Source organism: Astatotilapia calliptera, chromosome 16 (assembly GCF_900246225.1).
Source record: "Astatotilapia calliptera chromosome 16, fAstCal1.2, whole genome shotgun sequence".
Classification (NCBI taxonomy): domain Eukaryota; kingdom Metazoa; phylum Chordata; class Actinopteri; order Cichliformes; family Cichlidae; genus Astatotilapia; species Astatotilapia calliptera.
In genome coordinates, this window is record NC_039317.1 from 4,562,245 (window position 1) to 4,634,333 (window position 72,089).

General features: G+C 45.6%; 4 protein-coding genes across 4 annotated transcripts in view; 3 read left to right on the forward strand and 1 right to left on the reverse strand.

The window, feature by feature from the left end:
* Nucleotides 1-22,609: 22,609 nt before the first annotated feature.
* Nucleotides 22,610-23,801, reverse strand: LOC113007548 (trace amine-associated receptor 13c-like). Its single transcript, XM_026144222.1, has 2 exons — nucleotides 23,635-23,801; nucleotides 22,610-23,420 (listed from the first exon to the last, which is right to left on the reverse strand). The coding sequence occupies exons 1-2, from the start codon at nucleotides 23,799-23,801 to the stop codon at nucleotides 22,610-22,612; spliced, it is 978 nt and encodes a 325-aa protein (XP_026000007.1).
* A 19,507-nt stretch (nucleotides 23,802-43,308) lies between these two features.
* Nucleotides 43,309-44,533, forward strand: LOC113008534 (trace amine-associated receptor 13c-like). The gene is made up of 2 exons (XM_026146004.1): nucleotides 43,309-43,487; nucleotides 43,723-44,533. The coding sequence occupies exons 1-2, from the start codon at nucleotides 43,309-43,311 to the stop codon at nucleotides 44,531-44,533; spliced, it is 990 nt and encodes a 329-aa protein (XP_026001789.1).
* Nucleotides 44,534-64,893: 20,360 nt separating this feature from the next.
* LOC113008535 (trace amine-associated receptor 13c-like) lies at nucleotides 64,894-66,132 on the forward strand. Its single transcript, XM_026146005.1, has 2 exons — nucleotides 64,894-65,072; nucleotides 65,313-66,132. Exons 1-2 carry the CDS (start codon nucleotides 64,894-64,896, stop codon nucleotides 66,130-66,132), a joined length of 999 nt encoding a protein of 332 aa, XP_026001790.1.
* A 5,635-nt stretch (nucleotides 66,133-71,767) lies between these two features.
* Nucleotides 71,768-72,089, forward strand: part of LOC113008456 (trace amine-associated receptor 13c-like) — a 1,204-nt gene continuing 882 nt past the window's right edge. The window contains exon 1 of the mRNA XM_026145887.1: nucleotides 71,768-71,940. Coding sequence (XP_026001672.1) covers nucleotides 71,768-71,940 — 173 coding nt within the window. The remainder of the gene's footprint in view (nucleotides 71,941-72,089) is intronic.

The following is a 72,089-nucleotide window of genomic DNA, read 5'->3' on the forward strand; positions in this document are numbered from 1 at the left end:
AAAACATCCAAGATCATCAACGGATTTCGAAGGGCAGGACTGCTGCGTGATGGAGAGGAGGACACCGCCACGGCCCTTCAGAGGGTGTTCAACTCTGACACTGACAACGAGGATTTCTTTGGTTTTGAAAGCGACAACGAAGGAAAGAAGCGGAGAGTGGATGATGAAGCCATCCTGAGCCTGTTCGTTTCCGACACTGGAGAAGAGGACTTTGGTGGTTTTATTGCGCAGGAAGAAGAGAAAGTTGGTGGTGAGTGACTGACTTTTCTTCTTGTTAAAGCCGTGTCACTGCACCTGAGCCTAAAATATATTAATAAAAGGGATGTGTTCCCAAACAGCCATCTCTTTCCTGACAATCCCCTTTGTGCATATTCTCTTACATGGTAAGCAAACATTAAAACACCTGCGGCTTTTAGTCAGGTGCGGCTAATGTAGGTACGAAACAGGATTTTCCCCTGATTTTAGCTTGTGCGGCTAATATTCAGGTGCGCTTTGTAGTCCGGAAAATACGGTATATAAAAACAAATTAAGGTGCAATATAGGGCAGTACAGGGCTTTCTATCTACCACTCCACTGCGACATAATGAGCGGTCACGGTCATGTAGCTTTCCGTTGCCCTGGAGGTCCACCCATTTGTAGTTAGGGTGTTCCAGATTAACTGGCGTCACAGATTAACTGGATTTGGTCGAACAGATGTGTGGCAGACTTGCGTTTCAGGAGCTGCTACTGACAAACCAGCAAAAAAACGCCAAATGTGTCATCTGTGACACTTGTGAGGTTTCTCAAACACACTCAGTCAGTCTTGATGCTGTTGAATAACAAAATGTTTAAAAATGTCGCAAGTTTACCTGGTGATATTCTCATGCAAGACGTGATCGCGAAAACAGCAAACAATAAACACCACGCCGATGTTGTTCACAGGACAGCAAGAGTAAACGATCGGGAGAATCTAGTTGTCGTTATTGTGGAGTGGGATCGTTTCGGATTACGGATCAACCGTGATCCGTTGCACCACTAGTCTAGATACTTGGGATCAGCTGACTCAGGCACAGGACAAACACACTCAAGGTAGACTAGCTCAGCAAGAGGAAGCACATTTTTAGTCTCTTGAGCAGCTTGCACAGGTTCAACAAACAAAACCACAAAGCTGACATCCAGAGTTGGCTTTGAGCCTCTAACTTATGGTTTATGACCTCAGACTCTAGGATAATAGACTCTGAGGTGTCTGGCAGAACCACAGTTACAGAGGAAGCAGATTATAGCATCACTATTATCCTGGGTGGCTCAGAGTCCGTAGGCACTAATAATACCAAGAGTATCAACATTAAACCAGTTCATCATATGTTACTACTGAGAGCCATGTTTCTTTTTTGTTGTTTGTGGCTGATGGAAAGAACATGAAGACAGCTGCAAATGGTTACAGCTATGGAGAGGAGCTGGATAGCCTCAGCAGCAGTAAGCAGATGGCAGATGAATCATAGAGGCAGGGAGTGTAATTCAGTAATCCAGGGCTGGTAAGAGAGCACAGAGGCTTAAACTAAGTACGTGTTTAGCTACTGACACACAAAGGATTTCTCTCAAGTTTTTAAATTTTATTTATTTATTTATTTTTGTCAAAACAGCTTCAGTAAGGATCTATGTCCTTGAACATTGGGCCATCATTGCATTTAAAGAAATTGTAGACTGCTGGGTTTATAGTTTTATTCATGTTCCATATCATTTCTTATAGGAAAACAAACAGACTTTATGGTGTAATTATTTTACATTTTACAGTTGTTTTTTTTGTTTTTTTACTGTGTAAGAATATTCAAGAGAAACATTTTTCAAAAAATGCCTCTCTGTGCAAAATGGGTTTTAAAAACATAAAGAACTGTGGGATACTGTTTGTCAGTTATTTGGACAAGAGGACCAAACTTTGGCAGTTGTATCCCACTGTAACTTTGGTGTATAAAGAGCTAACTAGGCCTGGGTATCGTCACTGATTTCTACAATCAATTCGATTCCGATTCACAAGGTCCCGAATCGATTCGATCCACGATTCCATTCGATTCAATTGAAATTGAATCGGGAAATTGTGCCTCAGACAGGCAGAAATATTATAATTCAGATCAGTACATTTACATATTTTTGTATCTACAACAAGGAAGCTGACACTCGCAAGACTTTATCAAAGGAGTAAGCATCACAGCAGATGCCTTTGTGTCAAAGCAGCTGAGGATAAAATGCAGAAAAACATGAAGGTGATTTTCCTGGCCTGGGATTTTATAAAAATATTCTGCAGTACATCAAAAACGAAAGAAAACCATTAATCAACATGTGAACATTACGTCTGAAGTTACAGCGGTTTTATTAGAGACACGCCTAAGCGTTTTGCATTTTGCATAATTTTAGTCAAGTTTAAATTTGTTCAGAAGCCGATTGAACAGCAGAAATTAGGTTTTCTTTTAGTAAGTAAAAGGAAGAAAAAAAAAACAGCGGCCGACAGCGCTGTAAACAACGGTAGACTTGTGCGTAACAAGCAAGCGAATAATGCAGAAAACTGATTTTTAGACGGGAAACTGTTCTTGAAGAGAGAGAGAGAGAAAGAGAGAGAGAGCTGTGCATGAAGTGTGATTTTATTGTGGTGGAAGAAAAACAGTAAAAGTCAGAGGGAATTCATGACGATGTTTATGTCACGGTCGGGCGGATTACACACAGTAATTCGGCGTGCCCGTGTGGCGTGCTGGCTAGACCCAAACGCGGCAAAGGCTAGCGGTGGGTTGGAACAGACACGCAGTTATTCTAGAAACGATCAGTGCACGAAGCGGAGCTTCGGAACTGGCGTTACAGACGGAGAGCGAGCGGAGCCGGGATGAGAAAAAGAGTCGAGAGGAAAAACACTCACAGTTGGTGAATCAGGCGGCGACTGACGTCGGCAAGGTTTCGGAGCTCCTGACATGAAGAGAACAATGTCTGAGCGGCGAACAGGTGGGTGACGTCTCTCTTTTAAACCCGGCCCCGTCATCAGCTGATCACCGGCTGACAGGACCCCCCCCCCCCGAAGACCGGCACCCGACGGTCCAGGACAGCGGCGACGAAAATCCGAGATGAGGGAGGGATCCAAGACGAAGCGGGACGGCACCCAGGAGCGCTCCTCCGGACCGTAGCCAGCCCAGTCCACCAAATACTGGACCCCGCGACCCCGGGGACGAGAGTCCAAGATCCGCCGGACAGTGTAGACAGGGCCCCCATCGACGAACCTGGGCGGGGGCGGGGCCGGGGGCGCCAGCGGAGAAGTAATGCGCCGTTTAAGCTGCGAGACGTGAAAAACCGGATGGACCTTCAAGGCGGGTGGAAGCCGGAGACGATAAGTCACGGGGTTGAGCCGGGCAGTGAGCTCGTACGGGCCAACGAACCGGGGAGCGAGCTTCTTGGACTCCGTGCGGAGCCGCAGGTGCCTCGTGGAGAGCCAGACGCGATCCCTCGGCTGAAAAGGATGACCCGGGCGGTGGCGGCGACGATGCTGCTTGGTGTACAGAGCGTTGGCTCGGGAAATGGCAGCCTGCGCCTTGATCCAGGCCTGACGACAGCGACGGACCATCCGTTCAGCAGCAGGCACGTTGACCTCCGCCTCCTGATGGCTGAAGATAGGAGGATGAAAACCATGGCAGACCTCAAAGGGCGAGAGACCGGTGGCAGAAGAGACGTGAAGGTTATGAGACAGCTCAGCCCACAACAGGTAACGAGGCCAAAGCGACGGTTGGGCAGAGACAAAGCACCTCAGGAAGCGCCCCAGCTGTTGATTGGTCCGTTCAACCTGCCCGTTAGTCTGAGGGTGATAGCCGGACGAGAGGCTGGGAGACTCACCGATCAGGTGGCAAAAGGCTTTCCAGAACCTGGCAGTGAACTGGGGCCCCCTGTCCAAGACTATGTCCTTGGGGAACCCGTGAAGCCGGAGGACGTGGTCCAAGAAGAGCTCGGCCGTCCGTTCAGCGGAAGGGAGGCCGGTCTACAAAGGTGAGGATGGTGTCAAGACCATCCACGGATGGGAGGCGGTAACGAAGTCGAGGCCGACATGGGACCAGGGACGTCCCGGCACAGGGAGAGGGCGAAGGTCGCCAGCGGGAGGCTGAGAGGTAGACTTGGCCCGAGCACAGGTGTCGCAGGCGGAAACGAACTCACGGACGTCTCTAGTCATGGAGGGCCACCAGAAGGTACGACGGAGGAGTTGGAGGGTCCTGTCCGGCCCCGGGTGACCAGAGAGCGGGGAGGAGTGAGCCCAGAGCAAGGCCTCCTGATGGCACCGGGATGGTACATACAGTGGGGCAAAAAAGTATTTAGTCAGTCACCGATTGTGCAAGTTCCCCCACTTAAAATGATGACAGAGGTCAGTAATTTGCACCAGAGGTACACTTCAACTGTGAGAGACAGAATGTGAAAAAAAAATCCATGAATCCACATGGTAGGATTTGTAAAGAATTTATTCGTAAATCAGGGTGGAAAATAAGTATTTGGCCACCTCAAACAAGGAAAATCTCTGGCTCTCACAGACCTGTAACGTCTTCTGTAAGAAGCTTTTCTGTCCCCCACTCGTTACCTGTATGAATGGCACCTGTTTGAACTCATCATCTGTATAAAAGACACCTGTCCACAGCCTCAAACAGTCAGACTCCAAACTCCGCCATGGCCAAGTCCAAAGAGCTTTTGAAGGACACCAGGAAAAGTATTGTAGACCTGCACCAGACTGGGAAGAGTGAATCTACAATAGGCAAGCAGCTTGGTGTGAAAAAAATCAACTGTGGGAGCAATCATCAGAAAATGGAAGACATACAAGACCACTGATAATCTCCCTCGATCTGGGGCTCCACGCAAGATCTCATCCCGTGGGGTCAAAATGATCATGAGAACGGTGAGCAAAGATCCCAGAACCACACGGGGGGACCTGGTGAATGACCTGCAGAGAGCTGGGACCAAAGTAACAAAGGTCACCATCAGTAACACACTACAACGGCAGGGAATCAAATCCAGCAGTGCCAGACGTGTTCCGCTGCTGAAGCCAGTGCATGTCCAGGCCCGTCTGAAGTTTGCCAGAGAGCACATGGATGATACAGCAGAGGATTGGGAGAATGTCATGTGGTCAGATGAAACCAAAGTAGAACTTTTTGGTATAAACTCAACTCGTCGTGTTTGGAGGACGAAGAATACTGAGTTGCATCCCAAGAACACCATACCTACTGTGAAGCATGGGGGTGGAAACATCATGCTATGGGGCTGTTTTTCTGCCAAGGGGACAGGACGACTGATCCGTGTTAAGGACAGAATGAATGGGGCCATGTATCGTGAGATTTTGAGCCAAAACCTCCTTCCATCAGTGAGAACTTTGAAGATGAAACGAGGCTGGGTCTTCCAACATGACAATGATCCAAAACACACCGCCCGGGCAACAAAGGAGTGGCTCTGTAAGAAGCATTTGAAAGTCCTGGAGTGGCCTAGCCTGTCATGAATCGCTGTGCGGCAGGCAGGAGTAGGACCCAAAACGCAGGACTCACAGGCACGAGGGAATGAACTCAAAACTCAGCTTTATTCGCTGGCAGAACAAATATACAAACTAAACTAAACTGGGAAACCACAAACTAAGAACTCACAGAGAGACACAGGGAGATCCACACACGGCATGAGGGACGACGTCACACTGAACAGAGGGAGACGCAGACAGAAATACACAGAGGGTTAACGAGGGAAGTGGGAACACACGGGGAACACAGGTGACACTGATAATCATAACGAGACAGGGCGGGGTGAACTGAACACTGACGGGAGAGGTGAAACAGGAAGTACAGGAGGAGAGAGAGCACGAGTAGAACCCCAACGTAACAGGCAGGGGAGACATGGAATAAACACGAAAGGGGACGAGGGCTCATAAATACATAGAGGGTACACAGGGGGAAGAGAGAGCACGGGGAGAACTTAGACATAATGGGCAGGGGAAGCATGGAATAAAATACAAACATACAAGGAAACTAAGAACGCTGGGCCAACATGGCCCAGGACCATGACAGTACCCCCCCCTCAAGGGCTGGCTCCAGACAGCCCAAACACAGAAAAACAAAACCAAACAGAAAACAACCCAGGGCGGGCGGCGGGGGCCCAGGACGGAGGGCCCGGAACAGAAAACAAAAGAGGAGCACAGCAAACACCGGAGCCCAAGAAAACAACCCAAACACAGAGCAGTTCAGGGGGCCGACCATGCGGAAGGCAACGGCGGAGACGTGGAACCAGTTCAGGGGGCCGACCGTGCGGAAGGCAACGGCGGAGACGCGGAACCAGTTCAGGGGGCCGACCGTGCGCAAGGCAACGGCGGCGACGCGGAAACAGTTCAGGAGGCCGACCGTGCGCAAGGCAACGGCGGCGATGCGGAAACAGTACAGGAGGCCGGCCGTGCGCAAGGCAACGGCGGCGATGCGGAAACAGTACAGGAGGCCGGCCGTGCGCAAGGCAGCGGCGGCGGCGAAGGAGACGACGGAGCAGTTCAGGAGGCCGACCGCGCGGAAGGCAGCGGCGGCGGCGAAGGAGACGACGGAGCAGTTCAGGAGGCCGACCGCGCGGAAGGCAGCGGCGGCGGCGAAGGAGACGACGGAGCAGTTCAGGGGGCCGACCGCGCGGAAGGCAGCGGCGGCCCTCCAGTCTCAGGCGTGCTGGCCATGGCCTGGTGGGCACAGGACCAGACGAGGCGGAAGCTGGACCAGACGAGGCGGAGGCTGGACCAGACGAGGCGGAGGCTGGACCAGACGAGGCAGCTGATGAGGAGGCTGGACCAGACGAAGCAGCTGATGAGGAGGCTGGACCAGACGAAGCAGCTGATGAGGAGGCTGGACCAGACGAAGCAGCTGATGAGGAGGCTGGACCAGACGAAGCAGCTGATGAGGAGGCTGCAGCAGACGAAGGCTCCGAAGAGGCTGCAGCAGACGAAGGCTCCGAAGAGGCTGCAGCAGACGAAGGCTCCGAGGAGGCTGCAGCAGACGAAGGCTCCGAGGAGGCTGCAGCAGACGAAGGCTCCGAGGAGGCTGCCACAGACGAAGGCTCTGAGGCCGGACCAGACGAGGACGAAGACTCGGAGGCCGGACCAGGCGAGGTTGCAGAGGCTGAGGCCGGGCCAGGCGAGGTTGCAGAGGCTGAGGCCGGGCCAGGCGGAGCTGCAGAGGCTGAGGCCGGGCCAGGCGGAGCTGCAGAGGCTGAGGCCGGGCCAGGCGGAGCTGCAGAGGCTGAGGCCGGGCCAGGCGGAGCTGCAGAGGCTGAGGCCGGGCCAGGCGGAGCTGCAGAAGCACAGGTAGAGGCTGGCCCAGGCGTAGCAGAAGCGGTCGCAGATGGCGGCTGGACAGGCTCCTCGGGCCCTCCAGCTGATGCGGCGTGAGGCTGGACGGGCCCCTCGGACCCTCCAGCGGAGACAGGAGGCTGAACGGGCCCCTCGGACCCTCCAGCGGAGACAGGAGGCTGAACGGGCCCCTCGGACCCTCCAGCGGAGACAGGAGGCTGAACGGGCCCCTCGGACCCTCCAGCGGAGACAGGAGGCTGAACGGGCCCCTCGGACCCTCCAGCGGAGACAGGGAGGTGCTGGCCGGGCTCACTGGAACCCCCAGCGGACGAGGTAGATGGCGGCGTGGGGGCCGCGGAGTCCTGGATGAGCTCATCCGAGCTTCCAGCAAGAGCTGATGTAGAGCCAGAGAGAATTGGGGCCCCGGGCTCAACGTTAAGCTGGCTAGAAAACCGCACTGCTACGGGGAACAGGGCCAAGGGTTCAGGTGGGACCTGAGCTGCTGGACACACGGGGACCTGAGCTGCTGGACACACGGGGACCTGAGCTGCTGGACACACGGGGACCTGAGCTGCTGTCTGTAGTAACGGTGGTGGTGAGAGTGGAGTAGGTAGTGGAGTTAATGACTTCACAGGGGAACGAACTAGAGGTAGTGACGGTTGTGGTGCTGGTGGTTGAGTGGGTGACTGTGCTAAAGGAGGCTGCACTGGGGACACTGGAGACCGCACTGGGGACACTGGAGACCGCACTGGGGACACTGGAGACCGCACTGGGGACACTGGAGACTGAACTGAGGGGGACACTGGAGACTGAACTGAGGGGGACACTGGAGACTGAGCTGAGGGTGGCTGCGAGGGAGCTAACTGAGCTGAGGGTGGCTGCGAGGGAGCTAACTGAGCTGAGGGTGGCTGCGAGGGAGCTAACTGAGCTGACGATAAGGCTGATGATTCCTCTACCAACTGAGCTATTGACTGGGCTAAGGATTGAAATAAGGTTTGTAGTAAGTCAGGCTGTGGATGTGACTGTGCTATGGGAAGCGAGGCTGAATGTGGTGGAGGTGGCGACTGAGCTTCGGGCCGGGCGGCTAACAGAGCTTCGGGCCGGGCGGCTAACAGAGCTTCGGGCCGGGCGGCTAACAGAGCTTCGGGCCGGGCGGCTAACAGAGCTTGGGGCGAAAATGGTGGTGGTGGAGTTGGTGTCTGGGCTACAGACGGCTTCTGAGCAGGAAACACAGGACACTGAGCTACAGGTGGCTGCTGAGCAGGTGACACTGGAGACTGAGCTACAGACGGCTGCTGAGCAGGGGACTGAGCTGAAAGCGGACGGGCAGCTGACTGAATAAACATAGCTCCAGAATAAACAGTTCCAGATGAAACAGTCTTAACTCCTGGGTCCGAAGGAGCATCAGAAGCACAGTCTTTTGAACTACAGTGGAAACGATCGCTCTCAAAATAAATACTGTCGTTTTCTGGAACAGGAGAAACAGAAGATCTAGAGTTCATGAAGCCGACGTTAGCGGCCTTGGGGGAAACGGTACGTTTATCCCTCGACACAGAAGGCGAACGTAGGGGGACTTTGTCACTCACCCTAGGCGGTTGGTCGAGAAGAGTCCCAGGCTCCTGCTGTGAAGTGGAAACGCTGGGTGAGTCGGGCGGCACGATAATAATCCCTAACATCTTGTAGAAGGCTTGTGCAGGCGTGAGCTGATTGCTTGCAGGCTCGTAGTAATCCTCCCGGGACCGGCTGGAGCGTTTTCTGCGAGACCTGGGCGTCCGCGGAGAGGAAGCAGGTGAGTGGACCGAAGGGTAAGCAGCTAGTGAGGAGCGGCAGCACGGAGGCCCTCCAAGCACTAGCCGAGTCCCGTCAAAACGGGAGCTGCGCTTCCACGGTGAGTCCGCTGGATCCATTACTGGTGACGTCGTACTGTCATGAATCGCTGTGCGGCAGGCAGGAGTAGGACCCAAAACGCAGGACTCACAGGCACGAGGGAATGAACTCAAAACTCAGCTTTATTCGCTGGCAGAACAAATATACAAACTAAACTAAACTGGGAAACCACAAACTAAGAACTCACAGAGAGACACAGGGAGATCCACACACGGCATGAGGGACGACGTCACACTGAACAGAGGGAGACGCAGACAGAAATACACAGAGGGTTAACGAGGGAAGTGGGAACACACGGGGAACACAGGTGACACTGATAATCATAACGAGACAGGGCGGGGTGAACTGAACACTGACGGGAGAGGTGAAACAGGAAGTACAGGAGGAGAGAGAGCACGAGTAGAACCCCAACGTAACAGGCAGGGGAGACATGGAATAAACACGAAAGGGGACGAGGGCTCATAAATACATAGAGGGTACACAGGGGGAAGAGAGAGCACGGGGAGAACTTAGACATAATGGGCAGGGGAAGCATGGAATAAAATACAAACATACAAGGAAACTAAGAACGCTGGGCCAACATGGCCCAGGACCATGACATAGCCAGTCTCCAGACCTCAACCCCATAGAAGATCTGTGGTGGGAGTTGAAAGTCCGTGTTGCTCGGCGACAGCCCCAAAACATCACTGCTCTCGAGAAGATCTGCATGGAGGAATGGGCCAAAATACCAGCTACTGTGTGTGCAAACCTGGTAAAGACCTATAGTAAACGTTTGACCTCTGTTATTGCCAACAAAGGTTATGTTACAAAGTATTGAGTTGTGTCTTTGTTATTGACCAAATACTTATTTTCCACCCTGATTTACGAATAAATTCTTTACAAATCCTACCATGTGGATTCATGGATTTTTTTTTTTCACATTCTGTCTCTCACAGTTGAAGTGTACCTCTGGTGCAAATTACTGACCTCTGTCATCATTTTAGGTGGGGGAACTTGCACAATTGGTGGCTGACTAAATACTTTTTTGCCCCACTGTAGAGCCTCCCAGCAGGGGTGTCAGGCAGAGGCGGTTCGGCGGTCAGGGCATCCCGGATGGAGTCCTCCAGGGGCCACTGAAGGGGGGCAGCGAAGCAATGAAAAGGTAGGATAGGACTCGGGTCTGACGTGAGGCCGTCCTGGGCGAACTGCCTGGAGAGAGCGTCTGCCTTAGCGTTCTTGGAACCAGGGCGGTAGGCGAGGTGGAAGTTGTAAGGCTCAAAGAACAAGGCCCAACGAGCCTGCCTTGGGTTGAGCTGCTTGGCAGAACGAATATGGATCAAGTTCTGATGGTCAGTCCAGATCAGAAATGGGTTTTTCGCTCCCAGGAGCCAATGCCACCACTCTTCTAAGGCCCACTTAATGGCCAGGAGTTCTCGGTCGCCGACACCGTAGTGTTGCTGCGTGGGAGAGAACTTCCTTGAGAAATAGCAGCATGGGTGCAGTTTTCCATCCGGGCCGTGTTGAGAAAGGACGGCACCAGCGCCAACATCGGAGGCATCGACCTCCACCACGAAATCTCTGGCAGGATCAGGGTGGAGCAGGACGGGGGCCGTAGTGAACCGGTGGATGAGGTCTCGGAATGCCTGTTTTGCACCAGGGGAGAGGCAGAAGGGTTTAGGCAGGTTAGCTGGTTTGGTGAGGGAAGTCAGTGGGGCGACAACGGCGCTGAAATTACGGATAAAGCGCCGATGGAAATCTGCAAAGCCCAGGAAGCTCTGTAGTTGCTTAAGGCTGGAGGGCTGAGGCCACTGGGTCACGGCTTGGACCTTTTGCGGCTCCGTGGTCAGGCCCTCGAAGGAGATGGTGAAGCCTAGGAAGGTGGTGGACCACTGATGGAAAGCACACTTCTCCAGTTTGCAGAACAGCTGGTACTCGAGCAGCCTGCTCAGCACGGCCCTCACGTGGCGAATATGGTCCACTTCGGTGCGGGAGTAGATCAAGATGTCGTCTAGATAAGCAAACACCCACCGGCCTAGCATATCCCGCAAGACATCGTTGATCAGATGTTGGAAGACAGCAGGGCTGTTGCAGAGGTCGAAGGGCATCACCAGGTACTCCCAGTGCCTGTTAGGGGTGATGAAGGCCGTCTTCCATTCGTCCCCTTCCCTGACGCGCACCAAATTGTAGGCGCTCTTGACAAAGAAGAACCCAGCAGCAGCAGGAGAGGTAGAAGGGTGGATAAAGCCCTGAAGACCAGGAGACGTAGGGGTCATGTTGACGGAACCAGGGGTATCCAAGGATGAGAGGAGAGGACGTGGCCGAGACTACTAGAAACCGGATCTCCTCCTGGTGATCCCCGATAGACATGCAAACCGGCTGGGTCTGGAACTGGATCAGCTAGGGTTGGAGGGGTCGCCCATCTACTGAGGTCACCGGGAGGAATCGATCAACAGGGGTTAACGGAATGCGAAGTCGGGATGCTAGTTCTTGGTCGATGAAGTTCTCAGCGGCTCCGGTGTCCAGGAGGGCTTCAGATGAGAACTGTCGGTGTTTCAGGTGAAATAGTAGTGGTAACAGAAAACGCGAGGGTTCAGAGGAGTGTCAAGGGCCAGGTGAGACTCCCCCGCAGTCTACCTGGCATCGTCGTTTCCCCGGACGTAGTGGGCACTGGGGACGACGGTGTTGGGCTGATCCACAGTAGGCGCAGAGGCCCTCACGCCAGCGTCTCGCTTTCACCTCTTTTGGGAGCCTACCCAGCTGCATGGGCTCCTCGGTGGATGTACTGCTTGGGCTAGCAGCAGCTCCTCCAGAGGGGGGAGGAGGCTGCGAAGACATGGCCCTCTGAGGCTGGAAGAGTTTGAAGGCCCAAGGGGTGTGGCGTGGCCGTGACATCACTCGTTGGTCGATCTTCAGGGCAAGGTCCACGGCCTCATCCAAAGACTTTGGGGCCTCACGGCCGGCCATCTCATCTCGGATGTAATCAGCCAGTCCATCCAGAAAGATGGAGCGCAGAGAAGCATCTCCCCATTGTAGCTTAGCGGCCAGGGTACGGAATTGGGAGGCAAAGTGCCCTGGCGTAAATGCCCTGGCAAAGTGCCTTGGCGTAAATGAAGCAGCTGTGACTCCACTTCACTGCTCGGGGGAACAAAAGTCTTTTTTAACTCCTCCACAAACAGGGCATCCGGGGTTCAGCGCTCACCGGCGCTAGCTGACGTTGCAGCGAGGTGACGGAAGAGGAAAGCTGGAGGACAGTTTTTGGTGAGAGACTCCATCTTTGTGCTCATCCGATCTACCACACCACGAAGATATAATACTTCGGCTTTCAGCCGTTCGAATTCCGCTGGGTCTATATGCGGCTCAGACATCCTGTCACGGTTGGGCGGATTACACACAGTAATTCGGCGTGCCCGTGCCTGGCTAGACCCAAACGCGGCGAAGGCTAGCGGTGGGTTGGAACAGACACGCAGTTATTCTAGAAACGATCAGTGCACGAAGCGGAGCTTCGGAACTGGTGTTACAGACGGAGAGCGAGCGGAGCAGGGATGAGAAAAAGAGTCGAGAGGAAAAACACTCACAGTTGGTGAATCAGGCGGCGACTGACGTCGGCAAGGTTTCGGAGCTCCTGACATGAAGAGAACGATGTCTGAGCGGCGAACAGGTGGGTGACGTCTCTCTTTTAAACCCGGCCCCGTCATCAGCTGATCACCGGCTGACAGTTTATGTGAAGCTTAGTTTGGATCTTCTTTTGCTGCTGGTTCGGTCAATATTGTTTGGAGAGAGATCAAACTAACAGCTTTAGAATCAGCGCAAAAGGGGCGTGAACACAAAGCGCGGACCCGCCGAAACATCAGAATCAGCGAACTGTCGGCTTTCAGCCCTGACCGTGTCCGTGCCGTCGGATGAGAAAGGCGACATCTCACTGATTCTGATCCATCGGCGGGTCTGTGCTTTGTGTTTACGTCTTTGTGCAGAATCCATGTACAGTACCTGCTCTCATTTACTGTTTTAGCTGTTTGGTGGTTGTTTAAATTTTGTGAGGTTTAACCTGAGATTCTGGCGTTCTGGGCAAAATAAATTTATATTAAAAAATCGATGCAGGATTTTAATGAATCGATATCACGTTATCCAAGTCTGAATCGATTTTAATCGATAAATCAATTATCAAAACCCACCCCTAGAGCTAACATGTCCAAAATTTCAGGAGTAGTTAGTTATTATAAGAAGCGTTTGTGAACTAAAAATCAAGACTGTTGGATACTGTTTGTCCGTGATTTGAACAGCCCAGCGTGTGCTCCCAACACAGGAGAAACAAATTCTACTGGGGAAACCTACCTTGGCACCACCGTTGTGCAGGTGAAGCCAAAGGCAAGATATGCTTCATTATACTTTCTATTCTTGTTATATCTTGTTGGAAACATATTTGGTAATGCTTCATCTTTTGTTTAGCATCCATTATGCTAGCAGTGTCCAAGTGTTCTTTTTTCTTTATTCATACCCCCCACCCCCCGCAATGGTTCCTCACCCCCCACATTAACATATTTTATTGTGTAAACTGTTGTCGGAACCATACTGAATTTAACCAGATACATATTTTATATAGTGAGAGAGAGAGATTATGGAAATGGCTAACAAAGAGCCATTATGATTCATCATACATTGAAATAGCAGACAAATCAACAATACAGTTCTTCCAATTAATGGCTAATTAATCTTGAGAAGATCTTGCTCTTGACGAAGGCGGTCGCACTTTTCTCCTCTCCTCCTCTCCCTTAGCTTCCCTGCTTAGCCTCTTGTGTCCTTGTGTAGTCTCGTGTTTTTTGTATTACTTTTCCCTGGAACACTCTCTCACAGTCTGTTCTCTAAAACCTAAAAGAGAATTATGGATTTGACAAACTGGTCTCTGAATGCAATTGACACCCTTTTCTCAACGAGAAGTCTGTTCTCGGGTGAGCACTGAAGATATCTACCTATTCGGAACCATGATAACAGGGTTCTTGCTGATCGGAGCTGGCCTGGCCCTGGCTTATCGAAGAATTAAGGAAGCCGAACCGGCTGTTCAAACCCCCACAAGGCTGCCCACTGGGATTGAAATGATGGGACGAGGTGTGAGTTCTCAAAATGGGCTCATTGAGTGCAGCACGGATAAGATCTTGGAGAAGCTTACAGCTGCCGTGAATACTCAGAATAAGACCTCTGAGCGCAAACTGGATCACATCTTGGAGAAGCTCACTGCGGTCTTGAGTTCTCAGAATCGGCTCTTTGAGCACAAGAATGACAACATCACGGAGCGTAATGTTGATAACAGTCTGGGGGGAGTTATTTTTTTCTCCTTATCTTTCCTCCTTATCTTTTCTCCTTATCTTTCCTCATGTTGTGCTTTTTCCATGTTATACCCCTCTGACTTGTCTTCCCCATGTGATGTTTGTGTAATGTACAGTGGGGCAAAAAAAGTATTTAGTCAGCCACCGATTGTGCAAGTTCCCCCACTTAAAATGATGACAGAGGTCAGTAATTTGCACCAGAGGTACACTTCAACTGTGAGAGACAGAATGTGAAAAAAAAATCCATGAATTCACATGGTAGGATTTGTAAAGAATTTATTCGTAAATCAGGGTGGAAAATAAGTATTTGGTCACCTCAAACATGGAAAATCTCTGGCTCTCACAGACCTGTAACGTCTTCTGTAAGACACTTTTCTGTCCCCCACTCGTTACCTGTATGAATGGCACCTGTTTGAACTCATCATCTGTATAAAAGACACCTGTCCACAGCCTCAAACAGTCAGACTCCAAACTCCGCCATGGCCAAGACCAAAGAGCTTTCGAAGGACACCAGGAAAAGTATTGTAGACCTGCACCAGACTGGGAAGAGTGAATCTACAATAGGCAAGCAGCTTGGTGTGAAAAAATCAACTGTGGGAGCATTCATCAGAAAATGGAAGACATACAAGACCACTGATAATCTCCCACGATCTGGGGCTCCACGCAAGATCTCATTCCGTGGGGTCAAAATGATCATGAGAACGGTGAGCAAAGATCCCAGAACCACACGGGGGGACCTGGTGAATGACCTGCAGAGAGCTGGGACCAAAGTAACAAAGGTCACCATCAGTAACACACTACAACGGCAGGGAATCAAATCCCGCAGTGCCAGACGTGTTCTGCTGCTGAAGCCAGTGCACGTCCAGGCCCGTCTGAAGTTTGCCAGAGAGCACATGGATGATACAGCAGAGGATTGGGAGAATGTCATGTGGTCAGATGAAGCCAAAGTAGAACTTTTTGGTATAAACTCAACTCGTCGTGTTTGGAGGACGAAGAATACTGAGTTGCATCCCAAGAACACCATACCTACTGTGAAGCATGGGGGTGGAAACATCATGCTATGGGGCTGTTTTTCTGCCAAGGGGACAGGACGACTGATCCGTGTTAAGGACAGAATGAATGGGGCCATGTATCGTGAGATTTTGAGCCAAAACCTCCTTCCATCAGTGAGAACTTTGAAGATGAAACGAGGCTGGGTCTTCCAACATGACAATGATCCAAAACACACCGCCCGGGCAACAAAGGAGTGGCTCCGTAAGAAGCATTTGAAAGTCCTGGAGTGGCCTAGCCAGTCTCCAGACCTCAACCCCATAGAAAATCTGTGGCGGGAGTTGAAAGTCCGTGTTGCTCGGGGACAGCCCCAAAACATCACTGCTCTCGAGAAGATCTGCATGGAGGAATGGGCCAAAGTACCAGCTACTGTGTGTGCAAACCTGGTAAAGACCTATAGTAAACGTTTGACCTCTGTTATTGCCAACAAAGGTTATGTTACAAAGTATTGAGTTGTATTTTTGTTATTGACCAAATACTTATTTTCCACCCTGATTTACGAATAAATTCTTTACAAATCCTACCATGTGAATTCATGGATTTTTTTTTCACATTCTGTCTCTCACAGTTGAAGTGTACCTCTGGTGCAAATTACTGACCTCTGTCATCATTTTAGGTGGGGGAACTTGCACAATCGGTGGCTGACTAAATACTTTTTTGCCCCACTGTATGTATGGTCGGAAGGGTAAGAAGGCGCTGGCACGACTGGCAGCCTTAACCCAATTTCCCTCGGGATGAATAAACTATGATCAATCAATCAATCAATTAATACTGTGCTGAACATGGTCCAAAAGATTCATAAGCCACATCAGTGTCTACTGTCTGTCTACTGTTTGCTATCATATCAAGTGGCTAACAAAGGTAAACAGAAGTTTTCCCAGTCCCTATTAATGAATGCTATCTTGTTTCAGGATACATGTCATACATAATACCTGCCATTATCTAAAGACACATCTGCTTACCTGCATCTTTTGCTCGTTTCTCCTCTTCTTTTTTCTAAACTGAGGACCTGATGGCTGTGACCTTTCTTGTCTATCTTTCATCAGTATTTTTGCACTATCAAAAAAAACCAGTATCAACATCCTACATCATTATGAATGAAATGAACAACCATTATGAATGAAATGTGCACTATTTGGAAGCAGCGTGCCCCCCTCCCCTTTCGAACGGTTATGTGTGAGCAACAACAGCAAGCAGGCGCACCGAGGGCCCTCACGCTCACTTTTCACGTGTAAGTGTGTGATGGAATTTAGAAAACACATCTGTGCAAATTATAAATCTATACCATATTGTCTTCTGTTTTTGTGTTTGTTGTAGGGCTGTCAGTTTTACCATGTTAATGCCTTCATCACAATTAAAAAAAAATTTTTTTACGCAATAACCCATCTGGAGCCCAGAATGGACAAACTAAAAACGGGACAATTTGGTCGCTACCACTGTTGGGTGTGATGCTTTATAGTTTTCAGTAATGCAGTACCGTAATTTGTTAGTATACTATAGATAACCCCTCCCCCATCCCAAAATGGTTTGTTCCAGCTCGCCTCTCCCCTACTCTGGCTCTGGTGCCCTTTGTGCCAGAGCAATGGTGGCTGAGACGCAGCGGAGCTGAGGTGTAAGCGCCTGCCTTAAAACAGGACATATTAGCTGCATTTAACCCTAAGTTACTCTTTATATAGTTAGGTAGGAGTCAGACCATGTTTGTTTTTAGCTGAAAAACATTACACCAGGTAACCTGCTGTGTTGAAAACGTGTTTTCCAGCGATGTTTGATACTCTACAATCCATCCTGCTCTGTAGTAAAATCAGCGATACTTGACCATCCTGTTGCTCCCATTGAAATTTATACAGCCTATTTAAAATCTAAAACTTAACATTATATGTAGCCTACTGTTGTTACCACTGTCCTGTTTGAAATGGAATGAGAGAAGCTGGTTATTTTGTCATACGTGCCGATATTAAACCCAAGGTACTTACTAGATAACTGACTGGATTCCCATTGACCTTATAGCTCCTGGTGTGTGTGTGTGTGTGTGTGTGTGTGTGTGTGTGTGTGTGTGTGTGTGTGTGTGTGTGTAGGTAGGAGTCAGACCATGTTTGTTTTTAGCTGTGTGTGTGTGTGTGTGTGTGTGTGTGTGTGTGTGTGTGTGTGTGTAGGTGTGTGTGTAGGTGTGTGTGTGTGTACAGAGAGACAGCCAGGTTCATAATGGATATAAGGAAGTTGTTTTTTTTTTAAAAAGGAGCCACATTCAGGTAAAAGTGTAAGATCAAATGATCCATCAATACAGGGAGTGCAGAATTATTAGGCAAGTTGTATTTTTGAGGAATAATTTTATTATTGAACAACAACCATGTTCTCAATGAACCCAAAAAACGCATTAATATCAAAGCTGAATGTTTTTGGAAGTAGTTTTTAGTTTGTTTTTAGTTTTAGCTATTTTAGGGGGATATCTGTGTGTGCAGGTGACTATTACTGTGCATAATTATTAGGCAACTTAACAAAAAACAAATATATACCCATTTCAATTATTTATTTTTACCAGTGAAACCAATATAACATCTCCACATTCACAAATATACATTTCTGACATTCAAAAACAAAACAAAAACAAATCAGCGACCAATATAGCCACCTTTCTTTGCAAGGACACTCAAAAGCCTGCCATCCATGGATTCTGTCAGTGTTTTGATCTGTTCACCATCAACATTGCGTGCAGCAGCAACCACAGCCTCCCAGACACTGTTCAGAGAGGTGTACTGTTTTCCCTCCTTGTAAATCTCACATTTGATGATGGACCACAGGTTCTCAATGGGGTTCAGATCAGGTGAACAAGGTGGCCATGTCATTAGTTTTTCTTCTTTTATACCCTTTCTTGCCAGCCACGCTGTGGAGTACTTGGACGCGTGTGATGGAGCATTGTCCTGCATGAAAATCATGTTTTTCTTGAAGGATGCAGACTTCTTCCTGTACCACTGCTTGAAGAAGGTGTCTTCCAGAAACTGGCAGTAGGACTGGGAGTTGAGCTTGACTCCATCCTCAACCCGAAAAGGCCCCACAAGCTCATCTTTGATGATACCAGCCCAAACCAGTACTCCACCTCCACCTTGCTGGCGTCTGAGTCGGACTGGAGCTCTCTGCCCTTTACCAATCCAGCCACGGGCCCATCCATCTGGCCCATCAAGACTCACTCTCATTTCATCAGTCCATAAAACCTTAGAAAAACCAGTCTTGAGATATTTCTGGGCCCAGTCTTGATGTTTCAGCTTGTGTGTCTTGTTCAGTGGTGGTCGTCTTTCAGCCTTTCTTACCTTGGCCATGTCTCTGAGTATTGCACACCTTGTGCTTTTGGGCACTCCAGTGATGTTGCAGCTCTGAAATATGGCCAAACTGGTGGCAAGTGGCATCTTGGCGGCTGCACGCTTGACTTTTCTCAGTTCATGGGCAGTTATTTTGCGCCTTGGTTTTTCCACACGCTTCTTGCGACCCTGTTGACTATTCTGAACGAAACGCTTGATTGTTCGATGATCACGCTTCAGAAGCTTTGCGATTTTGAGACTGCTGCATCCCTCTGCAAGATATCTCACTATTTTTGACTTTTCTGTGCCTGTCAAGTCCTTCTTTTGACCCATTTTGCCAAAGGAAAGGACGTTGCCTAATAATTATGCACACCTGATATAGGGTGTTGATGTCATTAGACCACACCCCTTCTCATTACAGAGATGCACATCACCTAATATGCTTAATTGGTAGTAGACTTTCGGGCCTATACAGCTTGGAGTAAGACAACATGCATGAAGAGGATGATGTGGACAAAATACTCATTTGCCTAATAATTCTGCACTCCCTGTAAAGGATAATGTTGGATCAGTGTTTCAATATTTATATCCCTTATTAGATGTACATGTGGTTTGGTTATTTGCCTTTTGGTTAAAAGTAAACTGAGAGAGAGGACTTTTTTATTAGTGATCTTAATAGTTTTTCTTTTTTTTAAATCTAATTGAATACAAACTATTTGTGTATGATTGTCAGTCCAAAGAGGGAGAGAGGAAAGAGGGGACCATGAGGAGAAAGTACAAGGTCAGGAAGAACCAGGTAAGAAAACAGACAGGGAATACTAACAGGCACAACACAAACTGTTAAACTGGCAAAGAAAAAAACCCAACTAATTTTACTCATACAATCTGGAAGTTATGTTGTCCCATATTAAAGCTGCTATACAGAATCTGCAAAGCAAACTGGGTTGTCAGCCCTGGCACTGCATTACCATATTGAACTTTAGTCACAGGAAGTCACGGTTGCCAAAAGCTTTTTGAAGTTTTTGGCAACCAGTGAGACCCAGGAACAGAGAGACTTGATGAATTTAAGAATCTTATGACTTAATAAAGAAATTTGCAGACTTGCACAGAGATGGTAAAATTATGATGACGGAGACGAAGACAACAGACGATGAGGACAGGGAGGAACAGAGGGAACTCGGGACAACTGGAGACATTTAAGGATGCAGGGACTGACAGAGACAGGGAAGAAGTCTCATCGTGACGAGTACAGTTTACCTTGCCTGGCTGGGCAGCTCTCTGGGTGCTCAGCACCCCCAAAGCTCTGGTCCTAGAATCGCCCCTGACTTTGAGTGAAAAGCTGAATTCACTCTTGCCTTGTGAATCTTACTCATTTGTTTTTCAATTACCACGTAGAATGTCTTCAGTTTTCTATTTTTTATTAAAACGATATGAATTCTCAAACTACTTCAGTAAATTTTACATTTATTTAAAATTTTATTTTCTTCCTCAGTCATATACTGCAATCATAATCATAATCATACAATTGATCTCAATTTTAAATACACGTAGACATTGAGGGCTAGTAGGAGGGACTATGCGCTTACCTGCTGCTCTCTGGCAGGTAGCTCCATGCCCTCCTGGGTTTTAATTGCACCTTAGAACACACATGCATCAACACTACAATGAACGGGTGGAGGGAGGCTTGGAGTCTTCTCTCACCCCCATTCTCTGCGGCCTGCTGGAGCGGGGGGGCTAGGAGGAGTTGGCCGTCCGACTGCGGTCTGGGGTGTGGGGCCTCCCTGCTGCTGCGGAGTCGGGGCGGTCTGCCTCTCCCCACCGCAGGGAAAAGGGTAACACCACCTGGGTCTGGGTGCAGTTCCCCCCTCCAGGGGCAAGGGTACCTAGACCCGGTTCGTAGAGTACGCTTGGGGAGTGTGATCGTGTATACAGCGTCTCTTTATGTCTGTCTCCACGTCGGTTGAGTGTGAAGTGCATATGAGGGTGGGAATGGATGTTTGTGTCTGTGTGTGCCTGTATGTCTGTGTCTATATGTCAAGTTGGGTATCAGACGCCACCTCTCTGGGGACATCTCGGGCCCTCCAAGGTTTGGAGGCCTATCTCCACCCACCACCACTTCCCCTGCCGGTGGCGGACTCCCTCAGGTGTCGGTGCGTTGGTGGTTCTTTGTATCTGGGGGTGGGCGTCCGGGTACACGCCGGCTCACTCCTTGGCGGCCGCTTATTGGGGCTCGCTCGGGCCACTTCGGAGGTGGGGTGCCCACGGCCTCTCGGCCTGGGGCTCGGTCACTCAGGCACAGCTGGCTGCCGGCGGAGCTCACGGGCGCGTCACTGCAACTCCCCCTGGTTTCTGCTCCGCGGCTGCTGAATGAGCCCTCATCTGGGACTCTCCTTAGCTCTTACTGGGACAGTGGCGCGGCTGCCCCTCTGTGGGTCTTCCTTGGTCTCTTGTGTTCTGGGGGCCTCTGGATGTCTGGAGTTTTGATCTCCTCCATACCTGCTTCATACCATAGAGGACAGGGCTGTGGCTCCCCACACTCCCTAGCAGATCATTACATGGAGAAACCTTTGGAATGCAAGCATGCTGATCCACACAGGTATGCACACAGGTGTACACATGGGTATTCACAGACATGGACTACAGCTTTCTTGGCTGCTGCCTCAAAGCACACTGTGCGCTGTCTATCTTGCGTGCTGCACAATATCGTTTATTATTTAGTAACTATTGATATCTACTGCTAGCTAGTTTATTGTGATGGTGCTTTTTTTTTCTTATTATGTTGCTCTTTGTTGTTTGCTTTCTCCTCTGTTTTTTTCTCTCCATACAGGTGACCGAGGAGTTTTGTTTTTTTTTGTTTGTTTTTTTTTCTCTCTTCCCCCCCTTCTCACGGTCTCTTTTCCCCTTTGGTTTTCTTTCTTTCTCTCCCTCTCTTTCTTTCATTCTTTCCCCCTGTCCTATCCCACAGTCATGTCTGTCCCGTTTGTAGCAACTGAAAATAAAATAAATTCATAATTATAATAAAGGTCAATCAAATGGACCAATATGGCAAGGCCACGATGATCCACTTGGTAAAATAAATCCGCTTGGCATCTTTCTTGGCCTTAAGACAACAATTCTGATGGCTATAGATCCAAACGGGACAAAAAAATAAAATAAATAAAATAAAATAAAAGAATGTCTTCAGTTTTCTATTTTTTATTAAAACGATATGAATTCTCAAACTACTTCAGCAAATTTTACATTTATTTAAAATTTTATTTTCTTCCTCAGTCATATACTGCAATCATAATTAATACAATTGATCTATTACTACTCTAAATGATTATAATTATTATATTCAATAAAACTATGTTGTGAAATAAATAGGATCGAATACATTTAGACTCATCAGTCTAATCATATTAATCTCTCTATGCAATTTACATAGCAGGCCACATTCAACATATGCATACTAGTTAAATAATGCCACTCAGTTATGTCATAATGACACTTTTCTCCCAGTTTAAGAGATTCTAAAAGGAGGGAAAGATTTTTAAGGACTGGAAAAGAGGTTTGATCTGCTGCTGTTTCTAAAGACAGCCATAATTCAAAGACAGTTTCAGCAACAAGTGAATCTAATTATTTCTTTAAACTGAAATTTGCACTCTTGATGTTTACATTTATTTAACTGTCATAATTCAATAATATAATTTTTATTTAAACAAGGTGATAAAAATGTGTATTTCCAGACTATTGGATGTATCAATTGACTGGTTGAACATCTTACTGGAACAGGTTTCATTGTATTTCTATATTACGTTGACCTCACTGCTGTCATGCTTGAATATCTGAAAAGTGATGATGACTTTAACAGCATTTCTAAACCAAGGGTAAAACAGGGCATAAATTAGTGGGTTTAGACAAGAGTTAAAATAATAGACGATGACCACAATAGAGGCAGATGAATCACTGACTTTGTCTTCTACAACAAGAAAGTAACAATAAAATGGACAGAAACTGGCCAGAAACACAACTACAAGAACCCCCAGAGTCCTGGCTGCTTTCAGCTCAGATTTGTTTGTTTGATTCAGTGAACGCTGAAGTGTAGCTGTAACATGAGAGTGCATGGCACGAGCCTGAGACACAGCCACCACAAATACTCTCATATATAGAACTATGATGATGGAAACTGGTACGATAAAAGATAAAACAAGGTCAATTATGCCAGCAATATCACTGGTGATAAACACACACTCTCCATAACAGGAATTATACCTGCCTGGTTCAATCAGGATATTCTTTGTGCAAAGAGTGCTGTAGAAAGCTGAATAAAACCAACACATACAAACACTAAGTCTTATTTTTGCCACAGAAATTCTACTGGGGTAATGCAGAGGATCACAAATTGCCACATAGCGATCAACTGATATGAGAACTATGTTACTTATTGAAGATGTTACAACAATGTAGCCTAGATATGTATAAAGTGAACACATGGATTCACCAAATACCCAGCAAACTGTGATTCTAAAAATCTCAGCTGGAATTAACAGGAGACCAACAAGAAAGTCTGACACAGCCAGAGAGAGGAGGAGGATGTTACTGGGTGTGTGGAGCTGCCTGCAGGGACACAGAAGAGAAAATAATAATCACTAATCTTTTCATGTCTTAAGTAAGAAAATGATTCATTGATAATGAATTACACAACACAGTTTGTTTAAAATACATGGAGAATATGTCAGATTCACTTCATTCGAACATCAACAAATCATATGACATGAATCATACTCTCAAAGTTTATAAAATTTAAGCTAAAGTTTAAGTCAATCTCTGCCTGAAATGGGAGACTGAGATGATAACAAGAAGATTGAGACCAGCAGTGATCAAAGAGATGCACGACAGCACAATGTTCAGGAGCACGGCTTTGGACCAGTGAAGTGTCGGCTTGATGCAGGAATTGTTGAAGAGATGTGGAAAGCAGAGCTCGGCTCCTTTCTCCATCACCAAACAGCTACGCCTCCCACCGCTCTTTGACCAAGACTTCTCATAGAACTAATTTATCTCTTTCTGCTTTCCCTCCTCCTCATTACCTCTTTCCTTTTCTATTAAATGATGTCCCTCTTTCGCTCTACACAATCTGCCACACTTCAGCTGTTTCACACTTGCTGTGTCATAGACAGTTGATTCATATTTTTACAGTTGTTTGGGACTCGTGATATATATTATTATGTTTTACACTTGAAACTATCTGCGTTATACCTTTGTGTAACATAGATACACAAAGGTTTCATGGCATGGGTTTCCATAGCCTAGAAGATTCAGTAGGCATAATGTGAAGGTGACCAGACACCCTGAGTACACCCTTTCCCTTTGAAGCTGCAACTATGCAGTCATATGTGCCCACTCAGCATTCAGCAAACCTGAGCTTTATCTGAGTTTAGAAGTAAGAAATCAGAGGTTATACAGGTCTTGATGTGTTAAAGGCCTTTGACCAAGATATGTCCTTCAATGTGCATATTAAACAAATATGTTGGACTGCTTTCTTCCAATTGCGCAAAATCTCTAAAATTAGAAATAAGTGAAGCTGGAAAATTAATTCATGCATGTCTTACTTATAGCCTAGACTACTGTAATTCATTACTATCTGGATATCCTAAAAACTGCCTTTAGTCCAAGAAGGCCCAGATGGACAAGTTCAGGGGGCCAACCCGGAGGCGGACAGCGCCGGAGGCCAAAACAGTTCAGTTCCGGGGGCTGACCGTGTGAACGGCAGCGGCAGTGGGGCAGGTCCGGAGGCCGGCCACGCAGTAGGCAGTGGCGTGGAAACAGTTCTCGGGGCCGACCGTGCGGACGGCAACAGCGGCGTGGAAACAGTTCTGGGGGCCGACAGTGCGGACGGCAACAGCGGCGTGAAAGCAGTTCTGGGGGCCGACCGTGCTCACGACAGCGGTGGCGACAATGCAAGTCCGGAGGCCGGCCACGGTGGCGAAGATGCCCAACATGCAGCCTGGCAGATGACCGACGATGTTGAGGCGGCAGCTGGGGACCAGAAGGTTGTGTGGCCCCCGCAGTACCAGGTGAGAAGGAGGCTGGACCAGACGAGGCAGAAGCAGAGGCTGGACCAGACAAGGCCGAAGCAGAGGCTGGGCCAGGCGAGGCCGAAGCAGAGGCTGGGCCAGGCGAGGCCGAAGCAGATGCTGGACCAGGCGAAGCTGATGAGGATGCTGAAGCTGGACCAGATGAGGCTGATGCGGAGGCTGGACCAAGCGACGCTGAAGCGGGTGCGGAGGCTGGACCAGGCGACGCTGAAGCGGGTGCGGAGGCTGGACCAGGCGACGTTGAAGCTGGACCAGGCGGAGGCGAAGCTGAAGCTGGACCAGGCGACGGCGTGGGTGAAGCTGAAGCTGGACCAGGCGACGGCGTGGGTGAAGCTGAAGCCAGACCAGGTGAAGCTGAGGCAGAGGCTGGACCAGGCGAAGCTGAGGCAGAGGCTGGACCAGGGGAAGCTGATGAGGAGACTGCAGCTGGCGAGGATGATGAGACTGCAGCTGGCGAGGATGATGAGTCTTGGGGCTGGACGGGCTCCTCGGGCCCTCCAGCTGACGAGGCAGGAGGCTGGCTAGGTTCTCCTGAACCTCCAGCTGACGAGTCTTGAGGCTGGACGGGCCCCTTGGGCCCTCCAGCTGACGAGTCTTGGGGCTGGACGGGCTCCTCAGGCCCTCCAGCTGACGAGGCAGGAAGCTGGGCGGGCTCCTCGGGCCCTCCAGCTAACGAGGCAGGAAGCTGGGCGGGCTTCTCGGGCCCTCCAGCTGACGAGGCAGGAAGCTGGGCGGGCTCCTCGGGTCCCCCAGCGAAGACAGTCTCAGAACCAGTGGGCACACACAGGACAGAACCGGCAGGTGTGGGGACCTCTGGCAGAGACAGAGCAGAACCGGCAGGTGCGGAGACCTCTGGCAGAGACGGAACAGAACCGGCAGGTGCGGAGACCTCTGGCAGAGACGGAGCAGAACCGGCAGGTGCGGGGACCTCTGGCAGAGACGGAGCAGAACCGGCAGGTGCGGGGACCTCTGGCAGAGACGGAACAGAACCGGCAGGTGCGGGGACCTCTGGCAGAGACGGAGCAGAACCGGCAGGTGCGGGGACCTCTGGCAGAGACGGAACAGAACCGGCAGGTGCGGGGACCTCTGGCAGAGACGGAACAGAACCGGCAGGTGCGGGGACCTCTGGCAGAGACGGAGCAGAACCGGCAGGTGCGGGGACCTCTGGCAGAGACGGAACAGAACCGGCAGGTGCGGGGACCTCTGGCAGAGACGGAACAGAACCGGCAGGCACACGGGCCTCTGGCAGAGACACCGGTAACTGAAACTGCGCAGGGCACTGGCTTTGCCCAGGCAGCGCTGGCACGGTGCAGTTCTTAGCTGGCGTCTTGGCTTCCAGGGGTCCAGAGTCGGCTGAAGGCAGAAACTCAGCCTCTGGGGAGGCCCTGGGGCGAGTAACAGTCTCTAAATTAGCCAGTTTCTGAGAAACTAGAGTGGTTTTAATGGGTTTGTCTCTCCGCTTAAAATGGGTGCTAGGAACGGGATTCAAAATGGGTGGCACAGACACAGCCTCCAGTATAGAGGGAGCGGGTGACCGGACTAATGGAATAGATGCAGGCTGGGCTAATGAACTGGCTAAAGGCTGATGTACTGGTTGAAGTGAGACTGGAGTTGGTGGTGGAGTGGATGAAACACAGTCAGTTACTGTTATGGATGTTTTGAAAATGCCAACTTGTGAGAGGTCAGTTACCACGAAGGTAGGTAAACACCGTGTACTGTCTCTACTCTCACTATGAACAGCCCCAGAAAACACAGTCTCAGAAGCACCAGTGTCCTTAAAACTCACCACAGATGGTCGCACAGGAGTCCCTGAATCCGGCTGTGGGGTGAAGCGCCGGTGGCGCGAACGTTGCTTCCCCACCGCTGACGGCTCCGACAGGCAGGGCAAAACCTCTAGCGGGTCGGGCCGTGAAACCTCCGGTGGGTGAAGCTGAGACGGCTGCTTCGGGATGGTCGTATTCCACTGTTGCTGGGCAAAACCCGCCACTTCCCGAGCTTGCACCGCCTCCCGGGCTTTATGCAGCTCAGAGATTAAATCCGTAAATCCCCTGACCTGGTGGAGATAGGGATTTCCATCCAGAATAGCCTCAATGGCATTTATCCCCACAACCTTCGCTCGTGTGTTGGAGGTGTGGGTTACCCAGTCCACCAGGCGTAGGGCGCGTGTGAGGTCGCTCTCCCCGGTCGAGGCCGCTGGATCCATCTTGTGGTCGCGTCGTACTGTCACGGCTGCACAGCAGTCGTGTGGTGAATTGAGAAAAGGATCCAAGATGCAGGCACTGACTGTGGTGCGAGTGAATGTTTATTTGCAGAGGTGATAAGGTGACAAAAACAGGAGGAGCAGAGCGGGGAGTAAACCAACCTAAACTGGGGAAAACTAAAGAACCTAACTTAAACCAAACACGCATGGGAGGAGGAACAAAATACACAATGAAAGATGGCGGAGAGACGCAGACTGAACAACGGGTTACACAGAATGATGCAGACGGACATGGAGTTAAACAGACGACACAACAGAGAGCACAGGAAAACACAGGGCTTAAATACACGGGGAGTAATCAGGGAATGGGCCAAAGGAGGGAGACACAGCTGGGAGCAATTAGGCTAACGAGACAGGGGAGAGGTAAAACTGAACACACTGACATGAGACATGAACTTTCAGAATAAAACAGGAAACTAACAGACACAGAGAACCAGACAGGACACTGAACTTGACAGGCAGACTCATGAGCAGACACAATAACACCATGGACAGACAGAGAGAACACAGAGAGTGGAAGCAAGCAGGCAAAGAACAGAAACCTAACAAATGGCAAAATCACAACAGAATACACACTCGGAATGAACAAAAGCATAAGGAAACACAAAACACTGAGTCCTCAGACTCAGGACCATGACATCATTAAAGACCATTAAAAGAGAAATATTCTTAACCTGCAAACCACCTGATTAGCAGCAATTGGATTAGAGAGTAAAGCAACTGAAAGTAGACATCCGTGTAAGGTGGTAGAAAGCTGCGGTTGTAGATGTGCTGATTCATTCAGGGGTTAGGTTTCTTATTTAATTTAATAACTGTACAGTACTCTGTTTATAGTAACCATTGTCCTTAATGTAAAAATGTAAATATGTAAGAAAAATTGTGTATGTTTCTGTTCTGTGTCCTGTTTGTTGTATATGTGTCATGAATCGCTGTGTGGCAGGCAAGCAGGAGTGGTGGACCCAAAATGCAGAACTCAGACACGGAAGTGAAACTTAAGGCGCAGCTTTATTGCTGGGAAAAACCTCGTACAAACTAAACTCACCAAAAGAAAACCAAAAGTCAGAACAGAGGAACCAAGGACTGAAACACTGGAAAGAAACACTAAACTGGAGCAGGAGACCAAACACTAGGAACATAGAAGCAGAACACACAGCTAGTTGAGGGTACGACGCGACAATGACACAGAGAAACACAGGGCTTAAATACACAGACGACAGTAATCAAGGGATGAGAGACAGGAGGGGAACACACCTGGGAGAAATCACAGCTGACGAGACAGGGGAAACATAAACTGAGCACACTCACATATGACACAAACCTTCACAATAAAACAGGAAACTCAGACACATGGAACCAGACAAGACATTGAACTAAACAGACAGATTCACAAACAGATGGGGTGACACCATAGACAGAGACAGACTCAAAGGCAGACCAAATATAACACACAGAACTCAAACAATAATAATCATCATCATCATAAACTAGAAAATGATAACTAAAAGCGCTGGGTCACCGACCCAGGACCATGACAATATGTGTCTTTCTGGCTGCTGTTACAACCAAATTTCTCCTTGTGGGACAATTAAAGGATTATTCTATTCTATTCTATTCTAGACTGCACCTAAGACTAAATTCATGCAGCTTAAAGGAAAACCACAATTTCATCATGCATTTGTAAGTACTGACACTGAATAGAGATGGAAAATTTTGTACTAAGCAACAGAGCCAGAACATTGTCATGAAAGAAAAATGAGTTAGACTAAGTGTCCCAAATTTATGACTTGGGTTTGGTTTTAGAGAGTTTGAATCACAGACGGTAAGAGTGTGCCTAGGATCATAAAATACTGCTCACCCATGACTGTGTGGCTCCACACAGCTGCAACACCATCATTTGCAAACAACACCACCAGCATCAGCTGTATTTTAGATCAGCAGTCTCCAACCCCCGGGCCACAGACTGGTACTGGTCTGTAAGCCGTTTGGTAGGGCAGCAGGAACACTCCCACATCATGAAGACCCTGGAAAGGCTCATCCTGGACCAGCTGCGACCCATAGTAAGACCACACCTGGATCCCCTTCAGTTCGCTTATCAGCCTCGTCTCGGAACTGAGGACGCCATCATCTACCTGCTCAATCGTGTCTACACCCATCTGGACCAGCCGGCGAGCACTGTGAGGGTCATGTTTTTTGACTTTTCTAGTGCTTTCAATACCATCAGGCCGACCCTCCTGGGTGATAAGTTAGCAGCGATGCAGGTGGATGCTTCTCTGGTGTCCTGGATTGTTGATTACCTGACAGGAAGACCACAATATGTACGTCTCCCACAATGTGTGTCTGACAAGGTGATCAGCAACACAGGGGCACCACAGGGGACTGTCCTCTCCCCCTTCCTCTTCACCCTCTACACCACAGACTTCAGCCACTGCACAGAGACCTGCCATCTTCAGAAGTTTTCTGATGACTCTGCCGTGGTTGGATGCATCAGCAGGGATGATGAGACAGAGTACCGGGCTGTGGTCGACTCCTTTGTCACGTGGTGTGAGCAGAATCATCTGCAGCTCAACGTGGCAAAGACCAAGGAACTGATCGTGGACTTCAGGAAGACCAGGAAACACTTGACCCCTGTTTCAATCCAGGGGGTCAGTGTTGACATTGTGGGGGACTATAAATACCTTGGAGTACACATTGATAATAAACTGGACTGGGCTAAAAACACCACAGCACTTTACAGGAAGGGCCAGAGTCGTCTCTATTTTTTGAAGCGATTGAGGTCCTTCAACATATGCCAGAAAATGCTCAGGATTTTCTATGAGTCTGTTGTGGCCAGCGCGATCCTCTATGCTGTTGCATGCTGGGGTAGCAGGCTGAGGGTCGCAGATGCCAACAGACTTAATAAACTAATCCGTAAGGCCAGCAATGTTATGGGGATGGAGCTGGACTCCCTCAAGGTGGTGTCGGAGAGGCGGATGCTGTCCAAGATAAAGACAATGTTGGATAACACCTCCCACTCACTCCATGACATGCTGGTCAGTCACAGGAGCACGTTCAGTGAGAGACTGAGATTACCGAAAAGCACCACTGAACGACACAGGAAATCTTTCCTGCCTGTGGCCATCTCCCTATACAACGCATCCACTTAACACACTGTTTGCTGCTGCAACTACACGTTTCTTTTCCAGCTATTTATTTATGAGTGACTTATGTATGTATGTATGTATGTATATGTATATATTGTACTATTCTTAGTTAGCGTATTGTCTGTTTTGTCTTAATGTTGGTTTATAATGGAGCACTGTAACAAAAAATAATTTCCCCCAGGGATCAATAAAGTATTCTGATTCTGATTCTGATTCTGATTTGACATTGAGGAAACAGAGGTGGAGAGAGTCACATGCTGCAGGTTCCTGGGGATTAACATTAATGAGGATCTGAGCTGGTCACATCTTATTGATGTGATCACAAAAGCAGTGAGACAGCGGCTCTTCTTTCTGCGGTGGCTGAGGAGGTTTGGCATGGACTAGAGAATACTCACCAACTTCTGTCAATACACCATTGAGCATATTCTATCTGGCAGCAGTGTTGGGGAGTAACGGAATACATATACCGACATTGCGTATTTAAAATACAAAATATGAGTAACTGTATTCTGCTACAGTTATCATTTAAAAAGGTGATAATTAGAATACAGTTACTTTGTTGAAATAAATGGATTACACGGCGGTACTTTCCTGTTTTATGTGTTAGGTCATCTTGAAATGACCACAACTATTTTCAGTTGCAGATGATAAAGGATTCAGAAAGTTTATTCATGCAGGCCTATATGACAGAGAATATGCATGTTCTTTTTGTTTTCATATTTTATTTATATTTTATTGTGTTGTGGTTTGCAGTGTTTTGTGTTGTTTCACTTTAAATTTATTTCAAAGGAAAAAGCTGAAAATTTAAATAGTTAAAAGTTGAAATGTAAATAGTTGTTTTTTGTAAATATAAGAGGTAAATGAACATTTTTTTTTAATTATTTGAATATATATGAGTGCTTGTGTATAAATACACAAACAATACACATATACTTTCAATTGTGTAATTTAAGTGATCTAGGTAGCTTTGTTTTGGAAGTTCAGTTAACACTAGCAATGTGTTTTGGACTTTGAACTTGTTTTGGAGTTTGTACATGCTTTGTCTCTAGGGGCCACTATATATATTTATATATAAACATATATTAAAAATCATGGTTATTTTACATTAGTAATTCCTTTTGTGCATAACTTTATATTGTTCTTGATAATAAATTAATTAAAGCAACAAAACAACCTGAGGAGCCGAAAGAGCCAGCTCTTTTTGATGAGCAGGGCTGAAAGAGTCAGTTCTCTAAAAAGAGCCAGAATTCCCATCACTAAATAGCACATTCATGTAACTGTAAAAAGAATGACAATATAGTAAGTAATCTAAAGTATTCGAATCAAATCAAATCAAATCAAATCACTTTTTATTGTCACATCACATGTGCAGGCACACTGGCACAGCACATGCGAGTGAAATTCTTGTGTGCGAGCCCCACAAGCAACAGAGATGTGCAAACACAACAACACAAACGAGCAAAATACAAGAATGGCCAACCTGAAACTAATAAATATATGTACAATATATAATAGTGTATGCATTTCTGGATGTGTATACTAAATATTTTCCTGTGTGTGTGTGTGTGTGTGTGTATACACATTTTTACAAATTAAATAGTAAAAAAATAAAATAAAATAATAATAATAATAATAATAATAAAATATATAAAATATACAGAGTTGAATATGTGCAAAACAAGTGGCATTTATATACAGTGTGGAGTGCATAATGTTGAAGTTCCAGTAGTGAAGCTGAGGTGTCTATGACGTGTTCAGCAGTCTGATGGCCTGATGGAAAAAGCTGTCTCTCAGTCTGCTGGTACGGGACCGGATGCTGCAGAACCTCCTTCCTGATGGAAGCAGTCTGAACAGTTTATGGCTGGGGTGACTGGAGTCCTTGATGATCCTCCCCGCTTTCCTCAGGCACCGCTTCCTGTAGATGTCTTGGAGGGAGGGAAGCTCACCTCCAATTATCCGTTCAGAGCACCGCACTACTCGCTGGAGAGCTTTGCAGATGTAGGCGGTGCTGTTGCCATACCAGGTGGTGATGCATCCAGTGAGGATGCTCTCAATGGCACAGCGATAGAAGGTCCTGAGGATGCGGGGGCTCATGCCGAATCTTTTCAGTCTCCTGAGAAAGAAGAGGCGCTGCTGCGCCTTCTTCACTGTTTTGTTTGTGTGTACTGACCACGTAAGATCCTCAGCCAGATGTACTCCAAGGAACCGGAAGCTGCTCATTCTCTCCACAGCAGCGCCGTTGATGGTGATGGGGGTGTGTACTTCTCTGCACCTCCGGAAGTCCACTATCAACTCCTTTGTCTTTGCGACGTTGAGGGTGAGATGGTTGTCTTGACACCAGTGGGTCAGGGCGCTGACCTCCTCCCTGTAGGCCGTCTCATCACCGTTGGTGATAAGACCCACCACTGTAGTGTCGTCCGCAAACTTCACAATGATGTTGGAGCTGTTAGTGGCTGTGCAGTCGTAGGTGTAGAGTGAGTACAGGAGAGGGCTCAGTACACACCCCTGTGGAGCACCAGTGTTCAGTGTGATGGGGGATGAGGTGATGCTGCCCAGTCTGACCACCTGGCGTCTGTCAGACAGGAAGCTAAGGATCCAGCTGCAGAGGGAGCTGCTCAGTCCTAGATCCTGCAGTTTCCTGTCCAGCTTCGAGGGAACGATGGTATTGAATGCTGAGCTGTAATCTACAAACAGCATCCTCACATACGTGTCTCTCTTCTCCAGGTGTGACAGGGCAGTGTGTAGTGTCAGGGCTATGGCATCATCAGTGGACCTGTTGTGGCGGTATGCAAACTGCAGAGGGTCCAGTGAGTCGGGTAGTGCAGAGCAGATGAAGTCCCTGACCAGCTTCTCGAAGCATTTGCTTACGATGGGGGTCAGGGCTACAGGTCGCCAGTCGTTCAATGAGGAGATGGTGGAGGATTTGGGTACAGGGACGATGGTGGCCATTTTGAAGCAGGCTGGGACTACAGACAGAGAGAGGGAAAGGTTGAAGATGTGCGTGAACACTCCAGCCAGCTGAGCCGCGCATGACCTGAGGACGCGGCCGGGAATCCCGTCCGGACCAGTAGCTTTGCGTGCGTTCACCTTCCTGAAGCACTTCCGCACATCCTCCTCAGACACAGTGTGCGCACTGACGTCATCCGCGGTGCGCACACTGTCCGGTCTCATGGTGTTCGCTGTGTCGAATCTAGCGTAGAATACGTTTAGATCCTCACACAGAGAGGCCGTGGTCTGCGGTGTGCTGGTTTTCCCTCTAAAGTCTGTGATCGTGTTTAGTCCCTGCCACATACTCCGAGGGTTGTCAAACTGCTGTTCCACCCTGTCCCTGTACTCACGTTTGGCTGCTTTGATCGTCTTCCGGAGTTGGTAATGTGCGTGTTTGTAGTCCGATGTGTTCGCGGAGGCAAAGGCGGTGTTCCGTGCCGCCAGTGCCGCGCGAACATCTCCGTTAATCCAGGGTTTTTGATTTGGGAAGGATTTGACTGTTCTGGATGGGACGACATCTTCCACGCATTTCCTGATAAATCCACAGACTGAGTCTGTGTATTCATCAATGTCCCTAGCAGCCACGTGAAACATTTCCCAGTCCGCGTGATCAAAACAGTCCCGCAGCGCAGACTCCGATTGGTCCGTCCAACAGTGCACTGCCCTCCGGGTTGGAGCTTCCTGTTTCAGCTTCTGCCTGTAGGCGGGCAGGAGCAGGATGGAGCAGTGATCTGATTGGCCGAATGGGGCGCGGGGGAGGGCTTTGTACGCATCCCGGAAAGAGGTGTAACAGTGGTCGAGTTGCCGGTTTCCACGTGTGTTGAAAAGGATGTGTTGATGGAGTTTTGGTGAGACTTTCTTCAGGTTTCCCTTATTAAAGTCTCCGGCTGTGATAAACGCTGCCTCTGGGTGTGCGGTTTCCTCGCTGCTGATCGCGCTGTACAGTTCCCTGAGTGCACGGTCAGTGTCGGCTTGTGGGGGAATGTAAACAGCCGTAATAATCACTGCTGTAAATTCCCTCGGTAGCCAGAATGGCCGGCACTTAATCATCAGGTACTCCAGGTCCGGTGAGCAGAAGGATTTGACCGGGTGCACGTTCGCATAATCACACCAGCTGTTGTTGATCATGAAACACACACCACCGCCTCTGCTTTTCCCAGTAAGATCCTGTGACCTGTCCGCGCGGTGCACAGAGAACCCCGGCAGTTGTATTGCGGAGTCCGGTACTTTGTCCGATAGCCAGGTTTCTGTGAGGCAGATCACGCAGCAGTCCCGCATCTCTCGCTGGAATGAGATCCGTGCCCGAAGCTCGCACAGCTTGTTCTCCAGAGACTGCATATTAGCCAGTAATAAACTGGGTAACGGTGGTCTGTAAGTGCGCCGTCTCAGTCGAACCAGAACGCCAGATCTTCTCCCTCTGCGTCGGCGTTTGCGGCCTCCAGGGCCAGAGAACAAAGGCGTCTCAGGTGAGATGAATGGGGGGTCTGCAAACGGAGCGTCCGTGTTGCAAAACTTGAAGTTATAAGAAAGACCGTCTTTTATGTCCAGTAAGGTTTGTCGGTCGTACACAAGGAGACAAGTGCTGCTCGTGAAAAAATAAAGGAAAAGTAAAATTAAACACAGAAGAAAGCCGTTGCTTGGGGGAGCTCGCGACGAGGCTGCCATACTGCCATACTCGGCGCCATCTTCGGAATACGTTACTCACATTGGGTAACTTGACAGAATACGTTACTAACTACATTTTAGGCCATGCATTCTGTAATCTGTAGTGGAATACATTTTTAAAGTAACCTTCCCAACACTGTCTGGCAGTTTCAATGCATTGGAGTGCAAAGCATATGGAGGGTGGTCAGATCAGCCCAGCGTATCAATAGGTCTGAACTGCCAGCCAGAAGCTCTACAGGAAGCACTGAAGGGGAATGGCCTGGATCTGATCTGCAGGAGCTGCATCTCACTGATGGAGATACAAAATAAAGCTGAGCTTTGTTTTCCAGAACTCCTCAACAGTTCCTGCAGGAGGATGACGCTTTACTGGTCCAAAGCTGTACTCCTGTACATTGAGGTGTTCTGCATCTCTCTGATCACTGCTGCTCTAAACCTTCTGGTCATCATCTCAGTCTCCCACTTAAGGCATGAATTAACTTGTTACTTAAAACTACAGTTTTAAATTAACATATGTAAAAACTTAGACTTACATCAGTGGAATTAGCTAAGAAAAAAAAGAAGTGCAATAGTATAGTGCTGCAGCACTTCCTAGAAAATAAAATCTATATCAAAGGTGAGAAATGCGATTCAGTCTCTTTTCTTGGTTTCATCTTATGGCCGATTAAGGCAGATCCAGCTACAGTGTAGGCAGTGTTGCCTGGCCCGTACCGGTAACTCGGAAGCATCTCCAGTGCTTGGGCTTTCTTGGTTTTGTTCTTGTTGTTGTTTGTTCTTCTCTTCCCTCAGTAATGAGAAAGAAAAATGCATCCTTGTGCCTTTTTCTCCAATTGTCTGTGTGAACAAAATTATAATGCTCTGGATGAATAGAGAGAATTGCTGGAAGGAGCTGAGAAACCTTTTGTTGTTTGGATGGACCATTAAAATCCTTTAGTGCCGTTGCTAAGCAACTCCATGCTCATTAAGCCAAGTGGATCCTGTTCTTTACTAGATTTAATCTTGCTTTTGCCTACAGACCTGGATCTGAACCTCTGACGGCACCTAGTGCTCCAATCCTTCTGGTCCATCACCCATCATCAGCTCACTAATCTGGGAGATGGAAAGAAACTTGTGCAAAATGCTCAGCAGGATGAGTCTGACCCAGGAAAAAAGACCACTTAACTGTATTTTTGTTCCCTCCAGTGTTTATTCCCAGATTATACATTGGGCCCATACTGTCAAGTCAAGTTCAGCTGTCACCCTGGTAATAATGAAAGAACCTGAGGAAAGAGAGAAACAAAATCCAGTCTCCTGGGCAGCCCAGCCCAAGCAGAGAAGCCCAGACCTCCCTTTCCCCAGCCACCTCCTCAAGCTTGTCCGGGGGAACACCAAGGCCTTCCCAGGCCAGCCAAGAGATATAATCTCTCCAGCATGTCCTGGGCCTCCCCAGAAAACCTCACCCAGGAGGCGCCCAGGAAGCATCTTTGTCAGATCTCTGAACCACCTCAACTGGCTCCTTTCGATGTGAAGGAGCAGCGGCTCTACTCTGAGCCCCTCCCGAATGGCCGAACTTCTCACCCTATCTCTAAGGGACAGGCCCGCCACCCTTTGGAGGAAGCCCATTTCTGCCGCTTGTATCTGCGATCTTGTTCTTTCAGTCACTAACCACAGCTCATGGCCATAGGTGACGGTAGGGGCGTAGATCGTCCGCATCGCTGCAGCCGCTGCACCAATCCGTTTAAGACATAATATAATAATAACCAATATCATGAATTCCAGATGAATGAAAAATTACTGATCATTAATTGATTGCATAAGACAGTGAATGTATAGTGTAGTGAGAAAAAGGAGGGACAGGGATTTTGTGTGTGTCGTGTGTGTATGTCTGTGGGTGGTAGTGAAATAAATCACGTCTGTGAGAAAACATTCTGACAGCTGCAGCTCTCTGACGATGGAGATATAGAAAGCAGCTTTGTTTTCTGAATCCAAGCCTGAGCTGGAGCTTTTTAATATTTATGGGTCACCTGCTCAGCATGTCAGCACCCTGCATTCTGTTTTTATTCCCATTTTACTTTTTTAACTTTTTAAAGGGAAGAGCAGGCTGTACCTGCTGCAGAGACTCAGGTCTTTTGGAGTGAAGGGCCCAATCCTGAAGAGCTTCTATGACTCTGTGGTGGCCTCAGCCATATTTTACGGTGTGGTCTGCTGGGGCGGCAACATCTCTGCTGGGGACAGGAAGAGACTGAACAGGCTGATCCGGAGGGCCAGCTCTGTTCTAGGATGCCCTCTGGACCCAGTGGAGGTGGTGAGTGACAGGAGAATGGTGGCTAAGCTGTCATCCCTGTTGGACAACATCTCCCACCCCATGCAGGAGACTCTGACAGCACTGAGCAGCTCCTTCAGTGGCATGCTGCGGCACCCACGATGCAGGATGGAGAGATTTTGCAGGTCTTTCCTCCCCACTGCTGTCAGACTCCACAACAAAGACTCCGCAACTGACCAAACACATACATCCACATATGTTCAATAGCAATTGTGCAATACTCTTTTTCTGACAACATTGTATTTTACTCAGTTGTTGTCAGCCGGTGATCGGCTGTGATCAGCTGATCACGGGGCCGGGGTTAAAAGAGAGACGCCACCCACCTGTTCGCCGCTCAGACATCAGTATCCTCGTGTCACGAGCTCCGAAACTCTGCGACATCAGTCTCCGCCTGATCCAGCAACTGTGAGTTACAACCCCTTTCGATCCTTTTTCTCTTCCCGGCTCCGCTCGCTCTCTGTCTGTAACGACCGTTCCGAAGCCACGCTTCGTGCTCAGGTCATTACTAGAATAACTGCGTGTCTGCTCCAAACCCACCGCTAGCCTTCGCCGCGCTTGGGTCTAGCCAGCACGCCACACGGGCACGCCGAATTACTGTGTGCGATCCGCCCGGCCGTGACAGGATGTCTGAGCCACATGTAGACCCAGCGGAATTCGAACGGCTGAAAGCCGAAGTGTTATATCTCCGCGGTGTGGTGGATCGGATGAGCACAAAGATGGAGTCTCTCACCGAAACTGTCCTCCAGCTTTCCTCTTCCGTCACCTCGCTGCAACGTCAGCCAGCGCCGGTGAGCGCTGAACCCCGGATCGGACTACCCGACAAGTGGAACGGAGTAGACGGCCGGCCTGATGGACTGCTCGCCACCTTAGACATGATGTTTGAATGTCAACCCACTAAATACGTCACTGCCCGTGCAAAAGTGGCGATGCTCACCTCTCTCTTGTCTGGCCAGGCTCAGGAATGGGCCGCGGCTCTCTACAACAATAAGTCTGCAGCGTGTAATGACTATGCTCTGTTTGTGGAGGAGTTAAAAAAGACCTTCGTTCCCCCCAGCAGTGAAGTGGAAGTGGAGTCACAGCTGCTTCATCTACGCCAGGGCAGCCGACCAGTCTGTTACTTCGCCTCCCGATTCCGCACCCTGGCTGCTAAGCTTCAATGGGGAGATGCTTCTCTGCGCTCCATCTTTCTAGAGGGGCTGGCTGATTACATCAGAGACGAGATGGCCGGCCGTGAGGCCCCAAAGACCTTGGATGAGGCCGTGGACCTTGCCCTGAAGATCGACCAACGCGTGATGTCGCGGCCTCGCCATGCCCCTCGGGCCTTAAAACCCTTCCAGCCTCAGCGGACCACGTCGTCGCGACCTCCTCCCCCCTCTGATGGAGCCACGGCTAGCCCAAGCAGCACATCCAGCGAGGAGCCCATGCAGCTGGGTGGACTCCCCAAAGAGGAGAAAGAGAGACGCTGGCGTGAGGGCCTCTGCGCCTACTGTGGATCAGCTCGACACCGCCGTCCCCAGTGCCCGCTACGGCCGGGAAACGACGACGCCAGGTAGACTGCGGGGGTGTCCCACCTGGCCCTTCCCACTCCTCTGATCCCTCTCGTTTTCTGCTACCGGTCACGTTTCACCTGAAACACCAACAGCTCTCGTCCGAAGCCCTCCTGGACACCGGAGCCGCCGAGAACTTCATCGACCAAAAACTAGCCTCTCGGCTCCGCATCCCATTGACTTCCGTCGACCGATTTCTCCCGGTGACCTCAGTAGACGGGCGACCACTCCAACCCTACCCGGTCCAGTTCCAGACCCAGCCAGTCCGCATGTCTGTCGGGGATCATCAGGAGGAGATCCGGTTCCTAGTAGTCTCGGCCCCTTCCTCTCCTCTCATCCTCGGATACCCCTGGTTCCGTCGACATGACCCCCACGTCTCCTGGTCTTCCTGCCAGATCCTGGACTGGGGTCCCCAGTGTTCTCGCCGCTGCCTTCTCCTCCGGACTGGACAGGACTCAAAGTCAGAAGAGGCGTCACCCCCGGAGCCCGTCGATCTGGATAGGATCCCTCCGGCTTACCATGACCTGTCCGAGGTCTTCAGTAAGAGGCGAGCCGCCGCTCTCCCTCCTCATCGCTCCTACGACATGGCCATCGAGCTCCTCCCGGGAGCAGTCCCTCCTCGTGGTCGCCTGTTCTCGCTGTCAACCGCAGAGAACAAAGCCATGGAGGAGTACGTCGCTGAGGCTCTCCAACAGGGCTTCATTCGCCCTTCTACCTCCCCTGCAGCTGCGGGGTTCTTCTTTGTAAAGAAGAAAGACGGCGGGCTTCGCCCCTGTATAGACTACCGAGGCTTGAATAAAATCACTGTTAAGAACCGCCATCCTCTTCCTCTGCTATCCACCGCGCTCGATTCCCTCTCCCAGGCCTGCATCTTCACCAAACTAGACCTACGCAGCGCTTACAATTTGGTGCAGATTAGAGAAGGGGACGAATGGAAGACGGCCTTCATCACCCCTAACGGGCACTGGGAGTATCTGGTGATGCCCTTCGGCCTCTGCAACAGCCCTGCTGTCTTCCAACACCTGATCAACGACGTCTTGCGGGACATGCTGGGCCGATGGGTGTTTGCCTATCTGGATGACATCCTGATCTACTCTCGCACCGAAGTAGACCATATTCGCCATGTGCGGGCCGTGCTAAGCAGGCTGCTCGAGTACCAGCTGTTCTGCAAACTGGAAAAGTGTGCCTTCCATCAACGGTCCACTACCTTCCTGGGCTTCACCATCTCCTCCAATGGCCTGACCATGGACCCGCAAAAGCTCCAAGCCGTGACCCAGTGGCCTCAGCCTTCCAGCCTTAAGCAGCTACAGAGCTTCCTGGGCTTTGCCAATTTTTATCGGCGCTTTATCCGCAATTTCAGCACCATTGTCGCGCCACTGACATCCCTCACCAAACCAGCTAACCTGCCCAAGCCCTTCTGCCTCCCCCCTGGTGCGAAACTGGCCTTCCGAGACCTTATTCGTCGGTTTGCTACAGCTCCCGTCCTGCTCCACCCTGATCCTGCCGGAGATTTTGTGGTGGAGGTGGATGCCTCCGATGTTGGCGCTGGCGCCGTCCTCTCTCAACACGGCCCGGATGGAAAACTTCACCCGTGCTGCTACTTTTCAAGGAAGTTCTCCGACACGCAGCGACGGTATGGTGTCGGCGACCGGGAACTCCTGGCCATCAAGTGGGCCTTGGAAGAATGGCGGCATTGGCTCCTGGGAGCGAAAGAACCATTTCTGATCTGGACTGATCACCAGAACCTGATCCATATTCGTTCTGCCAAGCAGCTCAACCCAAGGCAGGCCCGTTGGGCCTTATTCTTCGAACCGTACAACTTCCACCTCGCCTACCGCCCTGGCTCCAAGAACACCAAGGCAGACGCCCTCTCCCGGCAGTTCACCCAGGACGACTTCACGTCAGACCCTGGACCTATCCTACCGTCTCATTGTTTCGCTGCCCCCCTTCGGTGGCCCTTGGAGGACTCTATCCGGGACGCCCTGACCGCCGAACCGCCTCCGCCGGAGACCCCAGCTGGGCGGCTCTATGTGCCATCCCGGTGCCGTCAGGAGGCCTTGCTCTGGGCTCACTCCTCCCCGCTCTCTGGTCACCCAGGGCCCGACAGAACCCTCCAGCTCCTCCGTCGTGCCTTCTGGTGGCCCTCCATGACTCGGGACGTCCGGGACTTCGTTTCCGCCTGTGACACCTGTGCTCGGGCCAAGTCCTCCACCCAGCCACCCGCTGGCGACCTTCACCCTCTCCCGGTGCCGAGACGTCCCTGGTCCCATGTCGGCCTTGACTTTGTTACCGGCCTTCCATCTGTAGACGGTCTTGACACCATCCTCACCTTTGTGGACCGGTTTTCTAAGGCGGTGCACCTGGTCGCCCTGGCCGGCCTCCCCTCCGCCAAACGGACGGCCGAGCTCCTCCTGGACCATGTCGTCCGGCTTCACGGATTCCCCAAGGACATAGTCTCCGATCGGGGGCCACAGTTCACCGCCAGGTTCTGGAAGGCCTTCTGCCGCCTGATCGGAGCGTCTCCCAGTCTCTCGTCCGGCTATCACCCTCAGACCAATGGGCAGGTTGAACGGACCAACCAACAGTTGGGGCGCTTCTTACGGTGCTTCGTCTCCGCCCAACCGTCGCTATGGCCTCGTTACCTGGTGTGGGCTGAGTTGTCTCATAACCTTCACATCTCTTCCGCCACCGGTCTCTCGCCCTTTGAGGTCTGTCATGGATTTCAACCTCCTATCTTCAGCCATCAGGAAGCGGAGGTCGACGTGCCGGCTGCTGAACGGATGGTCCGCCGCTGTCGCCAGGCCTGGATCAAGGCGCGGGCTGCCATTTCCCGGGCCAACGCTCTGTACACCCGGCAGCATCGTCGCCGCCACCGCCCGGGTCACCCCTTCCGGCCGGGGGACCGCGTCTGGCTCTCCTCTAAGCACCTACGGCTGCGCGGCGAGTCCAAGAAGCTCGCTCCCCGGTTCGTCGGCCCGTACGAAGTCACCGCCCGGCTCAACCCCGTGGCTTACCGTCTCCGGCTTCCGCCCGCCATGAAGGTCCATCCGGTTTTCCACGTCTCGCAGCTTAAGCGGCACGTCGCTTCCCCACTGGCGCCCCCCTCCCGGGCCCCGCCCCCGCCCAGGATCGTCGATGGGGGTCCTGTCTACACTGTCCGTCGGATCTTGGACTCCCGTCCCCGGGGCCGGGGGGTCCAGTATTTGGTGGACTGGGCTGGCTACGGCCCTGATGAGCGCTCCTGGGTGCCGTCCCGCTTCATCTTGGATCCTTCCCTCATCTCGGATTTCCGTCGCCGCCGTCCTGGCCCGTCGGGTGCCGGTCCTCGGGGGGGGGGTCCTGTCAGCCGGTGATCGGCTGTGATCAGCTGATCACGGGGCCGGGGTTAAAAGAGAGACGCCACCCACCTGTTCGCCGCTCAGACATCAGTATCCTCGTGTCACGAGCTCCGAAACTCTGCGACATCAGTCTCCGCCTGATCCAGCAACTGTGAGTTACAACCCCTTTCGATCCTTTTTCTCTTCCCGGCTCCGCTCGCTCTCTGTCTGTAACGACCGTTCCGAAGCCACGCTTCGTGCTCAGGTCATTACTAGAATAACTGCGTGTCTGCTCCAAACCCACCGCTAGCCTTCGCCGCGCTTGGGTCTAGCCAGCACGCCACACGGGCACGCCGAATTACTGTGTGCGATCCGCCCGGCCGTGACAGTTGTATATAGCATTTCTATTCTGTTTTATTCTATTGTGGCCAGTATTTTATTTTATTTAATCCTATAGTGTACAGTTGTGTAGAGTATCTTATTCTTATTGTTATCCTATTCCAGTCTCTCTAATTTTGCTATGTAACTTTGCACTGCCCACTTTCTGCTGTAATAAAACAAATTTCCCACATGTGAGACTAATAAAGCTTATCTTATGTTATCTTATGTTATCTTATGTTATCTTATCTTATCTTGCTGTGCAAGAAACTGCACAATGACAATAAAAAACTCTGAGTCTCTCTTATCAATTGATTCAGAATTCCATTTCTGATTACTGATTCTGGCACAACGCTGTAGATAGTTAAATTAAAAACTCTATCGGTCTTTTAACATTATCTGAATTATGGTGGTAATTGAAGTTTCTCTGCTAAGTCAGTTTTACACATATGTTACAAAAGCATCATATGACACCGTATGATGGGAATGTTGTTGCAACAACAAATATCTGATCAACACTATCTTGATTATATATATAAAACCAACATCAGCATTGAGGAATTATTATATATTTTCAAGGCAAAAATTTTTTTTTTTGGTCATTACCAGAATAAATAAATATTAATTGTGATAACTATGTTTGGATGAGAAACTAGGGCTTCAGTGAATGAGTGAAAAGTAAAAGAGGTTGTGTGGACAAAAGGAGGAAGGATATCATTCTCCAGGGAGCACAACAGTGGATGGGAGGTATGGTAGAAGGAGATAAATTTGCTGTATGACAGAAAGTTCTGTCCAGACAGCTGCAGGAACCTGATGATGGAGATCCAGATGCATCCAGAGGCAGAGCTCTGTTTTCCAGAGCTACCGAACAGTTCCTGCTGGAAGCCGACACTTCACTGGTCCAAAACGGTGCTCCTGAACGTTGGGCTTTCGTCCATCTCTGTGATCACTGCTGCTCTTAATCTGCTCATCATCATCTCAGTCTACCACTTCAGGCAGAGATTAACCTTTCAGATGAAACTAAAGTTCAACTTTTAGAAAATAATGTTACATTGACATCATATTCTTCAGTAATGTTTGAATTATGTCAAGATGAATGTCCTGTGTGTACCTAATCATAACTGTATAGTTTTATTTCCTTAATTGCACCATGCCTCAGCAATGGAACATTTCCATTGAAGACATTTGACATGATTAATGGGTAATTTGTAATTTTCTGTCTCCCTGTAGGCAGCTCCACACTCCCAGTAACATCCTCCTCCTCTCTCTGGCTGTCTCTGACTTTTTTGTGGGTTTTCTGTTGCTGCCGGTAGAAATCTTCAAAAACACGGCCTGCTGGGTATTTGGTGATCTCATGTGTTCACTTTATATTTATCTGAGCGGCATTCTTATGAATGCTTCAATTGAAATTATTGTTTTTATATCAGTTGACCGCTATGTGGCTATTTGTGACCCTCTGCATTACCCCACCAGAATCACTGTGACACGAGTCAAACTCAGTGTTTGTCTGTGTTGGTTTTATGCTATTTTCTACATGAGTCTTTACACAAAGGATGTCTTGATAAAGCCAGGCAGGTATGCTTCCTGCTATGGAGAGTGTGTGTTTTTTATTGAAGATATAACTGGAACTGTTGACATTGTTTTATGTTTTTTTGTTCCAGTTATTATCATCATTGTTCTGTATACAAGAGTATTTGTAGTGGCAGTGTCTCAGGCCCGTGCCATGCGCTCTCATGTTACAGCTGTCACACTTCAGCGTTCATTGAATCAATCAAACAAATCTGAGCTGAAAGCAGCCAGGAACCTTGGAGTTCTTGTAATTGTGTTCCTGGCAAGTATTTGCCCATTTTACTTCTACTCTCTTGTTGACGGCAATGTGGTCAAAGCTTCATCTGCGACTTTTTTGATCATTGTTTATTTTAACTCTTGTTTAAACCCACTGATCTATACCCTGTTTTACCCCTGGTTTAGAAATGCTGTTAAACTTATTATCACCCTGCAGATATTCAAGCATAACAGTAGTGAAGCCAACATACTATAGAGACAATGTGGAGGAACCTGACTGAAATCTGCAGAAATATTTTTTTCAGTAAATTGATGTGTCCAAAATCTGGAAATATAAAATTGTTTTTTAAAATGATGAACATATAGATGTGTCAGTTTCCAGTAAGAAATGAAAGTTGTTTAAATGGTTAGGTAAACATGAAGAGCATTCATCTTATGTAACTTTCTGTTTTAAAGAAATAATGAAATCACCTTTTACTGTGTTGCTTAAACAGACAATGAATTCTGACTGCCTTGTCATTTCACCTCTTCAACTGTCTTTTGTTTTTAACATCACAAACAGTTTTTGATAGTAGACAAGAAGACCATCATGTTAACATACTAATAATTATTTTAACATGTAATTTCTAAAAAACATTTTGAATCATGTACTTAGCCACTCATGTTGATCAGCCTTCTTTTCAGATTTAGGAATCTCTCTTCTATATGGAGGGCCAGGAGTAACAAAATGAGTGAAATAAATTAAATGTTTCAGGGACAGTTCTGCCCCTACGTTTGTCTTTAAGAATTTATTCTATCAGTCAGCATCAATCTTCAAACTCAGGGGGCGAGTTTAACGCTAATCAAGTCAAAATCATTGTTTTGGCCTGGTGGCCATTGTTTTAGTTTTCATTCTCAGCTCAAACAACGGACATGTGGAAACTAACTGAATTGTACTTTGAAAAACCCTGTTTGTGTCTCACCAAATACACTTTTAATTTTTATACCAGAGAATATTTACAAATAATAATAAAAAGTGAGTGAGTACATTTCAACATTTTCAGCAATCACTCACAATCCTGGCACTGCCATGGTATCTGTAGTCTGCATTTACCACATGTGTATCTGTTGCAGTGAACACATCGCACAGTGGCATGATTGTTCTTGCATTTGTGTGTTTGTGTCCCAAACTTGTCAGGTTTACTTGCAATATACTGCAGGAAACAGCACCGAGTCTTTGATGGGAAAAGCTGTTCATCAACGGTGATATGTAGACCAGGGTTGTAGCACGTGATGCAGTTGGTGACAAATGATCCCCACACACTGGAAATTGCAGCGAACTTTGCTCGATCACTGCGGGTGGACTTGTCATCAAAGCGTAGGTGTTGCATGATGTCTTGGAAGCGGTTTCGTGCCATAGTTCCAATTATCTGTGGGTTTCCCAGGTTTGCTGACCAGCAGTCATTTAGAGATGGAACCCTGGTAACCCCCCGCAAGATGCATGGCCAGACTAGACTGTCAAAAGATACATGCGAAAAATAAAAAGTAATATTAACTGGCACCATAGAAAAATCGTGAACTGGTTCTTGTAGAAAACCGGTACCCAGCATCCAATTTTTTGAATTTGCTAGTCTGCTTGTTTGTCCATCCGATTTCAGGTTGTGTGCCAGAGGAGGGAAATGGCATTGCAGTATATACACTGCAAAAACTCAAAATCTTACCAAGTATATTTGTCTTATTTCTAGTCAAAATTATCTCATTACACTTAAAATAAGACACAATCAGCTACAGGGCAACATTTCAGTAAGCTAAAGGAACTTGTTTCAAGACAGTGAATCTTGAAACTAGAGAAAAACTAGAGATTTTTCACTTGTTCCATTGGCAGATTTTTTCACTTAATACAAGATATTTTAGCTTAAAATAAGTGAAAAGCTTAGCAATGGTGGTCATTGTCAAAGTGAATCAATGAGGAATCGAATCAGTAAGTGATATCAATAATAGAATCAGAATTACTAAATTCTTATCCATTCCCATTCCTTGTTCACAGTACTCAAATGGACTCCACAGTCACCAGATCTCAATCCAGTAGAGCACCTTAGATGGGAAATGTGCATCATGGATATTCGCTGACAAATCTACTGCAACTGTGTAATGCTATCATGTCAAGGTCTAAGGAATCTTTCCATCATCTTGCTGAAAATTAAGGCAGTTCTGAAGGCACAAAGCCCGTAAATATGTGTACAAATGGTTGGTTTTTTGTACTGTTTTTATCAATAAATCTCAGCAACAAAGGACATACACCCATGTGTGTTGATTTCTCCCTAAGATGGCAAACTGAAACACTCCAAGTTGGTGACTTTTGGAGATTTATTTCCCTGGATGATTGAGAATGCATCAAGATGAAACACAAAAGGAAGTGCACAGCTTTTAGCAGCTCCCCCACGCCCTCAATCACACACCCCCACTCCCCTCCCTCCAGAATTCCCAGGTAACGACCTAATATACATATGAATGACTAGCCAATTTAGCTTCCACTTGGCTGAAGCTAAAGCTTAGCTAAAAGCCTACCAGCCATTTGGCTGCTATAGGGTTTTATAGGTAGAAAGGTAGAAGCCTGGGGATGCTAGTTTAATCTTTAGATATCTGGTTGGTTTGTCAAGACAGAGGCTATTTGCACTGGAATCACTGATCCTACCACTGGGACCAGGGTAACACACAAAGCTGGATATCAGCTCTCCGAGTTAACCCAGGGTTTCCCCGCGCGGTCACATGAAAGTGTCGGCATCATCAAACTAATAGACATCTACAAATCGAATTCACTGGTCATGTGTTCTTTTACAGTAAATGATCCTTATTACTGCCAACTATTCCAGAGATGTGAAAATCTACAGCATAAAGAACATAAAAATATACCAGTCAAACACAATACAGTTGTAAAACAGATGAACGCTTCCGTTTTTTGCAGATCAAAGTGGAATGAATGTGATTGGTTGAACAATCGCATGCTGTGTGTTCTGTGTTATTTGAATTTCCATCCGTGTTAAAGATTCAGCAGCAAATTCAAATCAAGTATAATAACATTTATAGGCTAAATTTAATAAATGACCAAATACAGGCATGTTCCTGTGATAATGCGCCGCACTGTTTGGTGATTTATAATCAAAATGATCAAACCTGCTCTGACAATTTGCATTTTTATTCCCTCAGCTGCAGATTTGCTGCTGTTTAACCCTTTAAGACCTACCATAGAACCAAGTCCGCCAGAGCTTATATTATATTTTTACATGCTGTGGAGCCATTTTTGGGAGCATTTCAAGTTGCTATACATCAATACAACCATTATAGCCCAGATTTTAATAATATGTATTCATTAAGTGCATAGTAATTACATAAATTGCAAAAAAGTGCAATAAACTACAAAAAAATTGAAAATCGTTTTTGATTTTTTAACATATATTTGTAGTTAGAGAAATTTAAGAGTCTTATCCCTCAAAACTGTAAATACAAAAAAGTTGCACAAAATAGTTTCCCACCACAGGAAATTTATTTTGAGTGTCTTCATAGTTTTATTTTTGAAATACACCAATTTTTATACACTGCAGGAAAAATGAAAATAAATATTATACTGCAAATTTGCAAAAAAGCAGCATATGCATCAAAATAAAGTATTTCCAGCAGTGCAATATGAGTCCTAAGAATCCCAGAAACGACACAGAAAGTCATAAAGTCAAAGATAACTTTTAAAAAGAGCAGTATAGGCCCTGATGCCCTGATCGCAAAAAAGACTACATTTCCGCGAAAATGACGTCACTTCCGGTTTCGGGCAGGTAATGGCGGAAATGCAAAAGTTCGCGCTGACGTCTATTCCAACGTAGGAAGTGTTTTGAACAGCTGATCAGATCGGTAAAGCGTGTTTCTGGAATATTATGTTTTTGTTCCTGCAAGCGCTTTTTATGCAGTTTTTGCAAAGCTTTATGTGGAAGGAAACCGTGACCTAGGACAAGCTGATGGCATCAGATGTAAGTACAACTCCTCCGGTTTCATATGCAGTGCTACTGGGATTTAAAAATAGTTACGCATAACAGAGCGTTCCCGCTCCAATCGGCTCTAAAGGGTTAAAAGTTTGAGAGCAAATATTAGATATAAAAACAAACGTCAAATATGGGTTCAGTCTACGCCAGTGTTGCCAACTTAGCAACTTAGCTGCTGTCAGAGCGGGAAATGTTCACCCCTACCCTAAATCAATGTACTAAAATACATAATTCTAATGACACAGTCACTAACTACTTCGTCCACTCTGTGCCCCTCTCTGTGATATATAGCTAAACATCTAGCTAGCTAGTTCATGATCTCTCAGTCTAAACTGTACACTCAAAATACAGAAAAGAGTTGGAATCAAACCCTGAATTTAAGGGGTGGTTGAAGTGGTTTATTGGAGATGATTCACGTGCATACTGCCCGTGTTGCAAGGCTAATTTCTACGTCAAACTGAGTGATGTGAAAAAACACATGACAACTCAAAAACATACTCAAAAGGAAAAGCGTTATAACAGTTCCACCCAAAACAAGTTGCCATTTATGATTTTAAAAAACTGACTCGGCAAAAAAGGCAGAGGCCACCGCAGCATTAGCTATCGCTGAACACTGTTCCACGCTGGCATGTGATCATATCGGAGAGGGATGTAGAGCTGCTTTCTCAGACTCCACTGCTGCTACCCATTTAAAAAAGCATGGGATAAAGCGCACAGAAATGATCAATGGTTATATCCCGTTTATCGTCTCCAAAGGAGAGCAGTCACTCTGAGAGAAACACAAGCTCCAGCAGCTCTGCACTCAGGGAACAAACTACATTTACTTATTTTGTGCAGCATATTGCGCCGACATTATGTTATATGGGACAGCAGCTGCCCACTTAAACTGTGACTACCACCAGGTAGCGTGTGCGTGCTTCCTGAATCAGCAGCAGGTGTTAAACAGCTGACAGGTGAACAGGATGTGTGCAGGTACACTGAAGGTCTGTTGAGCTGATCCATGGTATGGAAGAAAATGGAACACCGGGGCTGTGAGCTCGGTACACTCTGTAAGCTGACTGTTAGTGAAGCTAGCGACATCTCCGAAAACATTGGAGCACTTTTGCAAACATGTTCTACGTTGACAACCTGACCAGATACACAGCAAATCCAGCATGTCCAAATTAACACTGTCGGATTTGATTTTAACACTATTAAAGTGTCTATATGGGTCCACACCAGAGAGTGTTAATTTAACTCTTTTTGGAGAGTTGGTACCTTAACTCTGATTTAGTGTTAAACACCAAATCTGTCTGGAGTTGATAATTTAACACTTGGTGTTAAGAGTTTATATATTAACTCTCAAAGAGTATTTTAGTTTAACTACGTAAGAGTTATATTCTAATTCATTCTAAAAAGCGGGAATTTTACTGTTCTGAACTTCTAGAAATTTCTTTTGGAAATAAACATTTACTAAAAAGATGCAATGGTTTTTGAAAAACATTTATTCTGAGCTGTGCACCACAATTTCAAAACATTTTCTGAAAGATGTAACAGTATACATGTTCTCACTTTCATTAGAATTTTGTTTATCAAAAGGTCTGGTAAATGCGAATAACAGCATTCTCATCACTTATTTCTTCAATACAATATGCATGTCCTTCATTCATCCCTTTGTGGAACTTCAACGCACTTCAGCTCTCCCCCATATTCCATCTTCACAAGCATATCCTGTGCGGAGATTGAATAAAAATTTGTTGACACTAATTAATGGCACAAATAATCCAGTAAACAATTGCAGCACAGAAAAAAACAAAGGAATCCTCTTTGAGCCATTATTTGTGTAAAGTATTTTCCCAAAAGACAAAGACACAGGCAACAGGTAATACTGAACTAAATGTAAAACCTCAACCTTTTTAATTTTTACCTAAACCATGTGCACAAAACTCTGGAGGGATCTAAATGCTAACTTAGAATCCAGTCAGGACGTCTGCTACTGCTGTTTGCTCGTTTTTTTTTCGTTTTTATGGGCGATCGTTTTCAGGCTTCAAGTAGCACCATTATACCAACATTTCACATTCTAGACATTGTTTTAGGTGTATTTGACCAAAGGTTTGACTGAAAATTCACATGCAAGCTTTTTTTCCAAGGCTGTGGTATTTGCCTGCAAACAATACCTTTCAGCTAGCTAAAACAGAATGTTATGCTATCACCGAGCAACATGGCTAATGCCTTTCACACAGCTTTGTCTCAACTCCAAAGAGCCACAGAAGTAAAAGCTCATAATAATAATTGAAACAATCTTTGAAAAAATGACTTACCAAGCATGGCAAACAACTCAAATATGTAGAGCAAAATGTTCTGAAATGGCTTCACTTCAGCTTCGATTGGAGCCGTGCTGGGGGCGGAGTCTGTGAATTTACTCTATTGGTGTCAAAGCCCCTGTAGGAGTTCAGAGTTAAGAGGTCAAGAGTTAATGTTTCCATTGTAACACCTCCAGATTTGACAGAGAAACACTCATTTTTAACACTCAATTTTAACTACTATCATTTTACACCTCAGAGTTACATTAAAAGAATGTGACTCTACTTAGAGTAAAATTAACTCTACTTTTTCAAGAAGACTATTAACACCAAAACATTTAACACTTTTGAATTTGCTGTGTATGTTAAGATTATGTCACTACATTCTCAGATAAAACATTATTAAAAGTGTAGTTGGTGTAAAAGTTTATTGCTGCTTGTGATTAGAAATGCATTCTGGGATACCCGGCTGCCCCAAGTCCATACTAACACCAGTTCATAGCAATCGATTATCTACACAGTAAAAAATGGAGTGTCAATATTTCAGAGTAAACCTATTTTAACCTAGATAGAGTATTTACAACTCTATGAGGAGTAAACCAGCTCTAACATCAGAGTTAAAAGTCAGTGTAAAGTTTGTTAGTCACGCAGTGAAGACTTCACTCCACACAGTGTTGATTATTACCAGTCCGCAGGCGTGTGTGGCCTCAGAGCTCTAATGCGCATGGAATTTTCTCCGAAGAGCTGCCACAGTCAGGTAAGTGAAGTTAACATTCTCATACTGGTAACATTGTTTAAAAGGTATTTTTAAACTAAGTAGCTCTTTATAGTTTCACTGATGTCGAGTGAGGACATGTTAGCAGCATTTACCCATAGGTTTAATGGCATTCCAGTAGCTACATGCTAGCAGTTGCTAAAAGTTAAGATGTTCGTTATCATCCAACACAAAAAGAAAAAGAGGGAAACAGCTAAACATGAGAGGTTTTTGGACAAAGTTTGTATTTTTTCCATTGTTTAAGCACTGCTTCCAGCTAAGAGTGATACCATATATGCCCCATAGCTGCAGAAAAGGCTAACATTGTTATCTTTTTACAAAAAACCAGCTGAATATGAGAGGTTTTTGGACCAATTTTGTGTTCTCCATTCTTTAAGCACCGGTTTGAGCACCGTTTGAGCACCGGCACCGTTTCAAAAGTACCGGTTTGGCACCGGTATCAGATAAAACCTAAACGATACCCATCCCTACTTGAGATACAATTTAGGCTTAGATATATGAAAAGTGAGATTTGCATTATTGGAATTAGCAGTGAATAAATGAAGTGAAATAGAAATATATCTTTGGTTCAATCATAACTGCTAAGTTGATTAAGCTTCATTTTGTCGTAATAAAGAAGCAATTTCACTAAATACATTTTGACATGATTAAAACATGACATGATGATGAAAGATTTTTAATTTTGTGATTATGCTTAGTTGTAGCTTCATTTAAAGGAAGAAGAGCTTGTGAATTGGAACCAACACAGGAAGAGAGATTGAAGCCATATGTGTAGAGGAATGCGGTGACATACGATACTACCTCCTGTTTTAAACAGACAAGCTGGTGCTCTCCCTCTCTTTCTCTCCTTTTATGGGAATGTCTGAATTTCTATACATACAAAGTTGCCTCCTTTTTCAGCAGATAAGCGAAAGGTTTTCTCCTTTTAAGGAAAAATGATCAGTTCCATACATGCCACTCCTACTGCTGTGGAAACTTGCTTTAAGTATAAATAAAGGATGTTCTGAATGCCCTGGGCGGTTTTTCTGTGTCACATCTGTTGAGCAGTGACTGCCCATGTGCATGTAAAAAATAGATATCTGAGTTGTGAATTTCTCCTCACATTTTCTTGGTCCTCCGAGCCGGAGGAGGAAGCATCGGTCGCTGTGTCCTGGCGTCGTGGAAACTGCACTGAAAGTCTGTCGACAGCCTCTTCGGAATGAAAGTCCAGAGACGTGAAATTCGGGTTCTGGCCAGTGTTATTAAGTGGTCCACGGCGCTGGGATCCAGTGGCTGACTTTCAACATAGCCAGAGAATCTTGGGAAGGTAAAGAAACCACTCACTTACACTCACGTAAAACGAATTTAGAAGTAATCCACCGAAAGGATTTTCAAAATAAAAGAATGAGTCTGATCCACTGCACGGATCTGTAAAAAGAGGACTAATCCGCCGAAAGGATTTTAAAATTGGGAACTTTTAGGACTGACCTGCCGAAAGGGTCTGCGGAACTGTGTAAATGTCTGTATATATGTTTGTGTTTTCTGTGTGTTGAGAGTGAATTGATTTGAACAGCACAATACGCTGCTGAATCACTCTCATTGTTATTGTCATTTTATTTCCTGTCAGTAGCTGAAGTAGTGGTGACAAAAGAGAATGGTTGAGTTCCGCCTCATAAAACTGACACCGCTCCACTAAATAGAGTGGAGTAGAAGGGCGTAGTCAGTAACCACTCTTTAAGTCTAATACCAGAGAAATCTCTGCAGTTCTGTTTTAATGGGTAATCAGCCCACTAAGTTTACTGTTGACGAACAGTGGTTAGAAAAAAAATGTCCAGGCGCCGGACAAATTAGTGTGCAAAGATGGAGAAATCCTAAAAAGACCAAATGTTCCACCTGGGAAGGAAAATGTAGCCCATCTGCACTATCACAACTTAAAGGAGCATTACTGAAAGAACTAGGAGAGACAAAAGGTTTAAAGAAAAAAGGAAAACGCACGCAAGAATTTGAATATTTCCAAGTATGGAAGCGAGAGGCAGATAGACGATGTGAGAATAAACAAAAGAAACAAGAAAAGAAAAAAGAAAAAGCAGAAGTATCATACCCCCCACCATATGCGCCCCTCCCTGGAGCAGCATCAATACTGAAGCCAACCCCCACTCCTGCTGCTGTGAAGCCAACCCCCACTTCCGCTGCTGCACGGCCAACCCCCACTCCCGCTGCTGCGACCCCCCTTAAACCAGAGGTGTGGACTCGAGTCACATGACTTGGACTCGAGTCAGACTCGAGTCATTAATTTTATGACTTTAGACTTGACTTGAAAAAATGTTCTAAGACTTGTGACTTGACTTGGACTTTTACACCAATGACTTGGGACTTGAATTGGACTTGAACCGGTTTACTTGAAAAGACTTGATATTTTACCCCAAATATAAAATTTAACATGCATATTATATAGAGATTGAAAATGTGACGTCATTCACGGGTAGAACCGCAAAGGATTCTGGGAACTCGTGGCAAGCGGTACTATCGCACGCAGGCTTTCAATTGAAACCAGTCACACAGCGATAAAAAGAAACACAAAAATGTCAAGAAGCTGTTGTGTTATTAACTGCAATAGCTGGTCGCATGACAGCCACGGGAAGCCGACGGGTAAAGAGATCGGTTGTTATCGGATTACGTCGTTGAAGAGAAATTGTTCAAGCCATGTTTCCGAAGTAACAAAGATGCGACTGGATTGCAGCCATTCAAAGACCAAATATAACGTCTCAGAACCCTCCAGCTCACAGGTTAGTCTGCTCCAAGCATTTCCACAAAGGTCAGTCTGCTGTTGTAGTTAATGCGTCATTTTCCTTAACATAATTGGTGATATAGGTTACAAGCAAGTCTGGCGCTGAACAGAAATTGTTGCGCTATGCTCCTTTGTTTATTGTGCATAAATAGTGAATTGTCCTGACACAATATTGCGTTTCGCTTCTGTTATTATGGTACATTGACAAAAACATATACTTTTATTCACAGGGTAAAACAGTTGTTTTGTATCACTAATTGTCCAGTGCGATTACAGCATACAGTATTATTGTCACTGCTACATTTCTGTGATGCTACCAGAAATTATTTCCACTGCTAATTAACTACCGTTGAGCTCAAAGGTCCTATTAATAAACGGTTAACGAATGTGTATTTATGACGACGATTTGTGAGACTCGTAAACTTATGATATGTACGATGGTCTTTCGTTCTACACGGTGCATTTCAAGGTCCTGCACCCATCCGTCGGTAAACTGTACCTGGGCTTGTTGCAGTGACCGGAAGTTACTAAACTTCATGAGTGTATGCACTCACTCCAAGAAGCGTATAATTATAAATATGCATATAAATATGCTACGATGAGATAGCTGACTTCATCTAACTAGCAAATGTTTTCCAGGCTACGTTGGTGATGCAGTTTTTTTTTAAATTATATATTTTTTAAAATACCATTTATTTATGTATGATATTTTTGTCATGCGATTTTAAAGCCGGTCCTACAAGCGCATCCAAGAATAACATGCAGCTTATCTCAGAACTGTCGGTGAAAATTATTCTTGGAGCTAGGTTTAATTGAGCTGCATTTTAAAGAGGTGCAATTTCACAATTTGTGTATATTTTCTACGTTCACTTTTGTCATGTGTTGAGAAAAACACAGATTTAAAAATTACATGGTCTAATATTTACATTTAGCATATAACTGCAACATGCTTTTTTTCGTTTTTTTTTTAAAGACTCGAAAGGACTTGAAATTCAAAATTTCAGACTTGTGACTTTACTTGGACTTTTACACCAGTGACTTGAGACTCGACTCTGACTTGCCTGACATTACTTGAGACTTACTTGAGACTTGCAAAACAATGACTTGGTCCCACCTCTGCCTTAAACTATCCTGTGATCTGTTTAGACCTCAATCTGGTCTTTATGCAGAGGCACAAAACATGTTAGATGAAATGGCACTCGGCGAAAATCCACAGGAAAAAATAGGAAAAGATCGTTACGGACGAGATATGGGAGGTGATGTCGATCCACCTGCTCCTCCCGGCATTTTTCCTATGATAGCAGTACCAAACCCCAGATACGGCCAACTCACAGGGAAAGGTGAAGCAGGTGGAGAGGCACAACGTGATAATAACCCAACTACATTCGTGTTTCGGCCGTGGTCACAAAAAGATAGGCAAAATGTGTTAAAAGACGTTCCCCCTCTTATTGAAGGTTTCATACCCTGGAGAGATGCGGTAGAAATGATCAGAAGACAGTGGTATTTAAATGGTCATGAAATGCTCCAAGTAATACAAGACATACTAGGTTTAAAAATGGGAACGGTTAGGGGAGATTTCACAGGTAGCGCCGCTGATGGAACGCCCTTAACACCTGTAAGTCAAGACCTAGAAACCGCCGTCGCAAATTTATATGATCGCATCAGAGTACGATTAGCTCCAAGGGCTGACTATGGCAAAATTGGCGAAGTGAAACAAAAAGAAAATGAAACAGCGTCCGATTTTTTAGATCGCCTGCGTCCGGTTTTTAGGCAACATTCAGGAATGGATTATAATGAAGGTCCCGACGGTCCTTACCAACAGCAGCTAACAAATGCATTCCTGAATGGCCTGCTACCCTCAGTGAAATCCCACGTTGAAAAACACTGGGTCACAATGAATACGGGACCACTAGCCGACGCATTGCAACATGCCGAGCACGCTCTCCGTGTAATAAAGAAAAAAACTGCAAGAACAGGTATTTTCACATTAGATCCAGAAACAGGGTTTATCGCATTCTCAGGAGGATTTAGAGGTAACAGACAGGGACAGAGGAGAGGAAATAGAGGCAGAGGAAGAGGAGGATTTAGAGGAAAGGGCCAGAGATACGTAGGACAGACAGACTTACGCGAAAGAAGTGAAGAAAGAGATAATACGTGCTGGAATTGTGGCAAGGAAGGGCATTTCGCCAGAGATTACAGACATAAAACAGACAAACGGCAATATTTAAATGAATGACTAAATGAGAAAAAGCCTAATGAAAATGACAAAAGTATTTAATGTCCATCAATTAGTTTCTGAAGTAGAAGGCAAACCTACGCTGACAGTATATGTGAATGGCAAGCCAGTGCAGATGTTATGTGATACAGGAGCTTGTAAAACCGTTTTGAACAAAAAACCACAGGAAGTACAATTCTCAGAAGATACTTTAATAGTAAAATCAGCATCAGGTCATACTACAGTGCAACGACTGACAAAACCTTTATTTTTAGTATTAAGAGACAGCGGCAGATCATGCAAAAATCAGTGCATCTATGACCCGTCATGCCCCGTGAATCTGTTAGGAAGAGACGCACTAAAAAAGCTAAAGATAGGAGTAGTGCCAGGAGAACAAGGCATGCATGCAGAACTAATGCTAAATGATGAAGAAATAGAAAGCATCGAACCACGCCCAAATGGTTGTAAAGCGGGACCAGAGCCCCATTACTACTAGACCCTAGATCTTCCCTCATTAGAGCCATTACAACAAAAAGCCAAAATGTATTTGCCACCTACATCTGTTGTACTTCCTTATACAGAGTATCACAACACACTGCAATATAAATTAAGCCCAGGCCCAGATTCTCAATATGATGAACAAATCCACAGACTAGGCCCACAACGTTTAACACTGTAGCATTTCTATGTCACAAAAAGTGGAAATGCAGTGTGCTCAGTGATACAGAGCGAGAAAATTCAGGAAATAAACAGGATGCCAAACCCACATGTGTCAGTGGCTCATAATGATAACACAGACTGGAGAGATTTAGGGCGGGTCCTCAGAAGTGTAGAAACTGACAGATATGAGAAAACAGGGGAAGCTCAGGAAGGATGGCTACAAGGCAGAAGGACAGAATGCATGCGTTACACATTAGGATGGGTAATGACAACAATACCCACAACTCATCTATCGGACGGTGCAAACGTCTGTATGACACAGAATGATAATGAGTGACATTCATTAACAATAGAAAAGTACCCAGAGCTAGAGCAATTGCCTGATGAGTTATGGTCTTCAGGTTCGACCGACGTAGGTTTAATAAAAAATGCAGATCAAATAAAAGTGGAAACAACTACTTCACACAGACCTGTAAAACCACAATATCCATTATCTAAAGAAGCTATGGAAGGCATTAAACCTGTAATCGCGGATATGGAACAAGCAGGAATTTTAATCAAATCACATAAAGTATCATGTAACACTCCCATTTTTCCAATAAAAAAGGCGAATACAGGAAAGTTTCGTTTGGTACATGACCTTCGTGCTATTAATAGCATTACAAAAACAGTACCACCAGTGGTGGCCAATCCACATACAATATTAAATCAAGTGACACCAAAAGAACAGTGGTTCTCAGGGATTGACCTTTTCTGTGCCCCTGCACCCTGACTCACAGCATCTTTTTGGGTTCACGTTTAATGGTGAAAGATACACATACACAAGGCTACCACAAGGGTTTCAAAATAGCCCAACATTGTATGCCGAAGCATTGAAACAATCTATGTCACTGTGTACATTACCTGCACCGGGACAATATCTGCTTTACGTAGATGACATCCTGGTAACAGGACACACACAGGAGCAATGCAAAGTGAACACCTTAACTGTGTTAAAACATTTGGCTGAACAGGGGCACAAGGTTTCGCAACACAAACTGCAATTGTGGAGCCCAAAGGTTACATACTTAGGGCATACACTCACGGGAGAAGGAAAGAAACTACTAGATAGTAGAAAAGTGACTGTGCAAAATGCCCCAAAACCTTTAACAAAGCAGCAAATGATGAGTTTCTTGGGTCTCTGCAATTTCTGCAGGACCTGGATTCCAAATTATGCAGCTGAAGTTCAGCCATTACAAGACGTGATTTATGGAAAAAACTTAGCATTAAAGCATAAAATACAGTGGACTCCAGAGGCAGAGAGGGCATTTATAGATTTAAAAAATGCATTACAAACAAACACTGTACTCGCTCTACCAGACTATGACAAACCATTCTACCTGCATGTACTGTAGATGGTGGAGCAGGGTACATGAAAGCTGTGTTAACCCAAGCTTTTGGCGAAAAACAACGCCCGTTGGCGTTTTATTCCAGTAAATTAGACTGTTGACACAGGATTACCTACATGTGTACAAGCTTGTGCAGCAGCTGCAGAAGCAGTAAAAAAGTCAGCTGACATTGTACTAGGTCATACTCTAATAATTAGAGTACCGCATGCAGTAACCTCTATTCTGTTGCAAGAAAACTTATCATATCTGACTCATGCAAGACAACTATCCTATGTTGGCATTTTGTTATCACAGTCACATATACAGATTGAAAAATGCGGCCAGCTAAACCCAAGCACACTTTTAGCTACGCCAGGACAGGGTGACCCACACTGTTTTATAGAAAAGCTTGATGAAGACACCAAACCACGTGCTGACATCCACAGCACGCCACAACCTGGTTTCAGCGATATTTTTGTAGATGGTTCAGCATCTAAAAGTAGCACTGGCCAAAACTGCGTAGGTTATGCAGTAACTACAGCAGACAGTGTGATTGAAGCAAAACCTCTTACACCCTCACACTCAGCACAGAGTGCAGAACTGAAAGCAGTTATAAGAGCATGTGAACTCCACAAAGGCCAATCTATAAATATTCACACTGATAGCCAGTATGTTTTCTCAGCAAGTACACCATTTTGCGAGAATTTGGCAAAATAGAGGTATGGTCACATCCACAGGTAACCCAGTACAACATGGGGACCTACTGAAGACTCTACTGGAAGTGATCACCTTGCCAAAACAATTGGCACTTTGTAAATGTGCGGCACATCAAAAAGTCAACTCTGTTGTCACAAAAGGAAATAACTTTGCAGACCAAACAGCAAAGCAGGCTGCACAACAAACGATAACGCTTCTAACATCCGAACGTTGTACACAAATACCACTTGACGTACTAAGAGATGAACAAAAAGCTGCAACAACCACTGAACAGAACAAGTGGCTGAAATGTGGAGCACAACTAAAAGATGATTTAATGGTTTGTGATGGAAAACCAATATTACCAAAGTCTCTACACAAAACAGCAGCCTTAGTGACCCATGGTATAACGCATGTGTCAACAGGAGGGATGTTAAAGATAATTAATACACATTTCTACACTATAAATTTTGAAACTTCAGCAAAAGAATTTGTAAGAACATGTCTAATCTGTCAAAAACACAATTCACAAGGAAATTTAAGACCTAAGAGAGGCCAGTTCCCCACACCACCTCATCCATTTCATACCATCCACATGGATTTTATTGAACTGAATGAATGTCAAGGATCAAAATATGCTTTAGTGATTATAGATGTGTTTTCAAACTGGCCAGAGATATACCCAGTAAAAAGGAATGATGCAATCTCCGTTGCAAAATGTTTATGTAATCATTTCATTCCCACTTATGGCATTCCTTCATTGATTAGATCTGACAATGGCACACATTTTGTCAACGAAGTTATCAGAAAAGTTTCAGAAGTATTAGATTTTAACATTAAAAATCATTGTGCATACCATCCTCAGAGTGCAGGATTAGTAGAAAGAACTAACGGCACTATAAAACAAAGACTGAGGAAATGCATGGAAAAAACAAAAAGACCATGGCCAGAATGCATAGGTCTAGTAAAAATGTGGATGAGACTAACTCAGGGCTCCCAAAAATTGACACCATTTGAAATAATTCATGGGAGACCTTTTCCACTACCAATAACAAGGGAACCAATAGATAAATCTGTTAGAGAGATAACTTTAGCAGAATGGATGGTAAAGCTACTAAAAAACAAGGACATTGTGTTGAACAACAAACTGCCTTGTGATTCCTCTCCAATCTCTTGCAGATTAAAGCCAGGCGATTGGGTCCTTATACGAGTACTCCAGAGAAAGAATTGGAACTCACCCCGGTGGGAAGGTCCATACCAAGTACTCCTAACGACGCCAACAGCTTGCAAAATCGCTGAGAGGCCCTCTTGGATCCACCAGAGCCATTGCAAAAAAGTGGAAGTGAGTGACAGCACAACCTAAAGACACCACCACCCCGACTCTTTGGTGATCTACAGGTGAAGGGAGGGCTGATCGGGTATATCCCGCCTTCTACTTCTCGCCTGTAGTCTACTCACCAGAGTAAATCGGTGTGTCTGGTCATCATGAAGATTATTCTGTTTACCACCTTGGCCCTGCTACTTACAACATGGACTCTGATGCACTTAAAGGATCAAGAAGCCAACTTGCATAGAAGGGCATGGACATATGACAACTCACACTTGGCTGAAGTGACACAGGACCACATCCATCCCTGGATGAACAACGCCTGGTATAGATAATATATAATCGCACAGAAGGCAAAGATTGTTATATATGCTCACACATGCCTGCTACAACACAGCATGCTACATTATATGGCAGACCTATGAACATGACTCAAGTGACATGCGCAGCAAGCTTTGCCAGTCTAGGTTATCAATATTCAGGAATTGTCTTAAACCACAGCGACCCCCTGACTATTGGACTTCGAGATGGCACCTGTGACCAATTCTTTTGGGTTAACTTGAAGGTTAAACAAAGACATGAAGCACTGCATTTCCCGGTATTCCTAGACAATCCAATAAAATGGGAGCATATGAGATGTTATCGCCAGACGATAGGAACCATCGATTTAGGGACCACCAGGAACTGTGTAGGAACGTAAACACATGCACTTGGTGGCCCAGTGAAGAACAACGGTCCATCTAACGTACCGTTATTGGGTACAGGGAATGGCATGGTTATGTGGACAGCATGCCTATTTCGTACTCCCAGAGCAGTGGACAGGCACATGTGCCCCTATATTCATCTCTGACCACACATTCAAGATAACGGCAATCAAGAGCTTCCAATCTACGAGAAGGAAGCGAGAAGCCCAGCAAGTGGAGCCACATGATTCCGTGTGGGGCACTGACGTACTGAAAGAATTTAAAACATGGACTGCTGGACAAAAGATTGCCCATGCAATATTTCCATGGATTGGAGTTGGAAAACATGCCCTGCGTATTGAAACTCTAGATTATCGTTTTGGGCTGTTTTTATATGCATCGACCACCATCAACAACGAGCAAAATCAGGAAATTGATGCCATAAGAATAACTGTTATGCAACACAGAGTTGCTCTGGACATGATCTTGGCAGAAAAGGGTGGACTGTGTGTTTTGTTCAATACAACTTGTTGCACATATATTCCAGACAATGTGCATTCTGATAATATGACAAATGCTCTACAATTACTTAGAAATGTTCAACAGGCACAGGTAACCGATTGGGCAAATTCACAAAGTAATTGGTGGGATTGGTTTATGAGCGGCTCATGGAGAACATTGATGTTTAAGGTTTTGATGTTTTTTGGCCTAATACTTATCATGTTTTGTATCTGTACTACATGCATTATCCCCTGTGTAAGAGGAATTGTATCAAGAATGATATTTCAATCTCTTGTTGCATATGTCACTGTGCCAGATGAGGAAGAAGGAGAAGACGATGAGTATGAAACTAATGTGATGAATGATTATGTTTGAATGATACACATTTTATGACGACCAGACCGAAAGCACTCACAATGTAGGGTCTGTGTCTGAAACACATTGATGTATCTCTTTAATTTCAGCTACAAACAGGAGGGAATGGTGAAAGATTTTTAATTTTGTGATTATGCTTAGTTGTAGCTTCATTTAAAGGAAGAAGAGCTTGTGAATTGGAACCAACACAGGAAGAGAGATTGAAGCCATATGTGTAGAGGAATGCGGTGACATATGATACTACCTCCTGTTTTAAACAGACAAGCTGGTGCTCTCCCTCTCTTTCTCTGCTTTCATGGGAATGTCTGAATTTCTATACATACAAAGTTGCCTCCTTTTTCAGCAGATAAGCGAAAGGTTTTCTCCTTTTAAGGAAAAATGATCAGTTCCATACATGCCACTCCTACTGCTGTGGAAACTTGCTTTAAGTATAAATAAAGGATGTTCTGAATGCCCTGGGCGGTTTTTCTGTGTCACATCTGTTGAGCAGTGACCGCCCATGCGCATGTAAAAAATAGATATCTGAGTTGTGAGTTTCTTTATCTTCTAACAATTTCTCCTCACACATGACCTCAACTATCTCATTGTTATCATCTCAGTCTCCCTTCAGGCAGAGAACAACTTCTTAGCTGACACTACTGTTGAAGTTTTTGAAATTTTAATCCTATGATTTATTTCATTTGATTTAATGGTGAATGAACAGGCACATTCTTGATTTTAACCATGATTGTAAAGTTGTATTTTCCTAGATTGAATCATGGACATATTAATGGAAATGATTAATATTATATATATTCTTTTGTGTCTCCCTCCAGGCAGCTTCGCACACCCACTAACATCCTCCTCCTCTCTCTGGCTGTCTCAGATGTTTTTGTGGGTCTCCTGTTACTGCCATTAGAAATATTTAGAAGTACAACCTGCTGGGTACTTGGTGATCTTATGTGTTTACTTTATATTTATATGACCAGCAACATTGTCTGTGCTTCAATAGGGAACATAGTTCTCATCTCAGTTGACCGTTATGTGGCGATTTGTGACCCTCTGCATTACCCCACCAGAATGACTGTGGCGAGAGTCAAATTTAGTGTTTGTCTGTGTTGGTTTTATGCTGTTTTCTACTGCAGTCTCTACATGAAGGATATCCTAGTTGAACCAGGCAGGTATAATTCCTGCTATGGAGAGTGTGTGTTTGTCATTAATGATATTGCAGGGATTTTTGACCTAGTTTTCTCTTTTTTTGCTCCAGTTATTATCATCACAGTTGTTTATATTTGAGTGTTTGTGGTGGCTGTGTCTCAGGCTCGAGCCATGCGGTCTCATGTCACTGAATCAAGCAAACAAATCGGAGCTGAAAGCAGCCAGGACTCTTGGGATTCCTGTAGTTGTGTTTCTCTCCTCTCTTTGAACTCTTGCAGAGTCTCCTGCACTATTTTACAGACATACTGCTTGTTTTCATAAACCTCTGTGCAGTTTTTCCCAGAGTAAATAACAGCCAGAGGTCTCCTCACTTCTCTGTTGTATATGGACTGTTGCGAAACAAAGAGGGGATGCAACACATAGTAAACATTGCCCTTTCCCAGAGACGTGTTGCTGCCATCATATTGAAACTGATCAATGTTCCCCCCACACACTATTAGATACTTAAATGGAGAAACCTCATGAACACAAGCATGCTCCCACGCACAGATTTGCACACAGATACAGACTCACAATATCTTAGTCGACTGCTGTCTCTAAACATGTCATGTATCATTAATACTCTGTCCTGCTCAGTAACATTTAATATTTATTATTTAGTGGTACTTATGCATATGTTGGTTGTCGCTATGGTTTGCCTGCTATGTTGTTTCTTTTTAACAGGCGTTGAAGCAGATGTTCAGTGTGTTTTCAACAATTCTGATTGCTGCACTGCGAGACAGGGCAAGCAAAAAAAGTTCCATGTCCTCTTTTTAAATATTTGGTGTATTTTCTGTTACTTGTGATTTTGGGAATACAAATTGTATTTATGAGGTTTACAAATTATTGCAATTTGTGTTTTCTTTTTAATGTTTTTGGCATTTAGCCACGCAAATAGCCTGGTGTGGAGTCAAATCCAGGCCTTGGCAGTAGATTTTTGTCGTACGGGCTGCCTGCTCAATCAATCAACAATGCCAGCATCCTGCATTCTGTGTTTTTTTTTCTTTTTTTACATTTTACAGAGAGCCACATTTTTTTCCTTCATATTTTTAAAGGGTGCACATTTTCAAGATTCAATCAAATAGAAGTGCCTGTAATTTAACATTTATTGTTCATGTCTTGTCCCACAAGCGTAATCACAGACAACAGTTGATTCTGTGACTGCTGATTATAACTACGTTGACAGAAAAACTAAAAACTGTATAAAAGTCTGTATTGTCACTGCAGTTACAGAATGACTGAAATCTCAGTGCTAGGAGGTTTTGTATATATGTTATAACATCATCATATGAAACTGTATGATGTCAGTTTTGTTGGAACAACACTAACTTAGGTATCTTGATTATAAATGAAACTAACATAAGCATCAATTACACAGTAAGAACAAATTAATTGTGCCATAAATCAAGGATTGTATTGATTGCCTGTGTGTATTCAGCTTATCTGGATTAGGTGCTGCATAAAATATTCATCTTAACTCTTACATACTGATTGTAAAAGGAGAACAGAGACAATTGGATGGCTGATTTGTAGATGACTGTTTTTAGGCCCAAGTTTGTAGTTTTGGCCATTAAAATGTAAATCTTCTGGTTTTAATTGTGATAGATATGTTTGGATGGGAGACGGAGAAATCAAAAGTGAAAAGTACAAGAGGTTGTGTGCACAAAAAGAGGGAGGATATCATTCTCCAGGGAGCACAACAGTAGATGGGAGGTATGGTAGAAGGAGATAAATTTGTTGTATGACAGAAAATTCTGATTAGACTGCTGCAGGAACCTGATGATGGAGATCCAGATGCATCCAGAGGCAGAGCTCTGTTTTCCAGAGCTACTGAACAGTTCCTGCAGGAAGCCGACACTTCACTGGTCCAAAACGGTGCTCCTGAACGTTGGGCTTTCGTCCATCTCTCTGATCACTGCTGCTCTTAATCTGTTCATCATCATCTCAGTCTCCCACTTCAGGCAGAGATTAACCTCTCAGATGAAACTAAAGTTCAACTTTTAGAAAATCAAGTTTAGTAATTAGTTAGTAAATTAGTTAAGTAATTAATGAATTATGTCAAGATGAATGTCCTGTGTGTACTTCATCATGACTGTATAGGTTTTATTTCCTTAATTGCACCATGCCTCTAATAGAACATCTTCATTGAAGATATTTTGACATGATTAATGTGTAATTTATAATTTTCTGTCTCCCTGCAGGCAGCTCCACACTCCCAGTAACATCATCATCCTCTCTCTGGCTGTCTCTGACTTTTTTGTCTGTTTTTTGTTGATGCCGGTAGAAATCTTCAAAAACACGGCCTGCTGGGTATTTGGTGATCTCATGTGTTCACTTTATACTTATCTGAGCTGCATTCTTATCAATGCTTCATTTGAAATGATTATTCTCGTATCAGTTGACCGCTATGTGGCTATTTGTGACCCTCTGCATTACCCCACCAGAATCACTGTGCCGAGAGTCAAACTCAGTGTTTTTCTGTGCTGGCTTTATGCTATTTTGTACAACATCATCTATACAAAGCATGCCCTGATAAACCCAGGCAGGTATGGTTCCTGCTATGGAGAGTGTGTTTTTGTTGTTGATGATATTATTGGAATTGTTGACTTTGTTGTATCTCTTATAGTTCCAGTTACGATCATCGTAGTTCTGTATACGAGAGTGTTTGTGGTGGTTGTGTCTCAGGCTCGTGCCATGCGCTCTCATGTTACAGCTGTCACACTTCAGCGGCCACTGAATCAAGCAAACAAATCTGAGCTGAAAGCAGCCAGGAACCTTGGGATTCTTGTAGTTGTGTTTCTGGCGTGCTACTGTCCATTTTACTGCTACTTTTTTCTTGCAGGCAATGATCCAGCTGCTTCTTCTGCATCTTCTATCCTCATTGTTTATTATTTTAACTCTTGCCTAAACCCATTAATGTATGCACTGTTTTACTCCTGGTTTAGAAATGCTGTTAAACTTATCATCACTCTGCAGATATTAAAGGCTAACAGCAGTGAGATCAACATACTACAGAGATAATGCGGAGTGACTTGACTAACATCTGCTATATAAAGATTTCAAATCCAGTAAATGAATGTGTCCATAGTCTGGAAATATAAAAATGCTGTCTTCTATGTATTGAGATGTGTATGAATTCAGTACGATAAAATTTGTTTAAATGTTAACATTTAAGTTAACTTGAACATGAAGAGCATTCAGCTTAAGCCACTTTCTATTTTATAACCAATAATGACATTGACTTTGGCTGTGTTTCTTAAACACACATTGATTTACAGCTGTGTTGTTTTTCTAGCTCTGATACAATTGTATCATATGCTTAATACCAAAAATTTTTTTTCTCAAAAATCAAAAGTTAGCTAACTATTTCCACACCTGTGAATATGGCTAATATATTAATTAGCATCTCAGTAAATGTTACCTTTTAAATATATCATAACAGTTTTGAGGAAAAAGAAGGCAATCATGCTAAAAATCCATCAATAGAAGAGAAGCAGGTATGTAGGTTGTTTAAGTAGATTGTTTTATCTAGTTAATAAAAATGTTTTTTCTAGCTTTAACTGCTGTTTTTAATGAACTTTCAAGATAATGAAGTTGACAAATATGTAAACTTCCTTGAGCAAAAGTAAAGAATTTCCATGAAGGAACTGTTACTAAAATATAGTTAAAAGTAGAAACTGATAGCACACCATTAAACATGCCCTGCAAAGTTTGCCTCCCCTAATTTAGCTGAGCTGAGCTGAGCTAACGTGGCTAACTAGCCTTACAGTTATGCTGTTTTTTGATGCATTAGCATTGCAGTCTTCTTTCAAACCTCACTTTTAAACTTAGTATTCTGTAAACCTCAGGTGGGTTACGTTTGCATCTGGCAATAAATATCTATATGTACATAATTTTTCTGTTGTAAGGATAGTTGAGACTTGCTAGAGTCTTAAGCTACTTTCATTTTCATTAATGCTTTATAATGGTACGACACTCCATTTACATGAGGTCAAACAAAATACTTAACAACTAGTAAGTGCCTGAATTAACTATGAATTACAATATGAAATAAGTATTAATAAAACCTCCATTAACACACTCAAACAATGCACTTATATCTTAATCATTATATATATATATAAATGTGCTTCTAAATACTTGAATCACTTATTTAGACTTTGTACATTTTACCATGAACAAGTTATATATGAGCAACACTTTATAAATGATCAGAGGTGGAGGAAGATCTCAGCCTGGGCGTCTATTGTCTTGTGTAGTCTGGAAGATGAGTGGATGGCGGGGTGGGTGGAGTTTTCTCTGTGGTGGGGTCGTGTGGGCTAAGTCCTGGGCTCTGTGGGGCCAGGCAGCGCCGCCGAACTGTGCCCCGGTCCGGATGGGCCTGGGCCCCCTTTCCCTGGCGGGTTGCAGAGTATGGAGATGCCTACTGGGGTCAGCAGGGGAGCTGGCCCCAGGGAGGGGTCACTTGCCCCTCCCTTCCTTCCTTTCACCCCTGCGTCATTGCCCACCTCTCAATTTTAAATACATGTAGACACTGAGGGCTATCAGGACAGGCTATGCGCTTACCTGCTGCTCTCTGGCAGGTAGCTCCATGTCCTCCTAGGTTTTAAATGCACCTTAGAACACACATGCATCAACACTACATATGAGCGGGCAGAAGAAGCTTTGGAGTCTTTACACACCCCCGTTCTCTGCAGCCTGTCGGAGTGGGGGGGCTAGGAGGAGGAGATGGCCGCCCGATCAGGGTCTGGAATGTGGGGCCTCCCTGCTGCTGCCGAGTCAGGGCAGTCTGCTTCTCTCCACCGCAGAGAAAAGGGTAACACTACCTGGCTTGGGTGCAGTTTCCCCCCCTCCGAGGGCGCAGCTGGCTGCCGGCGGAGCTCACGGGCAGCCCCCCCTCCTGGCTTCTGCTCCGCAGCTACTGAGTGATCCCTCATCTGGGACTCTCCTCAGCTCTTTCTGGGACAGTGGCGCGGCTGCCCCTCTGTTGGTCTTCCTTGGTTTCTTGTGTTCTGAGGGCCTCTGGATGTCTGGAGTTTTGATCTCCTCCATACCTGCTTCATGCCCTGGAGGACGGGGCAGTGGCTCCCCACACCCTCTAACAGATCATTACATGTAGGAACCTTTTAAATACAAGCGTGCTCATGCTCACAGGTGTACACACGGGTGCTCACACACACAAACTACACCCTTTTTGGCTCCTACCTCAAAGCACACTGTGCGCTGTTGTTTTTCCCTTTATCCCCGTCCCTCTTCCCTGCTGTTTTTCTTTCCCTCTTTCTTTCTCCCCTTTCTTTTCCCCAGTCAAGTCTGTCCCGTATTTAACAAGTGAAAATAAAATAAACAATAAAAGGTGAATCAAATTGACCATTACGGCAAGGCTGGGATGGTCAATTTGGTAAAGTAAATCCGTTGGGCATCTTTCTTTGCCTTTAGACATTAATTCTGATGGCAGAAGAGCCAAACGGGACAGGCAAAAAAAAAAAAAGGGTTCATTAATAGGAAGGGATGTAGAAGTGAAACCATGGGTGTGGTCTGTACAACAGTTGGTCCAGTTTCAATTTCTTTAACACTATGACTTTGTGTTAAATGATTATGCCTCTTCCTGTTAACCATCATTTGACACGTTGTTATTGTGACCAGAAGATCTCTTTTTTTTTATCCATGTCCACTTTCTTTGAACCCAAAGCCTTTCTTACTCCCTCTTCCCATGCTGCACGTGCCTTATCATAATTCTCTTTTGCTTTTTGATGCAGGGCTTGTATTGTATCATTAGTTGGGAGTGGTGCTCCTGGATGTGTAGTGAGAAATCCTTTTTCCCACGCCATCCAGACATCATCGAAGCATTTTTACGATTTTGCCCTTTTTTTCTTCTCCGTTTCTCTTTCCAACATTTGGCATTTACAAAGTCCTTGAGGTGTCTCATATTGCTGGGAGCTGCTAGTTCTTCTTCATTGAATGTTGCAGGGGTGGTAGTAGCCATTGTAATTTTTCTTTTATATTTCACTCTTCCTATATAATTATACCTTAATTATTTTGTTTCTCGTGTATTCATTTACTGTTTTTAATTTGTTATTACTTATTTCAACATCATCTGTTATTTTATTATTCTTCCAATTATTTTCAATTTCTTTCTTTCGTTGCTTAATCTTTTTTTGAATTGCCAGTATTTCTTTATGCTTTATCACTACTCTTTGTTGATCAATCAATTAATTTTTTTTATCCTGTCCTCAATTTTTTTCCTTAAGTTATTACTCAATGAATTTATTTATTGTACTTGTTTTATTTATTAACAGTAAATGGACTAATTCTATACTACTTTGATACTACTTTTTCACTTTTATTCAGCCCTCCCTCTCTACAGGTTTTACACCTTTTAAACAAAACAAGTACCAAACCAAAAACAGACAAATACATACCACAACAACTACACGTAAAATAATCACATCGTGACGCCTCTGCCTTTCTAAATGGAGGGATATTAACTGCGCGTGTATGTAAGCGTGTAAAACCTGCAGATAGTCAGATTAACATTTTGTCTCTATCTGCCATTCTGCAATTTATTCCATATAAACAATAACGTGGCGCACAGCGTGACGTGAAAAAAGGCACATACCTTTGACATTGCGTGACGAACTCTGTATTTCTCGTCCACACTAAACGCAAAAAAGGAGTTTTAAAAAAATCTCAGTTTTCGGTGATTCGAAACGCCGTTTACGTGTGGACGAAACAGCTGCGTTTTCACAAATACCCGTGTAGGTGTGGACGTAGCGTAAAAGAGTTAGTAGTTTATTTCATTGCTACCTGTAATTTATTGCAGATTACTTGTATTTGCTTAATTGTTTACTAAATGTTTGAGGTGTGAAATAAACTGCAATGGAGCAAAATATGGGTGTTTGTGGTTGGAGGATGTGTGCGTGTGCACGCGGGTGCGCGAACATTTTTCTTGTAAAACAAAGGGGGGCGCAGCAAAAAAAGTTTGGGAACCACTGCCATAGACCCCTATGCTCAAAACCATATTCGGCTTGCTCCTTACTTATTGAAAAAATCTGTGTATATGCCCCGTTTTTTCCAAAGTTCAGACACGGGTTGATTCTCAAAGAAAATAAATAGCAACATTAATTTGACATAGCATAGACCTTGTTAGCTGATTGGAGTAAAACCTTAAATTGGAGGAACAGGTCCAACTTGCCTACACCAAGTCTACTTCCTGTGTGCAGAGATGTGTGGAGTCTGTAAAAGTCCTTAAAGGTTTCAAGTAAAATGTCCAAAAGTCTAGGGGAATGTGTGTGTGTGTGTGTGTGTGTTTGAAAGGGGACAGCAAGTTCAAAATGGCGTGAGATTTCTGTTGCAGCTGGCCTACCACACTCTGTTTTGGAGCACGGGAAAAAATCAACTGGTCCATCAACAGCATTGGCTCATCATCAATATCAGATCCAATCTAATGCATTTAACAAAAAACCTGACCTGTCAACGACAGTGTCATAGGACATACTGAGTTTGTAAAAATTAACACTTCACAATTTGTTAGCAAATAAAAAATTACTGCTTGTAACATTAACCATGCTTACAATTGAAAATAAAATACCAAAATATGTAACACTCTTTTTAAATGCTTCTTCAGTCTTCTCTCAATAATTTAAATATTTACAATTTCAATCACATTCTGAATAAAAAATACCACTGCAGGACATTGCCTCAAGTTTTCTTTTAAGCAAAATAAAGTATAGCTTTCTACAAAACATTGTAAACTATTTCTTCAGTAAATGTTAGAAATATTTTACTCACAGTGAACTCATAAAAAGTGAAAATAAATAATGAACAGGTAAAATAATTTGCTCACCGATCTCACAAGAGGACATTTTAGAAATGACACTCTCTCTAAGCCCTGATTTTCTACGACCAAAAATGCAGAGAGAATCAGAACTAGTTAATAGTAATTACATTTGAACACACTGTTTTAGCAGTATACATGCATAAAATAATTTTTAGTATCTGCAGTGAGTGCTAACTCTTCTTTCTGTATCATTTTTGTAAGTTTTACTGTGAATCTCGGTGTCCTTATTTTGTGCTAGTGTGCTCAGAGCTCATGTGGCAGCCACCAGAAAAGAGGAAGGTCTGTGCTCTCTCAGATGGAGATGGCAATTGGGACAATGCACCAACTACTAGAGATATTAGAGGAATATTAGAGATTGGATATTAGGGATGAGGTCCACAGACTAACCCTGATAGGTCCCCTTCTTCACTTTGATTGCTCCCTTCAGCCAGTTTACTAATAGTTTATTGTAAGAACAAATTATGTTCACCAAGTGAAAGTTGCATTTGAGAATACAATAGGTGAAGTGAAATTGGAGTGGAGCAGGAACTCCACAGGTGAAGCAAATGCAAAGAAATCAAAATTGCCCACATGAGAGAAAGACAGAAATAACAGGAGAGAGGACTGGGAGAGAGAAAAAGAGGCACAGCAGAGCAAAGGAAAGAGAGGTTGAACAAAATAAATTAGGTGTATGACAGTCCAAGAGGTTGTGCAGAGAGAAATAGGAGCGAATTCTACAGAGCATGAATGAGAGGAGGAGACAGATCAGACGCAGAGATAAATCTGCTGTATAATAATGAGATCAGGTCAGAGAGCTGCAGAGGTTGTAGTTGTCTGATGATGGAGATACAGAAAGGAGCTGAGCTCTGTTTTCCACAACTCCTCAACAGCTCCTGCAGGAAGCCGACGCTTCGCTGGTCCAAAGCTGTGCTCCTGAACATTGTCCTGTCCTGCATCTCTCTGCTCACTGCTGCTCTAAACCTTCTCGTGATCATCTCAGTCTCCTACTTCAGGCACATATAATGTTTCTAAAACTTAAACTGTATCTTCATTTAAAAAGTTTAACACCATGATTTATTATCTAAATTGAAATTAATTTGGCACATTCTTGGTCAATTTAAACCACAATATTTAATTTTTATACACCTTAATGTCTTTGTCT

Excerpts from the sequence above, each read along its gene's own strand:
- LOC113008534 (XM_026146004.1), top strand. The coding sequence starts at position 43,309 with ATGGAGATCCAGATGCATCCAGAGGCAGAGCTCTGTTTTCCAGAGCTA. Across the intron at positions 43,488-43,722 it reads ATCTCAGTCTACCACTTCAG|GCAGCTCCACACTCCCAGTA; the intron begins GCAGAGATTAAC and ends GTCTCCCTGTAG.
- LOC113007548 (XM_026144222.1), bottom strand. The coding sequence starts at position 23,801 with ATGGAGAAAGGAGCCGAGCTCTGCTTTCCACATCTCTTCAACAATTCC. Across the intron at positions 23,421-23,634 it reads ATCTCAGTCTCCCATTTCAG|GCAGCTCCACACACCCAGTA; the intron begins GCAGAGATTGAC and ends GTGTCCCTGCAG.
- LOC113008535 (XM_026146005.1), top strand. The coding sequence starts at position 64,894 with ATGGAGATCCAGATGCATCCAGAGGCAGAGCTCTGTTTTCCAGAGCTA. Across the intron at positions 65,073-65,312 it reads ATCTCAGTCTCCCACTTCAG|GCAGCTCCACACTCCCAGTA; the intron begins GCAGAGATTAAC and ends GTCTCCCTGCAG.